Source organism: Mustela lutreola, chromosome 5 (assembly GCF_030435805.1).
Source record: "Mustela lutreola isolate mMusLut2 chromosome 5, mMusLut2.pri, whole genome shotgun sequence".
Lineage (NCBI taxonomy): Eukaryota > Metazoa > Chordata > Mammalia > Carnivora > Mustelidae > Mustela > Mustela lutreola.
Genome location: NC_081294.1, coordinates 84,949,281 through 85,021,369, shown reverse-complemented (window position 1 = coordinate 85,021,369; position 72,089 = coordinate 84,949,281). Strand labels below are relative to the sequence as shown.

At 38.9% G+C, this 72,089-nt stretch overlaps 2 protein-coding genes, 1 long non-coding RNA gene and 1 pseudogene across 3 annotated transcripts in view; 1 reads left to right on the top strand and 3 right to left on the bottom strand.

The window, feature by feature from the left end:
- Positions 1-22,788: 22,788 nt before the first annotated feature.
- Positions 22,789-25,235, bottom strand: LOC131831150 (large ribosomal subunit protein uL1-like; annotated as a pseudogene).
- Positions 25,236-42,724: 17,489 nt separating this feature from the next.
- LOC131832227 (uncharacterized) lies at positions 42,725-64,650 on the bottom strand. Its single transcript, XR_009353953.1, has 2 exons — positions 64,484-64,650; positions 42,725-43,666 (listed from the first exon to the last, which is right to left on the bottom strand). It is a non-coding gene; the product is annotated as an uncharacterized LOC131832227 (long non-coding RNA).
- Positions 53,848-63,522, top strand: C5H5orf46 (chromosome 5 C5orf46 homolog). Its single transcript, XM_059174987.1, has 4 exons — positions 53,848-54,004; positions 58,857-58,865; positions 59,032-59,167; positions 63,474-63,522. Exons 1-4 carry the CDS (start codon positions 53,917-53,919, stop codon positions 63,520-63,522), a joined length of 282 nt encoding a protein of 93 aa, XP_059030970.1. The 5' UTR covers positions 53,848-53,916.
- A 5,400-nt stretch (positions 64,651-70,050) lies between the features above and the next one.
- SCGB3A2 (secretoglobin family 3A member 2) overlaps positions 70,051-72,089 on the bottom strand; it is a 3,619-nt gene continuing 1,580 nt past the window's right edge. Inside the window, exons 2-3 of the mRNA XM_059174986.1 lie at positions 70,584-70,783; positions 70,051-70,191 (exon numbers count right to left, since the gene is read on the bottom strand). Coding sequence (XP_059030969.1) covers positions 70,168-70,191; positions 70,584-70,783 — 224 coding nt within the window. The 3' untranslated portion in view covers positions 70,051-70,167. The remainder of the gene's footprint in view (positions 70,192-70,583; positions 70,784-72,089) is intronic.

Sequence of the window (72,089 nt, the reverse complement as noted above, 5' to 3'; positions counted from 1 at the left end):
TGTTAACATCATATATTACAGTATAACTGTGTTAGTTCAGAGCTCCATGAATATACAAGCATCAGTATTATATATGCTTTATGCAGAGAAGAAACAGAGATTCAAGTCAGATCTTTATAAGGAATTATATCCTAAAGGATCCCTTCACCGTTATGTCTTCTGACCAAGCTTTTGTCATCCAAATTGCAAGAAATTAGTGTAAGCCTCAAAACAAATCTTAATACAAACATAAAACCTTCTCTTGTTGTCTCCTTAAAAATTATTCAGAATGATTTTGATTAAATAATAACTATTTACACTAGTGAGGACTTACAATGTGCCAGGCCCTCTGCTAATAATGTGACACTGATTACCTAATCTATCCTTCTGGCCATTCTGAAAGTTATTAATATTATTATGATTCCATTTTATAGAGGCAGAAACTGACACACAAAGACATTATGTTACTTGCCATTGGACACATAAGTGAGTTAAGAAGCAAAGCTGGCACTGAAACAAAGCAGTCTGGACTCCCGTGTACTTAAATGTGCTGACATCTTGACCAGGTATGAATTCTAGAATCATTGCTGAGAACCAACCCCTCCATACCAAACCACGTACCAGTCTTTGAGTCTCTTTGCACTGTCTCCTTCTGAAATGTGATTACCATCAACTATTAAAATAGCTCTATAGTTCAAATTCTAGCTCTTGGCTACCCTTCCTCATGAAACTTTCTTCCTTAGGTTTCTTATCACATGCTGCTTTGTGTTATAGTTATTTAAGGACAGAAATCAGAGTTCTCATCTTTCTTCCAATATCAAGAACTGTTAGTACTCCAAAATCTTCCAACACTGAGAACAAGCAGCTATTTAATAATCGTGGAAAAAAATAAAACGAAAAACAGAAAGAGAAAAGTAATTGATTGGGCAACAATTTATATAGTTAATTTAGACTGTAAATATTTACAAGATTTTATGCTTTTAAAGATTTTATTTATTTAACTGACAGAGAGAGCACAAGCAAGGGGAGCAGCAGAGGGAGAGGGAGAAGTAGGCTCCCTGCTGAGTAGGAAGCCCACCTCGGGGCTCAATCCCAGGACGACCCGAGCCGAAGGCAGACACCTAACCTACTGAGGCACCCAAGTGCCCTACTTCCAAGATTTTAAAAGTGATGTATGTCAGGACCATAATCCCCAGAAGAGGTACAGCAGTTCTAGCAGACTTGACTTAGTAGACTAGAATACTCCCTTTCCTGGCAGGTTTCTCTCTCTATCTGCCACCATTTCTGTGTCCAAGATCAGGTAAACCCTACTCCTACCCTCCTACCCATTTACAACTGTGTCCCCACTTGGACCTGAACATTTTTCTTTGATGATCTTAATATGTAAAGCAGAGTAGCATTTCCAAAATGAACATCTTCATTTGTCTATGTCAAATAGGTAAGTTAATGTTATGGAATAAAATCAAACAAATTTCCAAAAGAAAAGTTTCTGGTACTTAGCCACTAGAAGTAGTAGAAGTATCACTCTGCCAAGCACTTAATATGTATTATTTCACCTCAGGGAAAAAAGTATTATTTTTATTTCCATTTTGTAGTCTCCAGAGAGTTCAAGTAACTTGCCTGACTACACAATGTTTTGTGATTAAAAACAGAATTTGAACCCAGTTTTGCCTGATGTTAAGGTCAATTCTGTCATCCACTATGTTCTTCTGAGTATTCCATCTCCTCAGTCCTAAGGACAAGCCCTCAATTGTCCCAACTGTGCCCATCTGTCATTTCTCCTCTCTCCCCTCAACGGGATCAGTACTCTCACATTCATACTGGTCTATTTAACTTGCATAATTCCCTGAATGATTTCAGAAGAGGCTATAAACATTTTTTTAATTCCTTCACTTTTCTCCTTCATAATTCCCAGAACACATAGGTTTCTTCCATTTCTAGAAGAAGTTACAGAGAAAAGGAATAGAGAATTAAACCATGGATCTGACTGTGGAGACTTCCACCATAAACCAGAAAGGTACAGACTCCCAGAAACCATCTCACAAAGAAACCATCTCTGCTCGCCTGTCCCACTGCAGGCACTGTGACTCAGGCAAGAGTCTCCATTCACCCACACATAGTCATCGAGTGGATTTTATTATTAACAGTAATAACATTCATGACAATGACCATAAGTGGCATTTACTGGAATCTTTTATCATTCTCAGTATTTGCTAAATGTCGCATATTTTTATCAGATTTAAGTCTCATATCCACACTATGAAGTATATGTGTTACTATCACCATTTGGCAAGTAATGAAAGTAAAGCTCAGGAAATTAAGTAATTTTGTCACCAGGGCTGTAAGCTGGAGTTGGAAGACCCGTACTTCTGACTTCAAAGCCCTTGCTCTGAACCTTTGTCCCACTTTACACCGATCCCATTCCATCAAAATTTAATTAATACTGGAACATGAATATAGCACTGAAACAGTGCAAATGCATACACACATGCATACACATACACGCACCATATTTACACATGATGCAATTCCACGCCTACACGTGTTTTCTCACAGTGTCTTTCAAGTTTCACTTACAGTGCTGTGATCAAGACAGCCATGTCAATTCCACGAACAGTACTGGTAGTCTGGTATAATTCAGAGGAGGCCTTAGTATTCTAACCAAACTGTGGCTTTTTATAGTTCACAGACACTTAGTTTTCGCTTGAGGCTCACATCAACCTCACAACGTGCAAATCTGCAAAGGAGGTGTGGCCTCCCATAAGTACACAAGAACCTGAAATCAGAAGCTCATAGAGGGAAGAGTGGGGAATTGAATCTTGGCTCAAGCTCCAAAGCCTGGGGCTCTCTGCATCACTTCCCACCACCTCCCTTCAGATGTCTCATGAATTCTTTCCTCATCTCTTCTTTTCACTGGGTAGCTGCTGATATTGGTCATCTGTGGAGCTGAACATTCCCCCAGCTGGAAATCTTCCACTCATTGTATTACGCCAGAATGCTTTTATCTGGGTGGAGTCCTTAAATTGTCCCCTAAGTCCTTTCCTTCCCAGGGAACTGCCTGGACACAGTCCAAAGAAAAATGGGTTGACTCGCTCCTTTCCCTCCATGCCAAGTCAGCAAATGCAGGGTCTGCGTGACTGAAGCAGTTAATCCAAAAATGCAGATCTCTTCACCTTCTCTGTGGCCCCAGGGCTGAACCCATCTAGCCAGCACTTGGCCCAGGATGGTTTTGGGCTTTTACACTGGAGCACTCTGATTTGTCACCTTCCTTTTCTAAGTGAAAGAGATGGAAGGATGAAAGGCATTTTCCTTCTGAAATCAAGAATTATCTGCCTGTACCTTTTCTGATTCCATAACTCACATGAATGGGACAATCAGCAATAATCCCGAACAGGACTTCATGTAGATTGATGTGACAACGGTTTGTGAACCAGCAGTTCTGGAGATGGCACTCTGAGGGGGACAGCAGTGTGTTGAATCTAATCAATCAGCCTCTCAGGTTCACAGGACCCTTCTCTGATGCAAGCTGACACCTGATTTGCTGTAGCCCCTGAGGACACAGGCTATTGCCATATACAAATGCAATCCCTGATTCCTTGGAAAGTAACCCCACCACGAACTCACTCCCTCTGAGGAGTCCAGAGACATGGATCCAGGACCTAGTGGTGATTTTAGTAGGCACGCAGAAGTTTCTTCATGCTGAGAATCTTGAACAACTTGAAAAACACTCATTAATGACCAACTGGCCATAATGGTTTATATATATCCTCTATGGTTTGCCAGGAGTTTCCTCAGACATTTGTTTCCTGCAAGAAGAAAACTCTGAGGAATGTATCATTTTTCCAAAATTGCCCTGTGTCATTCTTCTGTCCCTAGCAGCATTTACCAACCTCTCCAACTTCATTTTTCTCCCCATATCACCATTCAGCATATTTTATTTATTTGCTGTCCTATACTCACCAATAATAGCTACATAGTAAATCCATCAGTTACTATTCTAAGTGCTTTATGAACATATTCATTCATGTAATCTTCATAGCAATCCTGTAAAGTACATCCTATTACTATCTTCACTGTGGAGATGGGGGAATCGACAGAAGAGGGAGATGAACCATGAGAGACTATGGACTCTGAAAACAATCTGAGGGTTTTGAAGGGGCGGGGGGTGGGAGGTTCGGGGAGCCTGGTGGTAGGTATTATGGAGGGCACGGATTGCATGGAGCACTGGGTGTGGTGCATAAACAATGAATTCTGTTACACTGAAAAGAAATTAAATTTTTAAAAAAGAAATCTAAAATAAATAAATAAATAAATACAGTTCACCATGCTGAAGTTAAAAAAAAAAAAAAGTGGATGGGTTCAGTTTTGAGCATGGTGAGATTGAAACAGCCTTAAGATATTCATGCATAGCCATCAAAAGAAATGAAATCTTGCCATTTGCAACGATGTGGATGGAACTAGAGGGTACTATGCTGAAGCAAAGTCAATCAGAGAAAGACAATTATCATATGATCTCCCTGATATGAGGAAGTTGAGAGGCAACGTGAGCAGGTTGGGGGTAGGAAAATAATAAATGAAACAAAATGGGATCAGGAGGGAGACAAACCATAAGAGACTCTTAATCTCACAAAACAAACTGAGGGTTGCCAGGGGGTAGAGGGGTTAGGGAGAGAGTGGTGGGGTTATGGACATTGGGAAAGGTATGTGCTATGGTGAGTGCTGTGAAGTGTATAAACCTGGCAATTCACAGACCTGTACCCCTGGGGCTAATAATACATTATACGTTAATAAAAAAATAAGAAATTATTTTTAAAAAAGATATTCACGCACAGATATCCAAGAGGCCACTGTGCAAAATCCTGAACTCAGGAGAGAACTGACATTAGAATTAGATAGTAGAGGGGTGCCTCGGTGGCTCAGTAGGTTGAGCCTCTGCCTTCAGCTCAGGACATGATCCCAGGGTCCTGGAAACAAGCCCCGCATTGAGCTCTCTGCTTGGCGGGGAGCCTGCTTCTCCCTCTCTCTCTGCCTCCTGCTCTATCTACTTGTGATCTCTGTCTGTCAAATAAATAAATAAAATCTTAAAAAAAAAAAAGAATTAGATAGTAGAATCCTCAGTCTGTAGATGGAAACTAGGGCAGTGGAACTATAGGAGATCTCTTAGGTGGATGGTCCTGGTGTGTGGTTGGGCATTTTTGTGCTTATCTTTGAAGGAGATGGGGATGGGGCACCTGGGTGGCTCAGCCAGTTAAGCATCTAACTCTTGATTTTGGCTCTGGTCGTGATCTCAGGGTCATGATCTCTTGGTCATTGAGATAGAGCCCCATATGAATCCCCCATCTGACTTAGCTCAGAGTCTGCTTGTCCCTCTTTCTCCCCTTCTGCCCATCTCTCACACGTGCTCAAGCACATATGTTCTCCCTCTGTGTCTCTTTCCCTCTCAAATAAATGAGTAACTAAAATCTTTGGAAAAAAAAAATGATGGCAGTTGGGAAAGAAGAGGGGAGAGAGAGGCAGGATGCCAATAGCAGAACGGGGCGTTTGGTGTTTTGTTGGTTTTCTCTGATATGTGAGACCAACACCTAAGCCTCCTTCAGAATTTGAAAATTAGAACTAACTTGTTCTATGACTTTGTGCAAGTCTTTTTGCCTTGACAGTCTTCATTTCTTCATGTGTTGTACAATAAGTGGGTTATACAATGTGATTTCTGAGTTTACAAGCTCCAAGCTTTAAAATTTTAAGAAAATAGTCTCTCAAATAATTTTCTGGGAATGTAAAGAGTACATCCTGTATAGAGCATGATTTGTCAGTATTCTTCAACATTACAAAAATCTATACCTGTTAACCCAGTAGGTGTACTTTTAGGAACTTAGAATACTTGCATATACAAAAAATAGCATAAGTTCAATGATGTCCATTGCAGCACTGTTTGTATATCAAAGCTTGGAAAGAGTATAGGTACCCATTAATAAGGGACCAAAAAATTAAACCACAGTATATCCTTACAATGGAAATTTATATAGTCTCAAAATAGAACACAGATACAATGAAATACTAATATGGCAATGAGAAAAAAGTACTATTATATGCAAGACTATCAAAACAATGTACAGAAATGTACAGCAAAAGAAGCCAAACCCAAAAAGAAAGTCCTGGTATTGGAAACTGGAATACTGGCTACCCCTGGGGGGCCACAGCTCTAAAGAACACCAAACATGCCATGATCTATTACTAATGGCATCACATAAATACATTTACTGGATCCCTTGTGTAACTGAATGTTACTGAGAGCAATACTCTTTATGATGAAAATGGAGCCCAGATTCTATAATCTCTAGCCTTCAAAGGGGGCAGAGATGTACTGTATTAGAACATGATATCAATGATGAGGAAGAGGAGGGTACTGGAAGTTGCTCCGCAGAAACAATCCATCTGTGGGAACAATGGAGAATGACAAGGAAATGAACCACAGCACAAACACTCCATTAGTCTGCAATCTTCTGCAAGATTCCCATGGAAGGCAATGGGAAGACTTGTTCTTTGTGGTGAAAGATGAAACTAGGGCATGTGGGTGAAAGCTATAGAGAGACATATTTTGGCTTGTTTAAAGAAAGGTTTCCCATAGCTAGAGCCCCCCAGGTGGATCTGATGCCTGTCAGCAGCCACTACTGGGAATAGGCCAGATTCCAGTTGAGAGTTAGACAGGATATATATACCCATGAGAAGCCCTTCTAGTCTTTCCCACGGTTGTAAGGACAGAACAGGCATTTTTCCTGGTTGGGCAAGAACTATGGGACAATAGCTGTGTGGTTCTCAGACAGTTCTTGACAGTGATGTGGGTGATGGAAAGTCAAGCCAGGGTGTCACAGCCAACAATGGTGCTCAGAGAGCAATGGCTCTTTGAGTCCTCATGAGTAGCAACTTAAAGGTTCTCCAAGATGTAGGAGAAAAACTCTAGTTCTAAGTCTTTCCAGCATCCTGGAATTCACCAAAAAGCAGAATTACAGAAATCTTCTAGCCGGAATCACCTCAAAGTTCTAACTGAGCTCCCACCCATGTAGGAATATCCTCTGCAGCATCCCTGACAGATATCCACCTAGTCCTGTTTACACACCTCCAATGATAAGGAGCTTTCTGCTTCACAGCTTTCCATGGTTCAGCAATTCTCACTGTTGTTGATAAAATGTGAAAATCGTAGCTAGAATTTGTTGAGTTCCATGTACCAAACTGGGCTGAATACTTTCTGTGCACTTAACCATTGAATCCTTGGTTATTATTATTAATAATAATTATTAAACAGATGAGGAAATGTTAAAGAATGTGTTCAAGGTCAGGCAAAGTGATAGAGCTAGCTTCAATGAATATAATTTTCACAGATTTTATTCATTCATCTATCACTTTATTTGCATTATGTCTGAGAATCATCTTTACTATTATGCACTTAAAATTTCTCTTTAGGGGCACCTGGGTGGCTTAATCAGTTGGGCATCCAACTCAGGTCATGATCTTGGGGTTGTGGGACTGAGCCCCACGTTGGGCTCTGTACTTAGTCTGCTAGTCCTTCTTCCTCTACTCCTCCTCCTGCTCTTTCTATTTCTCTCTCTCCAAAATAAATAAATAAATAAATAGATAGATAGATAAATAAATAAAATCTTAAAAAATTTCTCAAGTGATGATGTTTCATTTTTTAAAAAAGTTAAATACTTATTTTAACCACTTCTTAAATATATGAAATCATAAAATGTGCCTATTAGTTATATATTTTCTCTCATATGTATTAAAATAAATTCTTAACAAATCAAAGTATTCAAAGTATTCAACCATGTTCTAAGTAAAAACTATTTCTTAGCACCATTTTGTATGTATTATATTTTGGTAAATACTGCCTTAATCTACATTACTGCTCATTTTTAAATATATATTTTTAGTACATTTATCATGATGAGCACTGAATAATGGGTAGAATTGTTGAATCACTATACCATACACCCGAAACTAATATATTGTATGTTAACTACATTGGAAACAAAAAAAAAAAAATCAAAAAACAAAACCCCTTATTTTTGCAATTATTTTTCACTATTGGTATTAACTCTGCCTTGTGAACTTGTTGGGAAGAAGTCTGGGTAATCTTGTCTTCAAGACTGGTTTTTAAGTGTCTGAAGAGATCAACTATATTTCTATTAAGGCTTATCCAGATTGGTCATTAACTGCTCTTCCAAACTCCTGGACAGGGTTTCTAGGGCTCTCGAGATCCTCCCTCATAGGTTGGTCAATCCTGCTTGAAATCCCCTATCTTGTAACCCAGCCACAGTTGTTGTATAAAGGCATACACACTTCTATGTGTAGAGGCCAGAATCTTTACATGTATATCCATTGGCTGCTTTCATGCTCGGGCTCAGATCCATCCCGCTGGGGACAGAATATACAAGCTAGGGGAAAGAACATAATCCCAGCCTAGAAGACATGAGCTATTTCCCAGCTCTGCCCACTCTTTAGCCATCACTTGACTTGGAGAAACCTGAGTTTACTCAACTGAAAAATGAGTAATTCTTATCCTGCTACCCTCTCAAGATAGTTGTGAAGACAAAATGAGATAACTGATGTATAGATTTTGTAAACTATGAAGAGTAACAAATACTAGTTACTAAACCAAAATCCATGGCCTAAATATACCAGTACCTGCCCCTTCAATAACCCATAAGCCCAGGCCACTTACAACTCTTCTAGAAAACATCAAGTTGGAGAAAGTGGTAGGTGGACTTGATGATACTCAAGTAATTCATCATGTGAGGGACTGCTATGTTCCAGTCACTGTTCTAGGTCCAGAAATCCTAAAATAAATGATATCTAACCACTACAAACCAGTGGCTTACTGATTGCTAAAATACTGAAATATTTTTAGAGCACCTGGGTGGCTTAGCTGGTTGAGGGGCCGACTCTTGGTATAGGCTCCAGTCATGATCTCAGGGTTGTGGGATTGAGCCTCATGTCAGGCTTCGTGCTCAGTGTAGAACCTGCTTAAGAGTCTCTATCCTATCTCCCTCAGTCCCTCCCCTGACTTGGACTCCCTTGCACTGTCCCAATCTCTCAAATAAACAAATAAAATCTTAAAAGAATAAAATAAAATATGGAAATATTTTCATAGTAACATAACTAACCATTTCCTTGAGTCCCCTACTTTACATGTATTGCCCTATTTACTCTAACTCCTCCCTCAGGACTTCTAGACTTCTCACATGTCAGCAACTTAAGGGTTAAAGGACAGAAAGAAGGGTTTCCTGGACCCTAATCCAAGACTTTGGCCAGTATCAACTCCAATTGATTAGTGCCATGTGATATTATTTGTTAAATATTTGGAATATCAAACTGGAAGAACAGGTTTCATTCTATTGAGAAAGTACACAGTAAACAAGGGAATGAAACAATGCATAATTCAATTGCAGATTGTGATAAGAGCTATAAATGAAGGAGATGGTGAGGGGGCAAAGGAGGGTACCTTAGATAGCATCACTGGGAAAGTCCTCCTTAAGGAAGTTAGCTTTGGGTAGAGAAAGGAATGAAGATGAAGGCATGACAGCCAGCGATGCAAAGGTTTAGGGGAAGAGCATTCATTATAGGAGGAGGGAAGATAAGAACAAAAGCCCCAGGGCAAGAATGCGTTTGGCACATATGAAGAACAGAAAGTCCATATGACTAGATCAGAATGCAGGTTGCTCAAGGGAGGCCAGGGCCAGAGCATGTGAATGCTGGCAGTCTTCACTAACAAGTCTAGATTATTCCAAGTGCAAGCAGGAGGCATTGGAATGACTTAAGCACACTGACACGTGGTTATCCTGTTTATAAAATGCCTAATTCTGAGAGACTCAAATCCTGGAAGTCACTTCCTTTCCTACTATCTCCCTACTAGAACTGGAATATCTGAGACTGATGAATGTTCTGCATAGATGTTGTGGATGATTACAAGCCATTCACCAGCCTAGACTGACTAGCTTCAGAGGGTCTACAGAGACCTAGAAACCCTGTCCTATGAAGATGGAGCAACAGGAAATGACCAACCTGGTGAAAACTTAGAGGGAATATATCTGACTTTCTCAGACATTTAAAACTAGCCTTGAAGACTAAGTTGCCAGAATGTTTTCCTTTGTATTGTCTGATCTTCATAATAACCAGGTACAGTTGTCCAAACTGAAGTTATAATTTCTTACCATTTTATAACAGGAAGTATCAGATTCTTCAAGAAAATTCCATTTGTGTCCTACAGAGCGACAGGCAAGGATTACTTGTCTACTTTGCTTATTGAAGTAGCAATTAAGAAAATTTGCCTGATTTTACATACAATTGTCACAGCTGAGCTATCACTAGAATACAGACAATCCCCAACTTAAGATGGTTTAACCTATGATTTTTTTTTACTTTTCAATGGTGAGACAGCAATATGCTTTCAGTATAAACCATACTTCAGATTTGGAATTTGGATCTTTTCCTGGGCCAGTGATATGTAGTATGATATTCAAGATGGTAGGCAGTGGTAGTGAGCCACACAATCACTAGGGTAGACAACCGATACAATTACAACTGTTCTGTATCCATACAGTCATTCAGTTTTTCACTTTTATAGAGTATTCAATAAATTATATGAGATATTCAGCATTTTATTTTGAAACAGGCTTTGCGTTAGATGATTTTGCCCAACTATAGGCTAATGAAAGTGTTCTAAGCATGTTTAAGGTGGGCTAGGCTAAGCTAGGTAGGTTAAGTGTATTAAATGTATTTTTGATTTGGCTATTTTGACTTAGCTAGGCTAAGCTAAGGAAGGTTAAGTGTATTAAATGTATTTTTGACTTTAACATTTATTAACTCCGTCATAAACCAAGGAAGATTTGTATAGGTGCCCTGATTCTAATAATACTCCACTGCCTCCTTGTGACATTAGAACAGGAGAATTTTGCAACTTTCATATTAGTGAGGCTGAAGAATAATCCAACTACCTCCCCATGTACTACTCAGCCCACACACGCAATGACTATCTGGTAAGGCATTCAGAGAATCTGCATGCTTTATCTAGTGTTGAGAGGGCAGATATGCACTCAGTCTGGCATACTTACACTTCAATTAATTTTCATTCCAAGTTTTAGAGATAGCTAAAACCTGCCCAGGAAATTTTCTGTGACTGAACAACTAGAAAAAAAAAATCTCAGTTTTTTAATTGTGAAACAACAATCACAGTGTTGTAAAGGAAGTACAAGTGGACTAGAAAGAAAGAGACATTTCTTCATTTTCCTAGAGTCTCCTAGCTAACTGTAACTCCAGCCCATGGTTAATTTTCCTAAATATAGGATAACAGAGGCATATATTTTCATGGTCTTGATGTAGCTCTACTGAAAAGAAGAGTCTCACACACAGGGACATGGGGAAAGATTTTGCCCACAAGATGGGACATTACATCAAGGTGGCTTTCCCCACACTTCTGCAATGTGTTTTCTCTTGGGACTCTCCTCTAGGCAGTGAAGTTCCAACTTCATGTTCACTGAGTTCTTTCCCTCTAACTTTATCTTGCTTCATCCCTTCCCTTTACTTACTTTGGTATTTCCTATATCTCCCATTAGTCCAAGGTATGCCTTGAAGACAGAGACCATGTCTCCTCTTTACTTACTTCCACAGTACAAGCATGGTATTTTTTATAATAATGACTCAGTGCATTTTTATAAAGTAAAACAGAATATAACAAGGACTACCATTTGGGAGCAATGTGTGCCAGGCAGGCCACTAAGTGCTTTACCTATTTTATTTATTTAATCCTTACAGCAATCCAGTGATGAGGGTGCCTTCAGTCTTGCTTTATAGAGGAGCAATAGAAGTTTTAGGAAGTTAAATAACTTGCCCAAGGTCACATAATTACTATGCAGCAAAACTGGGACTCAATCCATATTTTTTCTGATGCAAACACAGCAACTTACATACTAATCTGAGCTGCTTCTTTGAACTATTTCGCTATAAACTGAGAAGAGAAGAGCTGGAAGGGTGAGACAGAGCTAGACAAGTAGCCACTTGCATTAAGGAAGCTGGACCAGTTGAACTGCCAAGCGGAGTCCACATTCTTGATGTGTACCTGGGTATTAGAGGGTGGGCAGGTATCTGTGGGAAGGAACTCATTTCAGATGTTAAGCTTGTTCCCATCCTCTTTTAATACCAGACAAACAAACTAAAAGGGAGCTGCCCTGTGTTCAGTGTACTGAATGCTAATCCTATTTTCCCTGGGAGAAGAGAAGGAATAGGAGATGCTTTCTACAAGTCCTTGCCTGGCTTTGCAGACAGAGGGCTGAGTCAGAGAGAGAGTTGGCTGAAATTGTGGAAAGACAGAGTGGCAGCTGAACCCAGGGTGGTGCAGAGTTCTCAACAGTCAACCTTTCCCAGGAGCAGGGGAGCAGGATGCCCTTGTCACACAGTGGGAGTCGATATTTAGTAACTGTGGGAGGTATACTGATGGAAGTGGACTATGCCACTGTCACTTTGGAAGTCCAAGGTCTCGAAGTTAGTGAACAAATTAGTGAAGGGCAGGCACTATCTGGTGAAGTTGTGTCTTTGGATTTTAAACAACATGAATCTTAAACATCATGAAGATGAATAATATCTTAAAGGGCTAATTAATATGCTTTTTGTGTCCAGAATTTTCTTTAATCTTTGTTCTTTCCCTCATTTATCAGTTAAGTGTTCTTAATCATTGTCTTAGAGATGAACAGACAGCAGGAAAGAAAACAAAGAGAGTCAATTGTTGGCTTCCAACTTTAGCAACCTACATGTTCTGACACGAGATGTTGAAAGACTATATAATACAATAATGATCTGAATGATAAAATTTTCCCATCTTTGAGATAAAGGACGGACTTCCAAGGCTGAGAAGAAAGAGATGGGAGAGACCTAGAGATAAGGTGGACAAAGAATGAGGGGACATAGCCGGGACCAGGAGGACAGTACTGAGTCAACATCAGGGAATGCCCAGTGTCCATCTGAGTGTACATTTCCTGTAGCCAAGGCCTAGGGACAGAGGCTACTGCCTTCACACATAAAGTCTCATGCTGCCTGTACTGAGGAGCTCTCACGAGGTTCTATCTTTGACAGAAGTCAGTAACTAGCCCACTGATCATCTAGCAAGGGTGACAACATTTTTATCTTCACCCTTAAGCTTGTTCTGTTCCATTCATCTTACCCTAGAATTGTCAACTCATTAGCTTCCCAGAATACTTGTATACCAATGAAATGGGCACTGAGAGGGTTAGTGGTTTACAAGAGAAAACCTCTCACATATGGATTTAGGTGGGAATCAATGAAATCATCTAAGGATTTCTCTGTGTAATATACTCGACAGTCTAAAACAACAATAACAATAACTGGTTACCACCAATGACAGAATAATGGCCTCCAAGGATGTCCACATTCTTATCCCCAGAATCTGTGAATGTGTTACTTTACAAAAAGGACTTTGCAGATGTGAGATAAAAGACTGAAATAAAAAGATTTCCCTGCATTTTCCTGGTGGGTCCAATGTAATCACGAAGGTCCTCATAAGAGGATGGTAGAGGATCAGAAGGGGAGTAGAGTCAGAAGGGAGATGTGACAACAGAAACAGAGGCTGAAGCAATGCAGGCTGTGAACCAAGGACTGTGGTGGAAGCTGGAAAAGCCAAGGAAATAGATTCTTCCCTAGAGCTTCCAGAAGGAAGCAGCTTGTTAGCAACACAGGATCTTGAACCCTTTTCTAGATCTATAGATGCAGTTGGATTTAGGCCCAGACTTAAGTATTTTTTAAAAGTTATTCCAGGTTGGAGCACCTGGCTGGTTCAGTTGGTATAGCATGTAATTCTCAGTCTCAGGGCTGTGAGTTCGAGCCCCACACTGAGTGTAGACACTACTTAAAAATAAAATCTTTTTTTAAAAAGTTATCCAGTTTATTCTGATACAGCCAACCTATAGGAGCCCATGCAGATTCGGTTGAAAAATACTGAATCTAAACTGACAAATCACTCACTACTACCGCATTCAGAAATTCTAACCTTTACCACATAAACACCAAGCAGTCATTCAGTTTCACAAGAATACCTAAAGGGATTATGATCTCACTATCTCTTGAGTAATAATAACAGCTTCCATCTAGTTAGCATATTCTAAGATAATCAATATGCTAATATTTTAAATATAAATATTTTTATGCATTATCATATTTAATCTTGGAGCAAACTTATAAAATGATTATTAATGTTAAAATCTATAACAGAAAAAAAGACCTAGACAAGTTAACTGTAACTGGATGGGGAGGGTAGAAGAATGGATGAACCTCTCATGCTTGTTCTATTTTCCTACTAAGACCCAGAAATGAGGCTGCCCTTCCAAATATACCTTCTTCCTTTTGGTATTCAGAAGACCTGGCATTTCAACTGGGCCTTAGAACATGCCAAGCAGGGCACCTGGGTGGCTCAGTGGGTTAAGCCGCTGCCCTCGGCTCAGGTCATGATCTCAGGGTCCTGGGATCGAGTCCCGCATCGAGCTCTCTGCTCGGCAGGGAGCCTGCTTCCCTCTCTCTCTCTGCCTGCCTCTCCATCTACTTGTGATTTCTCTCTGTCAAATAAATAAATAAATAAATCTTTAAAAAAAAAAAAAAAAGAACATGCCAAGCAAACAAAAGCTTTTTCCATACATGGCAAGGAGCTGAGCAAAATATGGGCCCCAAAGAGTTGATCCTCTTATAGGACAGAGAAGAGCATTCTGCTGGCATTTCAGTAGAGGTCTTCATAAGGAGGTAATGAAGATAAATAATATACCTCAATGGCATGGCTGATTTACAACACTGGTGCAATTGCCTAATGTGATCCCATGATCTGCATTAAGGATTTGGCTCCCACCTATCACCTTGTGATAGATTGTTTCCCTCTTGGTAGTTGATGAGTCTTAGCACTGATTCCACTGCCCTGTCCTGGTTCCTCCGGCATATTGAGTCCCAGGCACGCTGCGCTCGCCAACCTCCTCTCTTGACATTATTTTTCCTCCACACCTGAACCTCTAGCCTATGGGATTTTTATGTGGTCTTAGGGGGTGGTCCAGTGCAACTCCTACTCTATGTTTCTAAACTTTTATCTAGTGTTGAGAGGGCAGACATGCACTCAGCCTGGCATGCTTTCTAATTCCTTTCAATATACACTTACACTTTATATGCACTTTAGTTCTAATTCCTTCCAGACATTCTTGCCTTTGATTCTGAAGGCCAGACTTTGGGTACTCAAAACCCTTTTTCTCAAACTACTCTCTTAGTCTTTACTTTAAACTCTAGGCACTGTAGGCTGGCAGTGAGAGTGTGATGCAGAGGGGGCATGTGGAAAACAATATGCCTACTCAATATGGCAAAATATTGCTCCTCTTCATAACCACTGTTCCCAGGGTCATACAGGCAATAGGGATGGAGCCAGGAACCATACCCACGTCTCTCTGGTGTCCAGGCCTCTATGACGTCCAGGGCATCATTAGCTCTGACTAGTAAGCTTAACTCTAAGTCCCAGCAAACCCACCCATAGGTTCTAGTTCTGGAGTTATGGAGCAGGTAAGCTCCTCTTCTCTCTGGTTAGTTGTTCACATACTTGAAGATAATAATTTTGGCACCTGAGTTTTCTGAGCTAATACACCCAGTTTCTTCTACTCTTCTTCATAGTCATGATGTTTCCCACTTTTTATTATCTTGGACCTTCTTTTAGATATGCCCAAGTTTTTGTGAGTCTCTCCTGACTTGTGACTTTCCTAAATAGGCTGCCTCATTCCAACCAGGAATTCCAATCAAGTCCAAAATCCATTACAGAAACTTTTCCAATCCTTTGTTCCTGGTACCACACTTCTAAAGCAAAGGATGTTTGTACAATGCAACACGTGTGCAGATTTCTACTACACCTGTCTATGTGATAGCTGCAAGCTCAGAAAAAAATATCTGTGGCCAATTTAAGGTAATCCTCAGCCTCTCCCTACAACTCAAAGAGCACACAGGTGGCCAAAACATCCAAGACCCATAACAAGACTAGGAAAACTTTTCTTTTAATGTATTATACAGTAGTAAGTCTAGTGACAGAGCAAATCTTGAGTCCCCACAGGAGAGCCTTACTTGAGAAACCCCAGACCGGAGGGCAGCAAAGCATGGATGGGTATGTTTGTAAAATAATGTAGTGAAAAGCACAGCAGCCTGCAGCTGACTCTGCCAATAATGTCTCTGGGACCTTGAACAATCATTTTTTTCTCTCTTGATTTACTTTTCCCACTGGTGAAACAGTAGCATTAGAGTAGAGTGGTTTTCAAATTCATCTGTTTATGTACTTTGATGAGAAAAACATTTCTGCACATGAAATTTATGTGTATTTTATATAAAAATCATATATATGGAAGAACAACTCTGCTTATTGTTTGTTTGCCAGAGAGAAAGGAGAAAAAGAGAGAGGGGAAAGGAAGCAAGGAGGGAGAAAAGGAAAGGTAGTTTCAAATGTTCTTTCTAGCTTTGAAGTTCTACTACATTCATTTAAAATGGTGCCCAATCAACAACTCTGGGACTGGACTTCAGTCAATCTTGAAGTCTAAATATTTGTATATTAGGCTGTATTTTAGTTAGGTCTATTCTGATTTTCATGAATTTTGTAGGCTAAATTCTTTTCTGCAAATATAAACAGCAATAATGGAAAGTAACGTAATTTCCTACACCTGGGCCTAAAGAACCAGAGGAACAGAGAGCTATTGGCGCCCTCTTGTGTCCATAATTAGTAATCACAACAGCCAACCCCACTAAGTGTTAGGGACCTCTATTAAGGCCCAAGGCAGTGGAGTAAAATACAGGGAACAAAGAAGTTGAGGTGGTGATAAGGGTTTGTTATCACTTATACAGATCTGCTCTAACTGAATACAACTTCCACAAATAAGAATGCCCTACAAAGAAAACTACTTCCCTTCTCCTCTTTTTCTAAATGCTACCCATTTTTTGAGAAAGTTGATCACCTTTAGGTGTTACTTTAGTTCACCATAATGATCCCTTCTCTGCATAATTAGAGCAGGGCTCTACTGAGCAGGGATTTATTACACATTCTAATATCAGGTATCAGATGGATTCTCAACTGCCCTTCATCAGCTAAGTCTGGATAAACAATTTACCTTCTCTCCTATGCACCTCTGTAGCCAGTAATCAATGAATGGGAATACACTTAAGCATAATTGCTTCACCTATGATGGAACTAAGCAAATCCACTTCTCCTCAAATGTTAGAACTGTAGATCTAAGCCACAAAAGAGAGAACAGACAATTTGGACTTCATCAAAATTTAAAACTTTTATATATCAAAGCACATTATGAAATGAATGACAAAACCTAATAAATAAGAGACAATATTTGTAAATCATACAGTCTATTCTTGTTATTTGTGTTACATTCTGAAAGTCACTACAACCACTGAATTAGCAAAAACTGAAACATTGCTTCTAGGAATATATATAGACCAGGGATCTATAGAGAGGAGGGACATAATCACATAAGTTACAGTTTTCAATCCTAAAAACAATTCATCTGGGAATTTTTTTTTAATTTTACATGACAGAAATGCAGGTTCAGAAGAGTTATACAACTTACCTGAGAGCATACTACTAACAGATTCCAGCACTGGGATTCAAATCCATCCAACAGGCCCCAGAGCTGGACTTCTTATATTATACTGCACTGCCGGGCTGTCTCCATCCTCTGGTCATCTCTGTGTGACAGCTGGAAAAAGAAGGTAGAGTAACACTGTTTTCAATCTCAGCTGGGAATGTGTGTCTCTAGCAACTAAATTTTTCACTGTTCTACATGCCTTCAAATGATGACAAGACCATACTGATTTTTGAGTGATAAATAAATTTTAGCAGGTAGACAAATTCACAAATACAGAATCTATAAATAATGAGGATCAACTTTATCTGATAAGGGACTATTATCCAGAAAATATAAAGAACTGTTACACTCAATAACAAAAAGATACACAATTTTTTTAAATGGGCAGTGCATTTAAATAGGCATTTCTCCAAAAAAGTACATTAATCAAGTACAAATGAATGTCAGGTACATTAAAAAGCTGCTGACTCTTGGTGGCAATGCAGCCACTATGGAAAACAGCATGGAGTATCCTTACAAATTTTTTAAAAGGACTACCTTATGATCCAGGAATCCCACTTCTGGGAATATATCCTAAGGGAACAAAAACACCAACTTGAAAGATACCTGCCCTTCCATGTCCACAGGAGTATTATTTACAATAGCCAACAAATGAAAGCAATCTAAGGGGAACTGATGGATGAATGGATAAAGAAGTGGTGGTATATATACACAATGGAATATTATTAGCTTTAAAAATGAGAAAAATCACACCATCTGCAGCAACACAGATAGACCTTGAGGGCTTTATGCTATATAAAATAAGTCAGAAAAAGACAAACACAGTATGATCTTTCATATATGTGAAATCTAAAAAAAAAAATCTAAACTCAAAAAACAATTAAACTCCTAGAAAAAGGGGGATCACATTTGTGTTTACCGAAGGTGGGATGGGGATAGAGGAAAGGAACTGAAGAAAGTGGTCAAAAGGTACAAATTTCTAGTTATAAGATAAGTACTAGGGATGCAACAACATACAACATGACTGAGGGCCAGCACTGCCATAAGAGACGTGGGGAAAGTGCTAAGAAGGTAAATCAAAGAGTTCTCATCACAAGGAAAAATCTCTTTTCTGTCTTCTTCTTCTTCTTCTTCTTCTTCTTTTGCTTTCTTTTTATTATATCTATGTGAGATGAGGGATGCTGACTAAAGTTAGAGTGGCAATCATTTCACTATAGATGTAAATTGAACCTATTATGCTGTATATCCTAAACTTATACAATGATGTATGCCCATTATATCTCAATAAAACTGGAAGAGAAATTGCATCCGATTTCTTTAGTCATTTGGGAAATATAAATCACCCACCACTGAGATAACATTTTCACTATGTTTTGACTTACTAGGGTCATTATACTTTAAAAAAAAAAAAAAAAAAAGAAAGAAAGAAAGAAAATAGCAAGTTTTGGCAAAGAGGTAGAGAAATTAGAGGTCTCGTATGTTGCTGGTAGGATTGTAAAATGGTACAGCCATTGTGGAAAACAGTTTGGGGGGGGGGGTCCTCAGATTTTAACACATAGAATTTTACCATGTAACCCAGCAATCCCACCCCTAAGATATGCTTCAAAGAATCTGAAATGAGTATCCACACAAAACTTGTAGCACTAGTCATAATGGCCAAAAAACAGAAACACCTAAATGTCCATCAACAGAGGAATGGAACAACAAACTATGGTATATTCATACAATGGAAATTATTTAGCCATAAAAAGAAATGGATACTGAAACACATTACAACAGTAAAAAATACTTTGTTAAGTGAAAGAAGCCAGCACAAAGGGTCATATATTGTATTATTCCATTTATATAAAACATGGAGAATGTGTAAATACACAGACGGAAAGCTGAATAGTGATTGCCAGGGCATGGGGGCAGAGGGATAGGAAGTGACTTCTTCATGGGTAAAGGGTCTACTTTGGAGGTGATAAAAATATGGGACTAAATAGAGGTGATGATTTCACAACATTGTGGAAGTACTAAAGGCCATAGAATCGTAGAGTCTAAAATGGTTAATTTTATGTTATTTGAACTTAACCTCATTAAAAAATTTGTCTTTGACAAAGGAGGAATTAATATACAATGGGAAAAAGGCAGTCCCTTCAACATATGGTGTTGGGAAAACTGGACAGCAACAAGGAAAAGAATGAAACCGGACCACTTTCATACACCATAAACAAAAATAAGGGGTGCCTGGGTGGCTCAGTGGGTTAAAGCCTCTACCTTCGGCTTGGGTCATGGTCCCAGGGTCCTGGGATCAAGCCCTGCATTGGGCTCTCTGCTCAGTGGGGAGCCTGCTTCCCCCTCCCTCTCTGCCTACTTGTGATCTCTGTCAAATAAATTAAAATAACTTAAAAAGAAAAAAACAAAAACAAAAAATAACACCAAAAATAAATTCAAAATGGATTAAATACCTAAATGTGAGACCTAAAACCATAAAAATCCTTGAAGAAAATACAGGCAGTAATCTCTCCAACATCAGCCGTAGCAACATTTTTCTATTAAATAATTCTCCTGAGGCAAGGAAAACAGAAGCAAAAATAAACTATTGGAACTACATCAAAATAAAAAAATCTGCACACCAAAGGAAACAATCAACAAAACTAAAAGGCAACTGAGTGAAGGGGAGAAAATATTTGCAGATGACATATCCTACAAAGAGTTAGTATCCAAAATATATAAGGAACTGACACAATTCAATACCCAAAATATTAATAATACAATTAAAAATGGGTAAACACATAAGAAGGGCCATCTGTACCCCAATGTTTATAGCAGAAATGGCCACGGCCTCCAAACTGTGGAAAGAACCAAGATGCCCTTCAACGGACGAATGGATAAGGAAGATGTGGTCCATATACACTATGGAGTATTATGCCTCCATCAGAAAGGATGAATACCCAACTTTTGTAGCAACATGGACGAGACTGGAAGAGATTATGCTGAGTGAAATAAGTCAAGCAGAAAGAGTCAATTATCATATGGTTTCACTTATTTGTGGAGCATAACAAATAGCATGGAGGACATTGGGAGTTAGAGAGGAGAAGGGAGTTGGGGGAAATTGGGAGGGGAGGTGAACCATGAGAGACTATGGACTCTGAAAAACATTCTGAGGGGTTTGAAGTGGTGGGGGGTGGGAGGTTGGGGGAACCAGGTGGTGGGTATTAGAGAGGGCACGGATTGCATGGAGCACTGGGTGTGGTGCAAAAATAATGAATACTGGGCGCCTGGGTGGCTCAGTAGGTTAAGCCGCTGCCTTTGGCTCAGGTCATGATCTCAGAGTCCTGGGATCGAGTCCCGCATCGGGCTCCCTGCTCAGCAGAGAGCCTGCTTCCCTCTCTCTCTCTGCCTGCCTCTCCATCTACTTGTGATTTCTCTCTGTCAAATAAATAAATAAAATCTTAAAAAAAAATAATGAATACTGTTATGCTGAAAATAAATAAATAATAAATAAATAAATAGATAAATAAAATTTTTTAAAAAGACATAAGTAGATATTTTCCCAAAGAAAACAGCCAAATGACCAAAAGACACATGAAAAAATGCTCAACATCACTCATCATCAGGGAAATACAAATCAAAACCACAGAGATACCATCTCACACCTATCAGAATGGCCAAAATAAACAACACAGAAAACAAGTGTCGGTGAGGATGTGAAGGAAAAGGAACACTTGTGTGCTGTTCGGAACGCAAACTGATGCAGCTACTCTTGAAAACAGTATGGAAGTTCCTAAAAAGATAAAGACAGAACTACCCTATGATCCAGCATTTGCACTACTGGGTATTTACCCAAAGAATACAAAAACACTAATTCAAAGGGATATAGGTACCTCTATGTTTATAGCAGCATTATTTATAATAACCAAACTATGGAGGCAGCCCCAGTAATCACTAGATGAATGGATAAAAAAGATGTGAGATATATATATATATACACACACACACACAAACACATATCTACATATGGACTATTATACAAGTATAAAAAGAATGAAATCCTGCCATGTGCTGCAACATGGATAGAGCTAGAGAGTATAATGCTAAGTGATAAGTTAGAGAAAGACAAATATCATATGATTTCACTCATATGTGGGATTTAAGAAACAAAACAAGAGAATAAAGGAAAAAGAGAGAGAGAGAAGCAAACCAAGAAAAAGACTCTTTTTTTTTTTTTTTTTAGATTTATTTATTTGACAGACAGAGATCACAAGTAGGCAAAGAGGCAAGCAGAGAGAGAGGGAAGCAGGCTCCCTGTCGAGCAGAGAGCCCAATGTGGGACTTGATCCCAGGACCCTGAGATCATGACCTGAGCCAAAGACAGCGGCTTAATCCACTGAGCCACCCAGGCGCCCAAAGACTCTTAACTATAAAGAACAAACTGGGGGTGCCTGGGTGGCTCAGTGGGTTAAAGCCTCTGCCTTCGGCTCAGGTCATGATCCCAGGGTTCTGGGATTGAGCCCCGCATCGCATTGGGCTTTCTGCTCAGCGGGGAGCCTCCTTCCTCCTCTCTCTCTGCCTGCCTCTCTGCCTGCTTGTGATCTCTGCCTGTCAAATAGATAAATAAAATCTTTAAAGAACAAACTGATAGTAACTAGAGGGAAGATGGGTGGGGGAGACGCAGGAAATGGGGAAATAGGGGATGGGGATAAAAGAATACACTTATCATGATGAAATAAAATAAAGTGATAAAAAATGCATCACCAAAAAAATTAAGAATTGAAACCAAAAGTAAGATCTTTTTCTTGGTCAAGATCTGTCTCGTCAGAGACATACTATCTCAGAAACACTCAAAAGGGTATCTACTGCCTACCAAGTGGACAGAAGAACAGAGAGAAAGCTATTCTGCAAAGTGGAGAAGAAAGGATAACCTGTGGGCAGGAGCACAAATTCAGGATGGAGAGAGAAAATATAGTATTTCAGACTCTAGTTTCAGTTCTTTTCCTCCTGCTTATGGACTTCTTGAGGTAACTCCTTATCTTTATAATGAACTTTTTTCTTAAACCAGTTTTTATTCTACAACTTGTAGTAGTCTAATGCACAAAGCCAGCAGAAGGATTTTTTTTTTTTTTTTTTTTTTTTTTAGTAGCAGTAGGGTTTATTAAGCTGTGCCTTAGTACAGGTGCTGGGGCTTGCTCATGGTGCTCTTGATGTGTAAAGCGTAGACATTCTGCCAATTCTCCTTGAGTAATGACACCAGGAAACTGACAGCTAAGTGGATATTGCACACAAGCTCATCACCTGTCATCTGCACGCGGTCAATGGCCATTGCCAAACACAGCACCTTCTTCATCTGGAATTTGATGGTAAACTTCACTCCATCTACTTTGGCCACCATGTTCTCATTGTGGGTCAGTAAGGAAGGGAGCTTGCCAGCCTTATGAGGCCTGGGCCCAGCATTTGTGGGATCTGCTTGATCAGAAATTCTGAGGCCAAAAAGGCATCATACTTCTTGGCCAGCTTCTCGACTTTTTTTTCTTCTTGTTGAGTTTCTTCAGTGCCTCAATGTCCACGTGGGGAATAACCACAGACTCATCACAGTCCTGCTGGTCCCCGAAAAACATATGGGGAGCTTGGGGTGTGGGAGTGAACTTAAGTCTGACTGTGCCCGAGAAGCATCTGTCTTCCTGAGGGTCATAGTCGTTCGAGCTGATCTGTAGATCCACCGGCTCCAAAACCTAGCTGGGCTTGCAGGGGTTGCCAGGCAGGAATTCCCGCACCGCCTTGTACAGGGCAGCTCAGGAGCCCTTGCTGCTCGCAGAGCCTCACACCTGCAAGAACCGGAAAAGAGAGCCAGTTGAAGGGTCACTTCTGCCATGAATTTTGAAGTTGATTATATAAACAATGACTTACAAGATTAGAAAATACTTCAGTGGTCCTTCTCAAACACAATCTCTACACTATCTTTTCCAAATATCAGCAGACTCTGCTTAAAAAAAACCTCTAATAATGGAGACTTTATTATCTCCAAAGGCAGATAATTTCATATTTTAACAATTTTGGCTATTAGAAAATTAGTCTGTGTAATTGGATAGAAATCTATTCACCCAAAATATTATAACATCTGGGATCATTTGGAAAAAACATGGTATCCCTTCCCCTACGACAGCTATATAGCAGGTTGAAGACAATGACCACAGCTCCACCATTCTCCTTCCTCCTGCTCCTCTTGTGTGTAACACACACACATACACACACATGCTCACATACCCATGCACCTGCATACATACACACACTGTCTTCTCCCTAAAAAATATAATTTCCTTGCTCAATTCTCTCACAAGAAGCTTAGAGCAGTTATAATGACATGGTTAATGTCGAACTTGGATTTGATTTCAACACTGCCTTTGTTAGATGTGTAGCTCAGGAAAAATCAGTTATCTCAGAGTCTTGGGTCCCTCACATATGAACTGGGCATAATAAAAGTGCTCAGTACAAAGGAGTATTGTAGGGCTGAATGAAATTATTCATGTAAAGAATGCAGCACACACACACACACACACACACACATACACATACACACACACACACACACACACACAGAATGCAGCATAGCATCTGTCCCTGGTAGGCGTTCAGTAAATAGGAGCCATTATTATCTTATTAATAGTACTATTGATACTAGTCATTACAATTGCCCTTATCTAGAAATCTGGTCTTATTTGACCAATGCTCCCAAACTGCTAGCTATGAGGATGTCAGATTAGGGGCTCTGCGTGCTTACTATAATACCAGGCACCACAGCATTGGTAGATTATCTCCCTCTGCAGAGGAAGGGAAGACACAGATTAAGGAGCTTGTCCAGAGTCACACAGCTAGTAGGTAGCAGAGCAAGAGTTCTAATTCAAGAATTCTGACCCAGACACTATTGCAACCTGCCGGTTATGCCATCATAGCTCATTAATTACCCACAAGGTGGTGCTCAGCAATAGACAGTGGCTTTTTCTGCTAAACCCTCTCAAGCATTCAAAATGAGGCCCCATGGGGGTGAGTCAGCATTTCTAATGGAGGCATTTTCCTTCAAAAGCAGTACTTCAAGCCAGTTTTTAAGGAGAGCACAAAAGTCATGGGGATGTAACACAGAGCAGGGTGACTCTAGTCAATGATACTACACAGCATATTTGAAACTTGCCAAGAGAGTAGATCTTAAAAGTAAACTAATAATAACAAGGAGAGTAGACAGGAGGTTTGGTCAGTAGCACAAATTAGGGCACAAGAGAGACACTTAAATGCCTAAAGAAAATATGAGTGAAAAACTTTCATGAGTGTGAACCAAAACATAAGCAACTCCCCACAACTAACTTCCCTATATCTGGTCCCATCACACAAATTTTACATCCTCGTATCCACGTTGCTAATTTAGTCATTTCTTTGAAGAGATATATAATATCTTTATAATAAATTTACATGTATATTAATTTGTAAGTGTTCATTATGTTTTTTCCTTCCCCCAATGTATTAAAGAAAATTTTGCCTTATTCTGGGCTTTTCACTAGACCTCAATCCCTCCCCACCTTCAAAAAATAGATTCAAAATGCTGCAGTTCTGCTTCTGGCCCATTTTCGACAGAGAACTGGCAAATGAGAAGAGAGATGGATGGAAAAGTGAGAGAAATTTCATCAGAAAGGCAAATATTTAGTCCATTAAAAGCATAAAATATAGAGGGAAAGGATAAGAGAAAAGAAACATGGAGATCACTAAAGCTTGGTTTTGTGTTTTTTACCCAGGTACATTCCATGGAGGATGGATAGTGAAGGTTTAAGATAAAGTCATGGGGTGGGTAGAGAGTGTGAGAGATGGGAAGATGAGAGGCAGGGCAAAGGGGGACATGGAAGAACTGAGTAGGAATTACACCCTTGTTGATATCTGCCAAGGGACTCAAGGCAGGATGTGAATCACTTTCAGACATCACACTTGGCTTCTTTGAAGATGGCTGCATAGAGAACTCCAGTTAGCGGTAGCTCTCAGGTTTGTTCTGGTTAGAGCAACACGCATCTGAAGCACTCATACACATGTCCACCTTGCTGGAATGAGCAATTCTTATCCTGTTTGCTTCTCCTCGCCTACAAGCAGACCTGTCAAATAAATCATTTCTGTGATACTGATGAACCAATATTAAGCAAATTGGGCTCCCTTGCCACTTTTAAGTATATAATATAAATACAAATCCCTAATGGACCTACTGCTCCTTACAGTTTTAAACTTCACTTTCAACTCATTTGAACTTGACAACATTATTCCTGGAAAGTAAGCAAGGGTCATTATCACCATTTTACAAGATGAGGGAAAGAAGGTTCATGGAACTTGCAATGGCTTTCACAAGATCACAAAGTCAGTATGTGGCAGAGCCAGATTTTAACTTTAATTTCTGACTGCAAGTCCCGTGGGCTCCATAGGATTTGTCATCACACTTCTCCACTGTCTGTACTCCATGAAGTATGTGCTTCATGTAATTACCTCTTGGAGATGGCAGAGTATGTAGAGGCAAGAAGCATTTGGCTTAGAGCCTGAAGGACTTGGTTCTAGTACGTCCCTTTCTATCACTTTGGATAAGTCATTTTTACACTCTGAAGTTTATTGACTTCATCTGTTTGCATTCATTTTTTATTGAGGTAGAGTTGACACACACTGTTACAATAGTTTCAGGTGAGCAACACAGTAATTTACTAAGTCTATACATTATACCATGCTCACCACAAGTGTAGCTGCCATCTGTCCCCATAGGACACTATTACAGTACCACTGACTGTATTCCCTGAGCTGTACCTCTCAGCCCTGTTGCTTATTTATTCCATAACTGGACGCCTTTATCTCTTACTCCCCATCACTCATACTGCCCATTCCCCCCTCATCCCCCCCCCCACTGGCAACCATCAATTCCCTATACTTATAGGTCTGATTCTGTGTTTTGTTTGTTTGTTCCTTTGTTTTGTTTTTTAGATTTCACATATAAGTGAAATCATATGGTATTTGTCTTTCTCTTTTTTTTCATGTTTGTACTTAAGAACTCCAGTATTCTATATTAACAGTGATAACTGCTATTATTACTGAAGGCTTATATAAGGTAGATACTAGTAATAGGTACATAGATTTGTCATCCATTTAATCTTCATAACCTTGCAAGTTTTCAGAGAGGGTAAAGTATCTCCCAAACTGACAAGTAATAGCACTAGGAATTGAAAATAGGTCAGACAGATTCTTTTCTCACAGCACCATATTTCCTCTACATCTCTTGGTGAATTATCAAAATATGTGTGACTATAAAAGAGGAAGGCCACTCTAGATTGGTACGTGGCAGGTTTAATAAACAAGGGAACTTACACACAAGCCTTGTCTTGGATAGTGGCAAGACAAGCAGATCTCTGCACCCATCTGACAGAATCTTAAACATTTATACAGAGGTTTTGATTAGGATCCTGTCATGTATCCAGTCCAGATGGTCTCAACAACACATTACTGTCTCAAGGCTATGTCTCTGAAAATGACACTTAGTGTGGACAGTGGGTGGAATGTACATTCCAAGGATGGGGGTGGGGAGGATGGGGGATGAGGAGCCTCTAATTGCCTGGGTCCAGCTAATGTGTCAACTGGTGATCACATCCTCTCAGTGACCTCCTTCAACAGGTTTGGATCTGGTTTTGTCTTCCTCAGAGTCCAGGTTCTTCAAAACTGCTTTGTATCCCCAGATACGTGGAATTTCTCTGTTGTACCCATACCTATTTCTGCCTTGAATCTAGGTAGTCAGAAGGACTTCTCTTCTGACCTGAATGTGATCAGAAGGCTTTCCTCCATTGCCTCAGTAAACTTTTCTCTGAGTCTTCTACCTCTTATCTGTTAAACCCCTTGTTTAAAATTGCTGGTGCATTACTATCTACCTTCCTTCCCCCAGCACGAAACCAGGAAATACGTGTGCACACACTTTCTATTTCTTGGTATACACGTAAGTAAACTTTAGAACATGAGAATAAATGCCTTTCTTCACATCAAAAGCTTGAGAACTTTTTGTAGAAGAAACAATCTCCAAATACCTGTTGAGACAGTTTGGGGCTTGCTTTCTTCTGGATTGTGGCCATATTTCAGGAACACACATTCTAAGCAAGTGGGACAGGTTTGGTCACTTAATTAAGTTAGTAGGCCCTCTTCACGCCAAATGCAGTACTCTCCATTCCTCATACTTTGAGAGGAAGCCCAGCTTTCACTGGGGAAAATACCATTTCCAAGTCAAACACCCTCTCATAAGCACATATACTGAGGGCCAGAGACGTGCTCAACGTCAGGAGACTCTTAAAGACTGTGCTCTTAATCCCCTGCCCTTTTATTAGAACTTAATGTTTCCTCTTGGGAAATCAAACAATCACTGGGAGTCATCCTGGTCACCCACTATGGATGACTGCCCCTGGCAAAAACCCTCTTTTCCTCCCGATTTTTCTAAGATAGATCCACCAAATATCATGTCCATAAGTGTCCTTAGAGGGCCAATTTAAGATCTTCCCAAATTACTATGACAGAAAGAAGGAAGGAAGGAAAGAAAGAAATCTTTACTAATAAGTGCCAGAAATGTGGAATTATGCCAAATTTAAGGGGTGTTTTATTTGGTACTTCTTTAATATAATTTTTTATTTTTTATAAACATATATTTTTATCCCCAGGGGTACAGGTCTGTGAATCACCAGGTTTACACACTTCACAGCACTCACCAAAACACATACCCTCCCCAATGTCCATAATACCACCCCTTTCTCCCAAACCCCCTCCCCCCAGCAACCCTCAGTTTGTTTTGTGAGATTAAGAGTCACTTATGGTTTGTCTCCCTCCCAATCCCATCTTCTTTCATTTATTCTTCTCGTACCCACTTAAGCCCCCATGTTGCATCACCACTTCCTCATATCAGGGAGATCATATGATAGTTGTCTTTCTCCGCTTGACTTATTTCGCTAAGCATGATACGCTCTAGTTCCATCCATGTTGTCGCAAATGGCAAGATTTCATTTCTTTTGATGGCTGCATAGTATTCCATTGTGTATATATACCACATCTTCTTGATCCATTCATCTGTTGATGGACATCTAGGTTCTTTCCATAGTTTGGCTATTGTGGACATTGCTGCTATAAACATTCGAGTACACGTGCCCCTTTGGATCACTACGTTTGTATCGTTAGGGTAAATACCCAGTAGTGCAATTGCTGGGTCATAGGGCAGTTCTATTTTCAACATTTTGAGGAATCTCCATGCTGTTTTCCAGAGAGGTTGCACCAGCTTGCATTCCCACCAACAGTGTAGGAGGGTTCCCCTTTCTCCGCATCCTCACCAGCATCTGTCATTTCCTGACTTGTTGATTTTAGCCATTCTGACTGGTGTGAGGTGATATCGCATTGTGGTTTTGATTTGTATTTCCCTGATGCCGAGTGATATGGAGCACTTTTTCATGTGTCTGTTGGCCATCTGGATGTCTTCTTTGCAGAAATGTCTGTTCATGTCCTCTGCCCATTTCTTGATTGGATTATTTGTTCTTTGGGTGTTGAGTTTGCTAAGTTCTTTATAGATTCTGGACACTAGTCCTTTATCTGATATGTCGTTTGCAAATTTCTTCTCCCATTCTGTCAGTTGTCTTTTGATTTTGTTAACTGTGTCCTTTGCTGTGCAAAAGCTTTTGATCTTGATGAAATCCCAATAGTTCATTTTTGCCCTAGCTTCCCTTGCCTTTTGCGTTGTTCCTAGGAAGATGTTGCTGCGGCTGAGGTCGAAGAGGTTGCTGCCTGTGTTCTCCTCAAGGATTTTAATGGATTCCTTTCGCACATTGAGGTCCTTCATCCATTTTGAGTCTATTTTCGTGTGTGGTGTAAGGAAATGGTCCAATTTCATTTTTCTGCATGTGGCTGTCCAATTTTCCCAGCACCATTTATTGAAGAGGCTGTCTTTTTTCCATTGGACATTCTTTCCTGCTTTGTTGAAGATTAGTTGACCATAGAGTTGGGAGTCTATTTCTGGGCTCTCTATTCTGTTCCATTGATCTATGGGTCTGTTTTTGTGCCAGTACCATGCTGTCTTGATGATGACAGCTTTGTAATAGAGCTTGAAGTCCGGAATTGTGATGCCACCAATGTTGGCTTTCTTTTTCAATATCCCTTTAGCTATTCGAGGTCTTTTCTGGTTCCATATAAATTTTAGAATTATTTGTTCCATTTCTTTGAAAAAGATGGATGGTACTTTGATAGGAATTGCATTAAATGTGTAGATTGCTCTAGGTAGCATAGACATTTTCACAATATTTATTCTTCCAATCCAGGAGCATGGAACATTTTTCCATTTCTTTGTGTCTTCCTCAATTTCTTTCATGAGTACTTTATAGCTTTCTGAGTATAGATTCTGTGTCTCTTTGGTTAGGTTTATTCCTAGGTATCTTATGGTTTTGGGTGCAATTGTAAGTGGGATTGACTCCTTAATTTCCCTTTCTTCTGTCTTGCTGTTGGTGTAGAGAAATACAACTGATTTCTGTGCATTGATTTTATATCCTGACACTTTACTGAATTCCTGTATAAGTTCTAGCAGTTTTGGAGTGGAGTCTTTTGGGTTTTCCACATATAGTATCATATCATCTGCGAAGAGTGATAATTTGACTTCTTCTTTGCCGATTTGGATGCCTTTAATTTCCTTTCGTTGTCTGATTGCTGAGGCTAGGACCTCTAGTACGATGTTGAATAGCAGTGGTGATAATGGACATCCCTGCCGTGTTCCTGACCTTAGCGGAAAAGCTTTCAGTTTTTCTCCATTGAGAATGATATTTGCGGTGGGTTTTTCATAGATGGCTTTGATGATATTGAGGTATGTGCCCTCTATCCCTACACTTTGAAGAGTTTTGATCAGGAAGGGATGCTGTACTTTGTCAAATGGTTTTTCAGCATCTATTGAGAGTATCATATGGTTCTTGTTCTTACTTTTATTGATGTGTTGTATCACATTGACTGATTTGCGGATGTTGAACCAACCTTGCAGCCCTGGAATAAATCCCACTTGGTCGTGGTAAATAATCTTTTTAATGTACTGTTGAATCCTATTGGCTAGTATTTTGTTGAGTATTTTCGCATCTGTGTTCATCAAGGATATTGGTCTATAGCTCTCTTTTTTGGTGGGATCCTTGTCTGGTTTTGGGATCAAGGTGATGCTGGCCTCATAAAATGAGTTTGGAAGTTTTCCTTCCATTTCTATTTTTTGAAACAGTTTTAGGAGAATAGGAATTAGTTCTTCTTTAAATGTTTGGTAGAATTCCCCCGGGAAGCCGTCTGGCCCTGGGCTTTTGTTTGTTTGGAGATTTTTAATGACTGTTTCAATCTCCTTACTGGTTATGGGTCTGTTCAGGCTTTCTATTTCTTCCTGGTTCAGTTTTGGTAGTTTATATGTTTCTAGGAATGCATCCATTTCTTCCAGATTGTCAAATTTATTGGCGTAGAGTTGCTCATAGTATGTTCTTATAATAGTTTGTATTTCTTTGGTGTTAGTTGTGATCTCTCCTCTTTCATTCATGATTTTATTTATTTGGGTCCTTTCTCTTTTCTTTTTGATAAGTCTGGCCAGGGGTTTATCAATTTTATTAATTCTTTCAAAGAACCAGCTCCTACTTTCGTTGATTTGTTCTATTGTTTTTTTTGGTTTCTATTTCATTGATTTCTGCTCTGATCTTTATGATTTCTCTTCTCCTGCTAGGCTTAGGGTTTCTTTCTTGTTCTTTCTCTAGCTCCTTTAGGTGTAGGGTTAGATTGTGTACCTGAGACCTTTCTTGTTTCTTGAGAAAGGCTTGTACCGCTATATATTTTCCTCTCAGGACTGCCTTTGTTGTGTCCCACAGATTTTGAACCGTTGTATTTTCATTATCATTTGTTTCCATGATTTTTTTCAATTCCTCTTTAATTTCCCGGTTGACCCATTCATTCTTTAGAAGGATGCTGTTTAGTCTCCATGTATTTTGGTTCTTTTCAAACTTCCTTTTGTGGTTGAGTTCTAGCTTTAGAGCATTGTGGTCTGAAAATATTATTTGGTACTTCTTGAAGCCTTTGATACAGTAAAGGTGTATTGTGACCTCCTAATAGAGAAATAGGTCCCCCAACTTATTTGGCCATTTATATTTTTTACCCCTCCATGGAGAAGTGCACACATTCAGTGTTCTATGAAGCACACTTTGAGATATGTTAATGTGGTCTGGTATTCCTAAGATCCCATTTGCAATGCTCACAAAGCAGAAATGACTTGTTAAGGCCTTACAGAGTGCATTCCAAAGAAGGAGGACTGATCTGGACATGGGTAAAAACTGGAGGGCATTATGCTAAATGAAATACGCCAGGCAGAGTGACACAAATACCACATGGTACCATTTTTATGTGGAATTTAAGTATATACATACACACTTGCCAATTTCATAAAAACAGAGAGTTAGGTGGTGGCTGCTGGGGGCTAGGGGATGCCAAAATGAGATGTCAAGGGACACAAACTTCTGAGTTATGAGTAGTTCTGAGATCTACTGTGCAGTACAATGACTATCATTAACAATATGGTTTTTGTATACTTGCAATTTACTGAGTAGATTTTAAGTATTCTCAACACACACACACACACACAGAAATATAACTATGTGAGGCTTTAGAAGTATTAATTAACTGTGGAAATCAAGCAGGACTGCAATCTGTGGACTATAACTACATGCTGCCATAGTCCAAAACAGGAGTAACTTTGGTCCACAAGACTCAAAAACAATGCAAGCTGCATGAGGCCAGGGAACCTATTTTGTTGACTACTGAGCATCTAGCACAGTGCTTGGCACATTGAAGATATCCAGAAGTATTTGTTTAATAAAAAATGTTCTACAACAGTACAGGATCATTTTGTCTTGTTGACTCTTTACAACAACCCTATGATTGTTATTATAATTTTTCAGAAATTGAAAGATTTGAAATTTGAGATTAGAAAGTGGATAGTAACTTGTCATAAGTTCACAGAGATAATAAGTAACTGTGATGGTATACTAGCTTAGTATTTCTCAAATCCTGTGTATAAATCACCTGGGTATCATTGAAAACTGTAGACTGCATTTCTAACAAGTTCCCAAGGGAAATTTATTCTGCTATTCCACAGACTACACTTTGAATAGCAAAACCCTAGTTTCCAATCATAGAATGCCAGAGTTTTAAAAGGAAAACATAGTTGGTCAAGTTAGAAATATTAAGCCTCGATATTACAAAACGCTCCCTCTTAGGCCATTTTTGATGTTCACATCATTACTCTGAGCTAACATCAGGCCAAAATCCTGCCAACCCTACTACAGACAAGGCATCACAAAGTGACATAGCCAAAGCATAACGATGTGCCATGGAGAAGCTGGGAAGAAATACCCCATAGGACTTTCCTACTGCCCTGTGACATCCTGCTGGAGATCACCATGAGCCAAAACCAACAGGAAACAGGAGGCAGAAGAGTTCACTGATAGAATCCAGCCAGCTCGGCCTCAAAGGGCAAAAAGCAGAGTAAGAAAAACTGAGGGTGTCTCAGGAAGGGCACACTAACACTATCCAATGCACTTCTGCCTCTCTGTAGAGACCAGACCAAGCTCCTTTCCAACTACTCTTTCACCTAGGGTGGAACAAATGTCAAAGGAAAAGAGGGGAAGGAAGGGGGTATACTTTTCTATTTTGTGCCTGCACACTTCCCCTAGAACCGGATGACACTACTATCCGTGAAAAAGCAGTATCTCCACCGACAAGTTAGCCCCTCTGTCGGTGTTCTTGCCATTGGCGTAAAACCTTAACACTCTTCTCTCCCTCTGAGTAGGCAGCTCTCGCTTCTCTAAATTCTCGTCCCTCTCAGCCTCTAGAGTATTAGCCCTTAGGATTCCCCTGGTCATTATCTTACTGTTTCTTCTCAGACTCATTCCAAAGTATCTCTTCTTAAATACAGTAGTTTTTAAAAAATGTTTTATCTGCTGAAGGCTATAACACTCTATCTTTGGGGCTTAGTTTCAACCCCATTCATCCAGTTCCACTGGCTATCTACTTATAGGGAACCCCGACTTAGATGATGAAGCAGCCCTTCAATCTCAAGTGCCCAAGTACACTCAGCATCTTCCCCCTGAGCTCCCTTCTTGGCTCCCTTCTCATGATAAAGTCGCCATCACCCTCCTGCTAGTCACCCAGTCTCAAAGCCAGCTCTAACAAATTCTAACTCTATGACACCACTAGTACTTATATCCTTTTATTCCCAGTGACAACATTGCTGTTTAGTTTCTCATTTTTTTTCTTTCCTTGGCTAATAAAGTAATTTCTAATTAATTTCTTGCTTTTTTTTTTTTAACTTTTCTGCCCAATTTACAAACACAACCATCAGATTAATATTCCAAAAATACAGTTCGGATTATATCATATTAAAAAAAAAAAAAAACCTCATTCAAACCTTGAATAGCTGCTGAAGGGAAAGTAACTGTAAATGTGTGAACAAAGAGGAGGGAAGGCAATGTTAGCATCCCACTTCCTTGGATTTCATCTGTTTTTCTGTTCTTTACCTTCATATCTTTTTTTGCTGGCAGTGAGTGGATTTTTGCATTTCTTTTTGTTCACTTCCAAATCGTTTGCAAATTTTGGAAATGGAGATAGTGTGAGAGAGAAGAAAGGAGAAACAAGATTTGTGGTAGTTGAGGAAGAGAGGGGGGAAATGAAGACTGAGTGACCGAATTGGTCTTCAATAATTGCTAGTCATTCGTTGGGAAACTGAAAGCATGAATGGGTATTTTTAAAAACCAGGGTTTCTGAGTATGGCTGCAATGGAACTAACTTCATTGACCAGAGTCCTTAGTGTCAATATCATTTCTGGGGGCTTGGAAGTTTTGAAAGAGAAATGACCAAATTCTAACTACTTCAATCTGAATGGTACCAAAATCAAAGTACTCAATTCAGTAGATATTCAGGAAAATTAAAAAGATAGAAAAGTCATGACTTGTTTAACTCTGATATCATAATCCTAATAACTGAGAAAGTATCTTTTTTTTTAATTTTATTTTTTATAAACATATATTTTTATCGCCAGGGGTACAGGTCTGTGAATCACCAGGTTTACACACTTCACAGCACTCACCATAGCACATACCCTCCCCAATGTCCATAACCCCACCCCCCTTCTCCCACCCCACCTCCCCCCAGCAACCCTCAGTTTGTTTTGTGAGATTAAAAGTCACTTATGGTTTGTTTCCCTCCCAATAATGACTACAGCATAACATACTTAAAGGGATTTTGTCAGCAGGATAATGAACATCAACCCCGAAGAGGAAGAGAAAGAGTATGGAAATAACCATAACCAAGTTAATGGGGAGGACGGAGCTGGACCATCCAGAGAATATGAGGAAGAGGAGGAAGAAGAAGAAGAGAATGAAGGCAAGATGAAGCAAGCTCAGAATTGGGAAAGGAAAAATAGGAAATAGATCTCTCATGGCCAATGAAAGATTTTCAGGATGGATATTACGATGATTATGTTCACAAGGAGAACATAGAAGATGGAGAAGAAGGTCTTCAAGGGAAAAAGAAAAATCAAGATGCAAAGGATGAAAGAGAATGACATAACTAGATTCTTCTTAAACCAGACCATGTAATGCTACTGGTAGCATCAGTCAAATGGCCATTACAGTGATTTCCATAGAAAACAAACAACATGTAACTCTTAAAAGAATGTTTTACTATTTTCATATTGTCTTCATTAAAATAAGCTTTATTAATCTAATGATAATATTATTTGTGGAGAAACATTTTTATTGATTTCATTGTCATAGTCCCTAGAAATTCATTTGGAATCTTAATTTTTCTCATTATCTTATTCTTGTTAATCATTACTAGCCAACAATGAAAACATGACTGATCCTACAGTTTAATACAGTACATTTTTTTCACGTTTTAAACTTACTTTAAAAACAGAAGTGAAAGTTGCTATAATATGTAAAGGCAACAGTTTGGTTATTTTCATAATTGACCCAGAGATCTCTAGTTGGGAAGTTCTTAGTTTTGGGAAGTTCTTAGTTTTGTGTTCGTTTGTTTAGTAAGAGTTTTAAAATTTTTTTAGATGTTTGTTTTGTCACACAATTAGTTTGGAGGATAGGAGTAAAATAATAAAGATTCTATTCAGCCACACAGATCAAGAATTTTAATACTCTTTTTATGATTGTATGTGTGTGTGTGTATACATATATATATATAGTGTTAAGTTCCTCATGAGTCTCTTCCTAAAAATTTGAAGTTATTATTTTTTGTGCAACTGGGTTTTTTTTAAGTTTTTTTAAAAAAAACTTTAAGGTTTTTTTTTTAATTTATTTGATGGAGAGGGAGAGGAGAAGGTGACTCCCCACTAAGCAGAGAGCCCAACACAGGTCTAGATCCCAGGACCCTGAGATCATGACCTGAATTGAAGACGGACTCTTAACCAGCTGAGCCACACGGGCACTCCTGTTTTCCAACTCAAATGAGGTATAATTGACAAAAATTATATATGTGTAAGGTATACAACACAATGACGTGATATACAAATACATTGTAAAATAATCACCACAATCAAACTATATAGCATATCCATCTCCTTACATAGTTAGCATCATTTTTGTGTGTGGTAAGAACACTTAAAATCTACTCTCTCAGCAAATTTTGTACACTGTACAGTATCTTTAACCACAGTTACAGTGCTGGATATTGGATTTCCAGAACTTACTCACTTGGTGTAACTGAAACATTGTACACCTTGACCAACATCTCCCCATTTCCCCCTACCTGAAGGACTGTCATTCTCCTCTCTGCTATGTTCATCAGAGGTATTAGCCTCTAGTGTTCTTTCCTTGTAATGTCTTTGTCTGGTTTTAGTATTGGGGTGATGCTGGTCTGGTAAAATGAGTTTGGAAGTGTTTGTTTCCTCATCTCGGATTTCCTGAAAGAGTTTAACAAGGATTGGTCCTCGGCTTTCACTGGCAAGGGGTTTTGATTACTGACTACTGATTTCATCTCCTTGTTTGCTACTGGTCTATTCAGGTTGTCAATTTCTCCTTGATGGAGTTTTGGTATGTCATATGTTTCTAGGAATTTAGCCATTCCTTCTAGATTATCCAGGGTTTTGATATGTGATTCTTCATGATACTCCCTATGATCCTTTCTGTTTCTTAGATATCCACTGCAATGTCTCCTTTTTCATTCTTGATTTTACTTATTTGAATTTTCCCTTTTCTTTTTCTTAGACTAGCTAAGAGTTTGTCAATTTTATCTTTACAAAAAAACCATAACTCTTAGTTTTATTGATTTTTTCCATTTTTATTCTATATTTATTTCTGCTCTAATCTTTATTATTTCCTTCCTTCTGCTACCTCTGAGTTATGCAGTTCCTTGAGGTATAATATTAGGTTGTTCATTTGAAATCTTTCTTCTTCCTTAGTGTAGGTATCCATCACTAAATACTTCCCTCTTAGAATGCTTGTGCTGTATCCCATAAATTTGATAAATAATTTGTTTTCATTTTTGTCTGTCTCAAGGTACTTTTTAAATTGTTGTCATATATTCAGGTATATGACATTTCTAATCTGACATCTGTATACACAACAAAGTGATCACCCCCAAAAGTTTATTTATCATCCGTCACCCTACAAGCCCTTATACCCACCCTCAACTCCTTTCCCTCTGGTAACCACTGATCCGTTCTCTGTATCAAGATACTTGTAAAATTCCCTTTGATTTCCTCTGACTCAATAGTTGTTCAAGAGCATGTTCTTTAGTCTCCACATATTTGTGGAGCTGGGGTGTGGTACACAGGCATGCATGGAGGGGCAGCAGTGCCAGGGTCCAGAGCACAGTGCACATGGAAGAGGTGTGCAGCCAGGGTCCCAGTCATGCGCCAGAATGGGGCAGGTGGGTCAACAGCCCTGGAACCAGTGGAGCTGGGAGAAGTGGCTGCTCTGGCCTGGGATGAGGGGTGCAAAGAAGCTCATACTCCCCATGCAGCTCCACTGGCTGGGGTCAACATCAACAAAAACTTCAGGGATTTTCAGTGGTAAAGCTGTGTGCAATGGGTTGCTGGAGTCTTCTGTGGTGAAGGCTGCTAGGATCTTCCTGCTCCTATTTTCCCCCACAGTGAGGAAGTCATGGACAAGGGGATCTTACTGGGTGCTAAGCAATACAAGACTGGATGATGGGATGAAGGTAAAATGCTCTCTCTACTTTTTAATAAAACCAACCTCAGTTTATGTGTTCCACTGGTTTGCTGCAACTTTCTCATTATGCTCTTCCTCATTTCACATTAAATAGCTCTTCTATGGTGAGCACCTTAAGTTCTTCAAACTTTCCTCAAAGGTCATGTTTCTAAAGCCCTTCTGCATCATTTCCAGGTTGGTGGGGTTTTTTGTTTTGTTTTGTTTGTTTGTTTGAGAGAGATGCAGGGCTCGATCTCACAACCCTGAGATCACAACCTGAGCCTAAATCAAGGGTCAGAGGCTTAACCAACTGAGTCACCCATCTCTCTAAGACATATTCTCTCTGCCAGAGGTTGTGCTACTTGTTCTCCATGCATCATTACATTTGTGTCTCTTGATGAGTCTGAGAGCTAGGTATTATAATCTCCATTTTGCAGATAAGAAACTGAAATTTTGAGAGTTCAAATAACTTTCCCAAGATATCACTTATTGAGCAGCATCCAAACCGAATTCTGACTTCAGAGTCTATGCTATGCAGTACCCACTATGTTGTCCCAAGAGGTAGTGGACTGCCTAAGTTCAGAGTTATAATTGTAAAATCTGTATGTGTACTTGGAACAACAGAATGAGGCGCACCTGGGTGGCTTAGTGGGTTGAGCATCTGACTCTTGATTTTGGCTCAGGCAATCTCGGGGTCCTGAGATCAAGCCCTGCATCATGCTTGTCATGAATGAGGTTCTAAGTGGCTGATGAACTGAATGAGACCTTCGAGAATCATTTTGGCCTTCCCAATCACGTGAGACTTTGAATTTTAAATAGTTCTATAGTTCTATAGTATGCAGTGATGAATGTAACAGGACATTTAAGATCGAACCAGCAGAACTATCAAAAACAGAATATGATCTCCCCCTTTCTCTTCCATACGTGACAAGTATAATGAACATATTCTGCCTCATATTAAGGTTCCTTGCATTTCCTACCCTTCTGAAGTAGAGAAGGCTATGGATACATGTTTCACAGATGAAGAAGCCAGCCTTGAGAAAGAGGCATGGAATTGACTTTGTTGACTCTCTGACACCAGAGAGGGAGGTGAGCACCAATGCTACATGAGCACCCGTCCTGCAAGGGACCAAAGGCTCCTCACCACGAGATTAATGAAACATCACAACCCTATCTCTGAGAAGTCTCCAACAAAGACAGCTCTCCCTTTCATAAAATCTCTCTTCTCTTGGTTAACACAGCATCTAAATATTTTATTTCCTTCTTCCCTTCTGATAGCTTTTTCTAAACTTCTCTTCCAAGCCCTTCTTGCTCTGTGGGGCCCTTAAATGTGGATGCTCCTCAAGCTTCTGGTGAAGTGCTCTTCTCTTCTAATCTTCCCACTATCCTTGAATTATCCCATCTATTCCAATGGCTTTATCTTTCAGCAATGACTCCCAGGCCCATATCTTATGTAAAGTCTCCTCTTTTCAAGGTCAGAAAGTATTTGTTGATCAATGAGTAAATGTAGTAATGGATAAATAAGCATAGGAGAAGTAATTGGGTGTCCGTATTTCAGACTGGAACCCAGTAAAATGCATTCTTATCACCAGTTTTTCACAACAGATAGAACTAAGTTCCAGTCCAATCTTGGCCCCTTACTAGTGGAGTGATGTTAGATTAAGGGATTAAAATGCCCACACCTTAGTTTATTTTTCTCACTGTGGCTGTTAGTTTGTTTTGCTTTGTTTTTAAGAATTTACAAAATGAGGATAATTATACCCATCCTGACCTACATTTCAAGTAGGGTAATTATGAGGAATGCATGAGTTCTCACATAGGAGAGGGCCTTAGGAATGAGAATTATCATTACTAAACAGTATTGAGTTATTCATTCAAGAGAGACAGAGCAGGATGCCTATCAGGGTGCAAGACAAATGTTTTCTTTTGTTTATCCTGAAGGTCTGGGTAGCTGTTGATGGCAGTTATTCACAGCTCAGCCATAAAAAGTCTCCTGAAGGAAGGGTATGAAGGATAAAGGGTGGTGGCCACATTAAGTCCAGCCCTAGCTATCCACAGCACACACCCACCTGTTGTGTATGGTAATACCTCAGAACACGGGCCCAGCCCAGACCTCAGCCAAAGCACCTGGTCTCAAGCGAATACAAAAGTAACTAGTGAGATGACCTCTTTAGTCATCACAGAGTGCCAAGGCTAGAGGCATTCTAGTCATTACTCCAATCAACAACGTCATTGGAAAAATGGAGACATTTGGGCCCTGGAAGGGAAAAAAGAAGTGCTCAAGTCACCCAGCTAGTTAGTAGCAGAGCTGGAATATAAATGTCAGTCACCAGTTCATTATACATTCTAACCACTCTGACTACAAGACTAATATATTTATTTTTCATCCAGAAGGCTCTTATAATTATTTTTCTTTTTCCTATTAGGGTATAATTTACATGTACTAAGATATACTAAGGTACAATTTACATACAGTTTGAATTTACCCTTTTAATATTTTTTGTGGTTTAATTTAAATCCAGTTAACATGCAATATAATATTAGTCACAGGAGCGTAATATAGTGATTCAACACTTCCCTACAACACCTGGTGCTCATCACAACAAATGTACTCCTTAATCCCCCATCACTGCTAATCATCAGTTTGTTTTCTATTAAGAGTCTATTTCTTCATTTGCCCTCCCAATCTCTTTTTTTCCCCTTTGCTCATTTGTTTCTGAAATTCCATATGAGTGAAATCATGTTAAATTTACCCTTTTAAATATCAAGTTCTGTGTCTTTTGCCAAATAGAAAATTTCATGATACAAGCATATTCATTGCATAAAGTGTCCATCATCCTTAACAATTCCCTCTAACCCATTTACAGGAAACCCTTCCCTCCCTGTTCAATGAACACATCTGTCTCCTATCCCTAAAAATTTCCCCTTTTCAGATCATATAAATGAAATTAGAATTACACACTATGCCGCATTTTGTTTCACTTAGAATAATGTGTATGAGGGGCACTTGGGTGGCTCAATCCTTTGAGGATCTGACTTGAGCTCAAATCAGGTCTTGATCACAGGGTCATGAGTTCAAGCCCCATGTTGGGCTCTATACTGGGCATGGAGCATACAATAAATAAAAATAGTAATAATAATAATAATAATAATAATACTTTGGAAATTAATCCACGCTCTTCCATGTATCAGGAGTTTGAGCCTATTAATACTAAGTAGACTTCTTTCTTAACTATTTTAATTCAATTAATTAACATATAATGTATTATTGGGCTCATAGGTAGGTCTGTGATTCATCGGTCTTATATAATATCCAGTGCTCATTACATCACTTGCCCTCCTTAATGTCCATCACCCAGTTACCCCATTCTTGCACTTCCCTTCCCTCCAGCAACGCTCAGTTTGTTTCTTATGATTAAGGAAACAAATGGTTTGTCTTGCTCTCTGGTTTTGTCTTCCTTTATTTTTTCCCCTCTTCCTTGATGAGCCTCTGTTTTGTTTCTTAATTCCACATATGAGTGAGATCATATGATGATTGTCTTTTTCGGACTTGTTTCACTTAGCATAATGCCCTCTAGTTCCATCCATGTGGTTGCAAATGGCAAGATTTCATTTTTTGATGGCTGAATAGTATTCCATTGTGTGTGTGTGTGTGTGATCTTTATCCATTCATTTGTTGATGGACATCTAGGTTCTTTCCATAGTTTGGCTATTGTGGACATTGCTGCTATAAACATTGGGGTGCAGGTGCCCCTTTGGATCACTACATTTATATCTTTGGGGTAAATACTAGGGCAACTGCTGAGAGGTAAGGCAGCTCTATTTTCAACTTTTTGAGGAACCTCCATGCTGTTTTCCAGAATGGCTACACCAGCTTGCACTCCCACCAACAATGTAGGAGGGCTCTCCTTTTTCCTCATCCTCGCCAACATCTTTCATTTCCTGACTTGTTAATTTTAGCCATTCTGACTGGTGTGAAATGGTATCTCATTGTGGTTTTGATTTGTATTTCCTTGATGCCGAGAGATGTAGAGCATTTTTTCATGTGTCTGTTGGCCATCTATATGTCTTCTTTGCAGAGATGCCTGTTCATGTCTTCTGCCCATTTCTTGATTGGATTATTCTTTGCGTATTGAGTTTGATAAGTTCTTTATAGATTTGGGATACTAGCCCTTTATCTGATATTTCATTTGCAAATATCTTCTCCCATTCTGTCAGCTGTCTTTTGGTTTTGTTCAGTTTCCTTTGCTGTGCAAAAGCTTTTGATCTTGATGAAGTCCCAATAGTTCATCTCTGCCCTTGCTTCCCTTGCCTTTGGCGATGTTCCTAGGAAGAAGTTGCTGCGGCTGAGGTTGAAGAGGTTGCTGCCTGTGTTCTCCTCGAGGATTTTGATGGATTCCTGTCTCACATTGAGGTCCTTCACCCATTTTGAGTCTGTTTACGTGTGTGGTATAAGGAAATGGTCCAGTTTCATCTTTCTGCATGTGGCTGTCAAATTTTCCCAACACCATTTGTTGAAGAGGCTCTCTTTTTTTCCATTGGACATTCTTTTCTTACTTTGTTGAAGATTAGTTGACCATAGAGTTGAGGGTCCATTTCTGGGTTCTCTATTTTGTTCCACTGATCTATGTGCTTACCATACTGTCTTGATGATCACCACTTTGTGACAGATCTTGCTAAGAAGTACTTTTTTATGTGGATTCACCACATTTGTTTATCCATTTGCTGGTTGAACAGTGGATTATTTCCATTTTGGGTCATTACCAGTAAAGCCACTATAAACTGGCATGTATGTTTTATTCTTTGAACATAAAATTTATTTCACTTGATTATACATCTAGGAGTAAGACTGCTGGGTCATATGGTTAAGGATATATTTAATTTTATATGAAACTGCCAAACTGTTTTCCCATTTCCCATTTCCCCCAGCAACCCATGAGAGTTCCAATTTATCTGTGTCTATCTAGCACTTACTATGATCAGTTTTGTCTTTTTCTTTTTTAATTTTAGTGATTCCAATAAGTGGGTAGTGACACCTCATTGTGGTTTTTAATTTGTATTTCTCTGATGACAAATGGTACAAAATATCTCTTTTTATGTGTTTTTCAACCACACACCTACTTTGATGAAATAAATGTTCAGATCTTTTGCCCTTTTCTTTCAATCAAGTCATTTTCCTATTACTTAGTTTTGAAAAGAATTTATGTATTCTGGCTAAAAATCCTTCAATAGATAGGTGAGTTTTCTCCTTCTGTCTGGTATGTCTTTGTTTTTTATCTATAGTGTCTTTTTGTGTATGTGGATCATGTTGTTGTTGTTACAGCTAAGAAATCTTCATCTAACCCAAGGACATAAAGCCTTTTCTCTATATTTTTTCTAGAAATTTTAGAGTTTATGTTTTTACATGTGATTCTCTGAAATATTTTGAATTTAATTAATTAATATACTGAATAAGGTATAGATGAAAATTTATTTATTCTTTTAGTGTGGATGTCCAATTGTCTCAGTACCATATATTGAGAGGACTACTGTTTCTCCACTGAACGACCTTTGTTGAAAACCAGTTGATCATAAAAGTGTGACTATACTTCTAGACTCTGCTCTGTTTCACCAATATGTTTATCCTTTCTCCAGTACAATACTGTCTTAGTTGGTGAGCTTTACAGAAGTCTTGAAATCAGGTAGAACGACTCCTCAAACTTTGTTCTTTTTTTCTTTGTTTTGTTCTTTCTTCTTCTTTTTTCTTAAATGCATTAGGCTTATTTAATGATTTAGCAACGTCTATCTTGAATAATGTTTCCTCTGCAAAAGAAAAGAAAGGGTATTTCATTGTTTGATGTAGAGTATTTTATAATGTAATTTAGGTTAATATGGTTATTTAGGTTTTCTGTATCCTTCTTAACTTTCTATTTGTTCTATCAATCTGTAGATTGATCTCTCGTTTCTTTTAACCCCAAGTTTTTTTTTTTAATTAGTGTTTGATGATATACGTTTTTGCATTTACTTTCTTTTACTTTTGTCTTCATATTTAAAATAAGTTTCTATATATAGTATAGTCTGACAATCTCTGCCTTATTGATGTATTTAGATTGCTTACATTTAATGCAATTATTGATGTGACTGCATTAAAACCCACAGTGTTGCTAGATTTTTTTTTTTATTCCCTCTATTCTTTCCTTTCCCCTCCTTTTCACCTACTTCTTAAAAAAAGATTTTATTTATTTCTTTGGGGAAGGGAGAGAGAGAGAAAGAGAGAGCACAAGAGTACAAGAGCAGGGGGAGGAAAAAGCAGACTCCTGCTGAGCATGGAATCTGACGTAGAACCTGAACCCAGCGATCCCAGAAAAACCCTGTGATTTAAGTGTTATTATACTCTTATCTGGCATGGATAAATTATATATGAATGACATAGAAATATTTGTACTATGAATTTAAGGCTGGGGTCTTTATAATTTAGGGTAAAATTACTATTTTCATGTGATCAATTTATGCTTAATTTTTTTTTAAGTTCCCTTCATTCTGTCCCATGTGCCAAAATGAGGCATGACCAAGTAAGTACCTATTCTGAAATGTTGTCTCCATCCTTAGCTCTAGCTGCTAGAAAAACAAAAGCCACTGGACTCTTAGGTATCTTTCTATTTATACCTCATCTCTTGGCCTGAGTTTTGGCTCTCATTCCAGTGGGCATCTAGAATCCTCTGCTACTAATCCCAATTGTCCATTTACACATTTAGTTAGCATCCACTGAATACCCACTGCATTTATTCAGCATTGTCTACTTGCCAGGTAGGCAAAGAGTATCTGAGGATAAATAAAGTATGGCTCATGCTTGATGAGCCTGTAACTTAATGAAGGTATCAAAAATAAAACATGACCGAGTCAAGATGGCGAAGAAGTAGCAGGCTGAGACTACTTCAGCTAGCCGGAGATCAGCTAGATAGCTTATCTAAAGATTGCAAACACCTGAAAATCCATCGGCAGATCGAAGAGAAGAAGAACAGCAATTCTGGAAACAGAAAAACAACCACTTTCTGAAAGGATGCAGCTTGCAAAGAGAAGTCTGTGGCGCTCCCTTTCATATCCCATCCCTTCTGGCTCTGTCCGTGAGGAGGAAAAATCAGTGTTCACATTTGAGCAATTCCAAGTGGAAGTATCCTATTTCAGAGAGGACACAATTTATGATTAAAAACCCTATGAATCCAAGTGTTATTAATCATCATTCCTCATTTCCTTTCACTGCTGGGATCTGACAAGAATTTTATTTCACCTTGAAAAACTGCACATAGTGGAGAGTTTCTTCACTTTATTCCTGCAGTCTTAACATACCCTACTGAGTAAAGGTGGAGGTGCTTGGCCATATGGTAACACCATGCTTAGCCATTTGAGGAACTGCCAGACTGTTTTCTATACTCACCAGCGGAAGATGTTGCTGCGGCTGAGGTCGAGGAGGTTGCTGCCTGTGTTCTCAAGGATTTTGATGGATTCCTTTCGCACATTGAGGTCCTTCATCCATTTTGAGTCTATTTTCGTGTGTGGTGTAAGGAAATGGTCCAATTTCATTTTTCTGCATGTGGCTGTCCAATTTTCCCAGCGCCATTTATTGAAGAGGCTGTCTTTTTTCCATTGGACATTCTTTCCTGCTTTGTCGAAGATGAGTTGACCATAGAGTTGAGAGTCTATTTCTGGGCTTTCTATGAGATATCACCTCACACCAGTCAGAATGGCTAAAATCAACAAGTCAGGAAATGACAGATGCTGGCGAGGATGTGGAGAAAGGGGAACCCTCCTACACTGTTGGTGGGAATGCAAGCTGGTGCAACCACTCTGGAAAACAGCATGGAGGTTCCTCAAAATGTTGAAAATAGAACTGCCCTATGACCCAGCAATTGCACTACTGGGTATTTACCCTAACGATACAAACGTAGTGATCCAAAGGGGCACGTGCACCTGGATGTTTATAGCAGCAATGTCCACAATAGCCAAACTATGGAAAGAACCTAGATGTCCATCAACAGATGAATGGATCAAGAAGATGTGGTATATATACACAATGGAATACTATGCAGCCATCAAAAGAAATGAAATCTTGCCATTTGCGACAACATGGATGGAACTAGAGCGTATCATGCTTAGCGAAATAAGTCAAGCAGAGAAAGACAACTATCATATGATCTCACTGATATGAGGAAGTGGTGATGCAACATGGGGGCTTAAGTGGGTAGGAGAAGAATAAATGAAACAAGATGGGATTGGGAGGGAGACAAACCATAAGTGACTCTTAATCTCACAAAACAAACTGAGGGTTGCTGGGGGGAGGGGGGTTGCGAGAAGGGGGGTGGGGTTATGGACATTGGGGAGGGTATGTGCTTTGGTGAGTGCTGTGAAGTGTGTAAACCTGGCGATTCACAGACCTGTACCCCTGGGGATAAAAATATATGTTTATAAAAAATTAAAAATTAAAAAATATATAAATAAAAAAAATAAAACATGACCTTACAACTCAAAATAATGCATACTGTAATAGAGGTAAGTGCAAATGAGTCCACAGCAGAAGTGATTAATTTTGCCATGGGTTAGTCCAAGGATGTGGTCACAATGTTTTCTGAAGGATGCAATATTTGAAGGATGAGTTGGTGGGAGTTGGATATTCCAAGTAAAATAAATGGAATGATGGAATAACTAATAGTCTGGAGATATGCCTGGTAAGGCAAGAGGGGAAGCTGTATTCTTCAAGAGTGGTAGGAAGTTATAATGCAAAGAGTAACATGTATTAGACACACATTGTGCTAACCTCTTTACAGCATGATCTCATTTATGGTCATAAAAAATTTTATGAAGCTGACACTCTTGATATCTTCATATTCATGATGGAGAAGTAAAGTTCTCTAGTCATTATTAGGAACTGGAGAGATATTATATAATAAATAATTACATAATGAAAGTACAGAGATTGATCCTTCTTAGTGGACTGGAGATGAACAATCAGTGTGAGCATTTCAGTACTTGCCAGGTATATACTAGTCCTTATGAAGTCAGAAATTAAATCCAGGCCAACTGACTGCAGACCTGTGCTCTAAGACTCTTTCTATACCATAACTAAGATAAAATAAAACTACTGATTGAAAATAAAATATGAAGGGCTTTATCCATATGCAGTAAGGAGTCATGGAAATTTTTAGTGAAGGGAAATGACAGAGGTTATTAACAAAATCATGTTTAGAAACATTAAAATGACAGCAATGTCGAGGTGACAGGAGAGGTGTACATCAGGAAGACAAGTTGTTGTTGTTTTAACAGTCAAGACAAATTTGCAAACTATGACACTTTTGGTGGAAATGAAGAGAATTTGATAAATGTGAAGGCTATTTAACAGGAGAATTGATAGGACTTTGTGAGGAAATGGGCTCCAGAGTGAAAAAAGGGTTAAACAAAATCTGCATTTCTAGGGGCACCTGGGTGGCTCAGTCAGTTAAATGTCAGCCTTTGGCTCAGGTCATGATCTCAGGGTCCTGGGATCAAGCCCCTCATGGGGCTCCCAGCTCAGTGGGGAGTCTGCTTCTTCTTCTGACCCTTTCCCCCATATATGTTTTCCCTCTTTCTCTCTCTCAAATGAATAAATAAAATCTTTTTTTAAAAGAAAATTTGCATTTCTTTTATTAATTTTTAATTTTTTATTAACATATAATGTATTATTAGCCCCCCAAATTTGCATTTCTAACTCTTATAATTGATGGATGGCCATCTGCTTCTCTGAGATTATAATAGAGAAATAGAAACAAAGGAAAAACTAACTATGAGCTTTAATACTTAGTGATTTGTGATTTGTTACTCCTCCCAATGTTGTTTCCTCTTCTTGGTCCTTCCCTCTCTTTCTCTATTATTTCTTCTTGGCATGTTCAATTAATTAAAGCAAACTTCAAGATTCAGTTCACTCACTTCAATGTTCACTTCTAGTAACACTCAAGAGTCTGAAGGTTCATTCCTAGAAATATGTTACACTCTTCCATGCTTCTGTGCTTTTGTAGATGTCATCTCTCCTACATGAAGTGTCTTCTCCACAACTTCCTTGCATAGTGAACACCCACCGATCCATTTTTCAAGGCCCCAAACGATACTTCCATGATAGTCTCTTGAGACAATGTTAACCACTACATGATACACTCCCACAGGAATCTGTTCATAACTCCCTTAGCATGTCTCATATTTAAACTGTAATCATTTGGTTATATATTTGCCTCCTCAACAAACGTAAGGTCAGGGACTAGTGTTTTACATTTACTTGTCCCTAATGCCTAGCAGAGCACCTGGCAAATAGCACAAGCTCAACAAATGCCCATTGGCTAAGAAATTAATAAATTTATCAGTAGCATAAGGACTGACTAAGACATCAGGTACAATGCAGAAAGGTGACATGACTATTGTCACTCCTCAGCATTGTACCTGATGTCTTAGTCAGTCCTTATGCTACTGATAAATTTATTAATGGTCACCAAGGCCAGAGGAGCCCTTTCTGAAGCCAGAGGCATTCCTTCCAGGGCTGGTCTGATACTTTAGCTAGAGTGAACCAAGAACAAGAGAGAGGCTAATGATTTCCTTATGAGGAACGCAGGGGAGATAAATGCCCCAGACATGATATTAAAGAAGAGTTGGGCCCCTTAATAACTTCTAATTTCCCCTTCCACATGTGATTTTAACTTCTCATGTACTAACTTTTAATCATTTATTTGACCCTCTTATCCTGGTCGTCACTCTCTGATCTTGGGTTAAATGCAAGAAAACACTCATGAGTGCCTACCCCTGTAAGACGGCCAAGATTGGGCAGATACAAGTATAGGACACTGGGTTAAATTTAAATTTCAGCGGAACAACGAATGTTTTTTAGTATAAGTTCATCCCGTGAAATACTTGGGACATACTTACATGAAAAAAATTATTCAGTGTTTATCTGAAATTCAAATTTAATTGAACATCTTGTGTTTTACTCTATAACCCTATCTCTGGTTTACTTTCTGCAAGGATTAAGACACTCCATATCCTCCACCTCTGATACATCAAACTGAGCTACAATAAAGGTGAATAAGGTGGGTCAGATCTTCATCCAGGAGTCAGTGGGAAACCTACAGACCAATGGGAAAAACAAAGCAGACACAGAAGGATCCGTGTGCAAGCAGGCTAATGAGTACAAGTTTCGTTTGACCTAGGATTTTTGCCAGTCTGTGACCCAAAGCACATACCAGTACAACATAATAGTTAAAAGTGCAAACTTTGAAATCACACAGCCTTGAGTTTGATTCCTTCCTATGTCTCATACATGATTTGCAAGCCTGGACAAATCACTTAATTTCTCCAACAACTTAATTTCTCAGACAACCCAAGGTAGAACAGGATAGGACAAGACAAGAGAGAAGAGCATAGGACAGAACTGGATAGGACAGGGTAGAATAATAGGATAGGGTAGGGTAGAATGGAATAGAATGATTAGTCCACCACTTATTTTTCACTTAGTGTGCTCAAGGCATTGTGCTAACTGTATGTATTTGTTTTCCCATCCAATACTTGTAACAACCCTGAGAGATACCATTATTTCTATTTTGTAGATATTGGATCCAAAGCATAATGAGATTAGGAAATATTTCTAAGGTGACAAGGTCAAACAACTTGTAAGTGGCAAATCTGAAACTAAACCCATGTCTGTCTGATCCCAAAGCCCATGCTTAACCAATAACACATACATCAAAATCCTTCTGTGAGATTTCAACCCAGACTGCAATTCTTTCCTATATCAAGAACTCTGGTGACTATCATTTATGCATGCAAATGTCCATAGGAATTAAAGAGTCCCACATTCCTTTCATTCTCGTATCTTCTTACCACATTAGAATGATATTCCAAGAGAAGGTCCCTATCTTCCTCTTCTCGGCTTGGATAAAGCCATCTTACATAATCTCAGTTTCTCCTCCACCTAAAGGCAAATTCATTTGCTTATGTCAATGGGGGATAAGTCACAGCTTATTAAAGGCTCTTTATTTACAACAGCCAAGACACAGAAACAACCTAACTGGCCATCAGTGAATGAATGAATAAAGAGATTATTTTACACACACACACACACACACACACACACACACACACAGTGGAATATTATTAAGCCATAAAAAAGAACAAGGAAACCTGATCAGTTGTAACAACATGGATGGACCTTGAAGGCATTATGCTAAGTCAAGTAAGTCAGAAAGATAAATATTGCATGATCTCACTTACATGTGGAATTTTTAAAAAGAACAATAAAAAACCAAACTCATAGGAAATGAGATCAGACTTAACAGTTACCAGAGGCAGAGGATGAGGAGAGGGGAAATTGGAGGAAGGCGGCCAAAAGGTACAAACTCCTATTTATGAGTTACTAGAGTATAGGACTCTAACCACCCTTTATATGATCCATAGGAAAGTTGTTAAGAGAAAAAATCCTAAGAGTATCACAAGGAAAAAATGTTTATACTTTTTCTTTTCCTTATATTGTATCTATTTGAGAAGATTTAGGTCAACTAAACCTTTTATAGTAATCATTTCACAATACACGTAAATCAAAACATCATGCTTTATGCCTTGAACTGATATAGTGATGTATGTCAAGTATCTCTCAATGAAACTGGGAAAACAAATAAATATTCTTTACAGCTTATCAGTTATTCTATCTGTTATCTCTTATATCCTTAAATACTGTAGACAGGTAGGCAGGAAATTATAACATAGCCCAGTTTTACAGATGAGGAACCCAAGAGTGTGGCATCAGTCATTTGCCAGCATCACGGGTATTAACTGATAGAACTATCAAACAAGACCAGACTTCTTTTCTCAAAATTATTCATTTATTTGGTATGTATTTTTTCTATATCTTCTACATGCACTATTTTGGAAACCAGAGCTATCTCAGCAAACAACAAAGACCAGAATCCTTCCATCCTGGATTTTAACATCTCTGGAAGAAAGATGTTGAGTAATGAAACAAAAATTAGTATTTAAATGCTAAGAGGGGGGGCGCCTGGGTGGCTCAGTGGGTTAAACCGCTGCCTTCGGCTCGGGTCATGATCTCAGAGTCCTGGGATCGAGTCCCGCATGGGGCTCTCTGGTCGGCGGGGAGCCTGCTTCCTCCTCTCTCTCTCTCTGCCTGCCTCTCCAACTACTTGTGATTTCTCTCTGTCAAATAAATAAATAAAATCTTTAAAATAAATAAATAAATAAATAAATAAATAAATGCTAAGAGGGAAGACTACAGAGTATACAAAAGATAATAAAGGGATCTGAGTTACATTAGAGAGTCATAGTTTTCCTCCGAAAAGAGGCATTTTTAACTGAAATCTGAAGCTAAAAGGAATAAACCAACAGAAAAGAACAGATAAAAATAAAGTAAACACAGAAAACTGAGCATCAGGGCTAGAGAGTATTTAATCAGGGTCATACAATGAGTCAGTACTACTGACAGGAAGAGAATCCAGCTATCCTGACCCCTCAAAGTAGTGTTACTTCTGTGATACCAGACCAGTGAAAGCAGATTCAGGAATTTGTCTGCATGCCCCATTTAACTGGTATCTTTGAGAAGCCAAGGGGCCTCTCCCCAGGCTGCAATATTAGAGTCTTTGCTTGCCTGAACAGCATTTTTATGGTGAATTAGAGTCCCCTGAAGGCTCAAAGCTCATACAAAATAGAAGGTACTTTCCCATGCAAATCAGGGACCATGGCCTGGCTAAAAGAAGAAACTTGACTGTTATTTTCCCACTAAGATCAAAGGACAAGCACAGTGCTCTCCCAAACAGTGACCCTGATGGTATCAATCTAATTCATTGAAAGCTTCCTACTATGGACAACTATCTCCAGATCACAACCCTTTGTATAGGAGTAACAGGATCAGGGTCTTCTTAAAAAGATAGATTGGCGTGGGGGCACCTGGGCAGCTTAGTTGGTTAAGCGTCTGATTCTTGATTTTGGCTCAGGTCATGATCTCAGGGTTCTGAGACTGAGCCCCACACCAGGCTCTGTGCTGGACATGGTGACTACTTAAGATTCTCTTTTTCCCTCTGCTCCTCTCAACCTTTTCCCAACTTTCTCTTAAAACGAGGAGGAGGAGGAGGAGGAGAAGGAGACAAAGAAGAAGGAGATGAAGAAAAGGAAGACAACAATGAAGAAGATGACAACGAAGAAGGAATAGGAAGAGGAGGGAGAGGGCTGTGGGAGGGGAAGGAGGAGGAGGAAAGGAGGAGGAGGAGAAGAAGAAAATAGGTTGGAATTGGAGAGAAGACCTGGAAGTGTCCAAGCAGAGGTGCTTGATGGCTTTCAAGTGCAGTTTCGTATTTAGAAGTACTAACCTGAGTTAGAGAGCCATGTCCTGGCTCCGTGACACCAGATAAGTCTCCTATTTCCATACCTCAATTAATACAACAGGGCCCTCTGATACTCACAGTGTATATATTTGGCCAATCTGTAAGTTTAGGAACTAAAGTCTTTTTTTTTTTTTTAATTTTTTATTTTTTATAAACATATATTTTTTATAAACATATATTTTTATCCCCAGGTCTGTGAATCACCAGGTTTACACACTTCACAGCACTCACCAAATCACATACCCTCCCCAATGTCCATAATCCCACCCCCTTCTCCCCAACCCCCTCCCCCCGGCAACCCTCAGTTTGTTTTGTGAGATTAAGAGTCACTTATGGTTTGTCTCCCTCCCAATCCCATCTTGTTTCATTTATTCTTCTACCCATTTAAGCCTCCATGTTGCATCACCACTTCCTCATATCAGGGAGATCATATGATAGTTGTCTTTCTCTGCTTGACTTATTTCGCTAAGCATGATACAATGGAATACTATGCAGCCATCAAAAGAAATGAAATCTTGCCATTTGCAACAACGTGGATGGAACTAGAGCGTATCATGCTTAGGAACTAAAGTCTTAACTAAATTTGTAGCAGTTATCAGGATAACCAATATCATATAGACTTGAACTAAAATTTATCCCCTTAAGTGTTTGTATTCAAGAGGAAATATATTTTACCCATGAGATACATAGCAGCATCTCAACCCCAATATTCCTTTTTAACGACTATAAAAATTTATTTTTCTTTTCTTTTTTTAATGTTTGCTACTTGCCTTGAGTAACATGTATTCAACTCTGAGAAAGACAGTCTTGCCCTTAAGGTACCTACAGTGTGTTGGTAGAGACATTTAAACGCACACTTATCAGGCACATAGCGGAGCATCTACCTCTTCCAGGAAGAACCAGGACAAGATTCCCAAGAACAGGAAGTCAAAGCTGAGAACAGTTAGGAGAGCCATACTAAGCTCCTTGAAGATTCAGTAGTAAACAAAACACTCTGCCCTTAACAGATCCATGAGCTAAAGGAAAAAAGAGCTCTTCAAGAACTTTGTTCTCAAACAATATGGCAGGGTTCCAGAAGGCAGACAACAGAGCAATTGTTTGGAGTGGGGGGGGCGGGATCATCATCAGGAAGGTTTCACAGGGAAGGGGGCATTTGAACCTGAACCTGAGGAATAAGAGGAAGGTTCTAAGGGGAGATAATGGGGAGGGTATCCTGGGAAAAATAAAGAGCATGAGCTAAGGGCATGAGGGTGTGACTGGGCATGCCCATGTGGGGACAAGTAATGAGTTCAGAGCATGGAAAAACAAGCAGAGTACACAGGGAGGGGAGGAGGCACACCTCACCAATCTGATTTATCACCTGCTCCTTGGCCCTGCATAGTAATTCTGCCTCATATCCAACAAATCATCAATGCAAGCATTGGCACCACCTGTAAAAGAGTTACTCCAGTGCTGTTTATAAAATACACATTAGAAACACTGACAGGGTTTTTCTTTCCCTATATGAAAAACTTTGGGTTTAAAAGATAGGGCAGGCTTCATTAGTAGAAATCCAAGCGCAAACTGTGCAGATATCTTGTGCAACAACCTAATTCCATTGCAGATGATGTCACCTATAAATGCCTTATAAATGGGGCAAGTCTCTGGGTGCATCCAAACAGGTGATCTGCACCGATGCCCAGTGCTGCAGGCATGGCTGTCTCTGTGCTGCGGCTGACAATTGTCCTGGGACTACTCGCCCTCATCCTGACTTGCCAGGCCGGTAAGTGCTCCTCAATGCAGCTCATGCAATGTGTGGTAGTCCACCAGGAGTGGAGGGAGGTGGTGGCGCTGATCCAGAACATAAAGGGGAAAGAGAGGAAGGGGGCTTTGGGCAGTGCAGAAAGAGCACTGGACTAAGGGCCAAGAGGCAGATCCAACAACAAAAAAAGGATTTTTAGACTAATGGCTTCAGTTGTACCCTCTATCCTCAGTGAATGTATGGAGTTTGGGATGATTATTTTTTTATATTATTGATGCAATACAGTGAAACTATTATATTACAGATTTCTTGATGGGGGGATTTTTTTTTTTTAATCATTCTAACTAATAATATTCAAAGGTAAAGGATATATACCCTGGAATAAGACTCCTAGGCCTGGCTGTCCACTGATCAGGAATGTGACTTCAGGCATGTTATTTCACCTCTCTGGGTCTCACATGTTAAAGGGAGTATCAACAGCTAACCTTCTCATAAAGTTAACATAAAAATGGAGTAAACTGAAGAAGAGACAAAAGTCTGGTCCTTAATAAGCACCAATAAATATTAACTGTTATTGTTATCACGTATTATCTCACTTGATTCTCATAATAATCCTTTTAAGTAAACATTCAAACTTTTATCCATTTCCCTCTCAGCAGGTTAACAAGCAGAGCTTGCAGAAGGAAAGTTACTTGGGCAAAGACACAGGTAGAAGAGGCATACCTGGAACTGAGACCCCAGGTCCCTTGAGACTGACCACTATGATTAAGCACCTACTTCTTTCGGGTCTGTCCCAAGCAAATAGGGTACCACAAGGCACCTTTAAGAGTCTCCCTAATTAATTTATTTTTGGCCTGCAGAAGATGGAGAGCTCTTGACTTGTCTTTATTCAGAAGGATAGGTCAGAAAACACAGCCAGTGGAAATAATTTAGTGCCAGAGCCTTTTGAAATGTTCTAACTAGAACTTGGCAGAACTCAACACCATCAGCCACCCACTGTCCACCAGCAGAACATATAGGCAGATATCCTAACAGAACTGCTATAGAGATGGCCTCAGACACTATTGTGTCCATTAACTCCTCGAGAGTCACCACCACAGTAAAGTGAAAGATGAGATTTATATGCTAAGGACCAGGCTGAAGCTCTGTCTCTCATGAACTCTGAAACTGGTTAAATAAGTTCACTGCTTCGAATCTCAAGTTTCTTCATCTATAAAATGTGATAACAATCAACTTCACCAGGTCAAATGAATATGCCTCTGTCATCACTTTGTAAACTATAAACACTATACAAATATCAGCAGTAATGTACTTTTTCTGAACTTTATTATATAACATTAACTGAAAAACTCAACAAAGTACTTAATGTAAATAAAGGCTAGTCCACAGTATATTTGAAAAGAAAAAATATTCAACTATTGGCTTTGATAATTTGTTTCTAGTATGTCAGACTTCTTAATTTTTATTATTTATATTTCTTTTTCTGTTTCTCAACATTTTCAAATGCCTTAATATTTTAATCACATTTTTAAAGTTTCACAATGTCTTAAAACATTAGAGAAAAAGCTACTATAAATTGTTTTGCTACTATTACTATGAATATATTATGTGTGTGTGTGTGTGTTTATGTATCTTCATTATTATGGATATATATCCAGAGTAATGCAGCAAGCATTTATTGTAGGTTTACTTTGACCTGGTATTGTGATAAGTGGCATACACACACACACACACACATACACACACACGTTTCAGATGTTTCAGATGAACACACGTGTGTGTATGTGTATGTGTGTATGATATGGATATATGCATTTATATTGAAACACATATATGACATATATGAAATATATATAAAATACCTCTCAATCCTGACAATAATACAATGGAGTAACTGAGACAGAGTGGTTAAGCATTGTGTGCAAGGTTATGTGGTGGATTTTTTGCTGAAGACAGGAACCAAACTCAGGTATATAGGATTCCAAAACATATGGTCCTCCATATTCTAAAACCTCTTAATATAGCTGTAGTCCAAGGCCTAGAGCCAAAGATCCAGTCTTCACACATACTCCAAAAAAGGGCTCTTTGTATAATGAAAAGCTAGCATTTAGTAATCATATTAAAATTAAAGGTCAGTTAAATTAATGTGCCAACGCAATTATGCATAGAGCAACATAGGAAAAAGGACCCACCTTTCATGCAAGAAATTGCTGTTTTTGTACCTGGTAAATGTCTTCAGGGGAAAACTGCTTGAAGATAGTATTATATCATGTAGATAATGCAATTTAGGCTCAAACCCTGGCTCAGCCAGATTCTAGAGGTGTGATTTTATGTGAGTCATTTAATTTCTCTGAACACATGTTCTCTCTCCTATAAAACCACAGTATCTTCACTGAACTAAATAAAGATAAAAGCATGTCATGTAAAAAGTATCCCAGTACCTGCTCAACAGGCACATCACAAATTTCCATTCTCCTTCCTTCTTCCTTTGATGAAAACACAGCAATTCTGGTCCCTGTGGTGGCGATCCATGAAAGGATCATGTCTTTATATGTTTGTTCATACCCTAACTCTTAGCATATACTATGTACATAATGGTAGGCTCAAAAAACACTTGCTGGATGCAAACACTAACAGCTAAAGGAACAAATACTTGGTGATTAGTACCCTGATTTTGGTTAAGGTCCTAGACTGGTGCTCCTACCAAATCTTACGTTGTGGCACAGTAAACCACAAATGCTTACAGAATTGGAAGCCACATTTTTTGACTAAGAGTTTCTATTTTAGGATATAATATAGATGCAAAGCTTCTAATGCAATTTTTTTTTAATTTTTTATTTTTTATAAACATATATTTTTTTATAAACATATATTTTTATCCCCAGGTCTGTGAATCACCAGGTTTACACACTTCACAGCACTCACCAAATCACATACCCTCCCCAATGTCCATAATCCCACCCCCTTCTCCCCAACCCCCTCCCCCCGGCAACCCTCAGTTTGTTTTGTGAGATTAAGAGTCACTTCTAATGCAATTTTTGACAGTCTCCATACAAAAAGCTAGTTACACCTCCCTCATTCAGAGTCATGGGAAACAAGGTCTAGATGTTGGGACTTTTTGAGTCAAAACTTATGGTGGGGTTACCAAATGAAATACAGGATACCTAGTTAAATTTTAATTTCAGATGAACAACGAGTAATTTCTTAGTTTAAATATGACCTAAATATTGCATGGTCATTCTTACACCAAAAAAAGTATTTGCTCTTTTTCCAACATTTAATTTTACTTGGGTATCCTAAATTTTTATTTACTAAATCTGTGACACTACTTGTGAGGCTACAGTAAAACTGAAAGATAAAGGTCCCACTTTATCCAAGCACCAGAGTCCAGGGAGGAGGCCACATGAAGCTGCTGACACTCCTCCCTTACTTTTTTTTTTTTTTTAAGATTTTATTTATTTATTTGACAGACAGAGATCACAAGTAAGCAGAGAGGCAGGCAGAGAGGGGGAAGCAGGCTCCCCGCTGAGCAGAGAGCCCAATGTGGGGCTTGATCCCAAGACCCCAGGATCATGACCTGAGCCCAAGGCAGGGGCTTTAACCCACTGAGCCTGGCACACACACACACACACACACACACACCCCCGCTCCCTTACCTTTAATCTCCTAAACAATTTAGAGTACAAAGCAAAGCCAACCTCCGCCCCCCCCACAAGGGACCTTGCATGTCCCAGCCTCACTCCCTGGATCCTTAGTCCTCATTCCAAAGGGCACTTGACTAAAAGTTAAGAGTAAGAAGACTAAATTTAGAATTCCATCCTCTCTTGCTATTTGTGAGATCTCCTGCAAGTCACTCAATCTTTTCAGTTTCTTAGTCCAGTGGGGTAAGAACTATACACCCCATAAAAATGGACAAGGGTAAAATCACTTGGTAGTTGTAGTCATTATTTACAGAAATATCAAATCAGGTACAAGTGATAGAATTTCTCCTTGTCATCATCCTTATTATACTACTTTCAATCTTATGACACACTTGTGGTTAGAGCATAATTTTTTTTGTCAAAGGCCACTACAGCACATTTTTGTTGCTGTTGATGATATTTGTATTTTATAAGTATTCTATGTTTGTTGTAGAAAAATTTAGAGACTATAAAGAAATAAAGGTATTTCCATGGGGATGGGGGGTGGGAACAAGGCTAAGCAGTTCAGCAGAGAGTGCTTCTGGATCTAGATTTTAATGCCAGGAGGACTTGGGACTGAATTCTATTTTGGCCACTCACTAACTCTGTGCTTTGAATTAGCTCCTAAAGTTCTCTCAACTTTACCTTCTTGACCTTTAGCTTGAGATAATAGTTTTGCCTACTTCACAGTGCTGCTGTTGAGAATAAAATGATGTGATAATGCATGTGGATCATCTGTCATAGGTCTATCCTTAACAAAGGCTACCCATTATTATGTCATTATTATCATTACCACAGGCCAGGGATTGCATGGAGAAAATGATATTAAAATGGGCATTCTGGGGGTACCTGGCTGGCTCAGTCCATTAAATGTCTGATTCTTAATTTTTGGCTCAAGTCATGATCTCAGGCTCATGGAATCTGGCTCCTCACTCAGTGCAGAGTCTACTGAAGACTCTCTCTCCTTCCGCCCCCTCCCTCCACCCACTTGCACACCCTGTCTCTCTCTAAAATCAATAAATCTTTTTAAAAAGGGGGAGGACATCCTATATTTCAATCCTAGTACTGGCATTTACTAGCTGCTTTACTCTGGACAAGTTACTTAACTTCAGTGAGTTTCAATTTTCTCTATCCAGAAAGGAAATCTATGTCTACCTAAGTATTAATATATGTTGTTTTTAGGAATAAGTGAGATGATGCATGTGAAGGCTTTGTCCAGGAAGGCATTAAATGTTCTATAAATATAACTGTACCAGGCTGTATAATTAGTGAGGGGAGATACAAAGTGGTCCAGGAGCTCCCTTCAAAGAAAAGAGTCTTCCCTTTCTTATGGCTGAGAATCACCTGAGATTCTGTTCTGTTTTTCAGATGACAAACCAGATGACAAGCCAGAAGGCTCGGACAAAAACCCAGAGCCAGAATTCCCCAAATTCCTAAACATCTTGGGCACAGAGATCATTGAGAATGCAGTGGAGTTCATCCTCCGCTCCATGACCAGGAGCACGTAAGCCCTGAGACAAACCTTGTTTTTGTCCAGTTTGCTGTTGGTAATAACCACATTGTATTAAAATGAATGAGAAACAGAACTGTGCATGACAATATATTATTTGAGTTGAAAAGTATTGTCTGACCTTAAGCTATATTTGCATCTGACTGAATTTTCCTAAACTCTTTTGGAGTGTGCACATTGCCAACAAGTGGTTCCATAAAGTATTTTTTTATCTCAGGACCAAGGAGAATGGAGGAAGAGCACCAGACCAGGGAACAGAAGGCCAGGTTCTGGTCTTCCCACATGTGCTACTTGACTGGGTGACCTTGAACAAGTCCCTCCTTCTCTGAATGCCTCAGTTTCCTCATCTGGAAAGTTAAAAGAATAAAGGACCCATCCAATACAGGCATTGTAATTCTTTGAAGGTGGTGGGTAGTGATATGTTCACTAATGAGAGGTTTGATGAGTCCTCCCTTTATTTCCTAGTTTGAGAAACTCAAGAGGGTTAGCAAAGAGAGTAGCTGATTATTTCCTCAGAGACAATCTAGAAAACCTCTCAAATGAGTGTTGGTCATGAGGAACTGCCATGGTGGCTGAGCATATACCCAGAATCTTCCCAGAGTTCTTTACATGCTTCCAAGCCACTGTATCCAACACATAACACATCTTACTCCGATCTACCTAGCTCAGATTTTCAACTTTACTTCACCCTGTTCTCACTCAAACCACAGTAATTCCTACTTTCAGCTCTCCAGGATCCAATTTGTTCTGAATTTCCAGGTGCTTTCAATCCCACTTCACTGAGCCCCTGTCTCTAATTCTCTCCTTCATAGACCCCAAAGCCCAGTTTGATGAAGTGTGGTCTAGAATTCCTGGATAATTTATACAAAATGAAGTTTCCTTCATCCCATCTTGTGTCAAAGCTAAGGGTGTGCTTCTTAACAAGCTTGCTGGTGATTCTGATATCCCAACAATTTTGATAGCCCTTGATTAGATGCTCTACACTACATGGCCTTGACTTAAAGGTCCACATATCCTTTAACTTTTTATTCATTTTGTGTAAATGTGCATTTTAGCATTTGAGTGGGGGGGATGTTTCTGACTTTTTTTTGATTCTCAATAGGGTCTACGACCAATAACAGATTAAGAAACACTTCTACAGAGAAGTAATCAGGGGCCATGTTGTAATCTCTGATTTGCTTAAATCAATATATTATCACGTGATGGGCAGGATTCTGCATACCATCCACATGCACAAATTATTGAAACTCACAGATGTTTATTTTTGTATTGTTATTTTTCCTATTGTGGTTGTCTTTTGCAACTGTTGAGTTTCAGTGATTGTTAATATAAACAAGGAGGAAACTGACAAGGAAGCAAGAGTAACACCCATCATGTACAAAGTACACATTACACTCCGGTTGAATTCATACTGTACAAAGCATGACAATAGCAATGCAAGGAGTTGAAGCAATAGTATTTCTTTTTATTCCTTCCTTGGGTAATTCTCCAGACATAAAATAGCACACACCCCCACCCCCGCACCTCTGTTAACTCTGAAAACTCATTATCTGAAATACAAGACAATTGCTGTCAGCTCTGGGTTCAGGAATGGCACCTTGACTTCAACTATTTCCACTTTTTCTCATTTTTTCCCAAGTAAATGATGTTCTTTCTGTTTCTGGAACTTAAAACCATCAAAGGCTCTCTTGCTTTCATTTCCTAAAATGCTCCTTCTTTCGTGGCTAGTGCTTTATCTTGCAGCTCATCTAAAAGTCACCTCCTCAGAAAACAGTTGTATAACCACTCTTACTCACACTACCTTCTTTCATTCCCTTGTTCTTCTCTCTTACTTTACCTTGTCATAGTGTCATTATAATATTTTTATTTATTTGTAGTCATGTAGCTATATCAGAGACCAGATCTATCTAGCTCATCGCTCTAACACATACCTTATAGACTGAATGAGACACTCAGCAAATAATTGTTGGACTGATTAATTAAAGAAATATATCTTAAAGATCAGATCTAAAACCCATTACTGCAATATGACTGAGAAATCTTGAGGGATATTTGTTGCAAGATACAGCAGTCCTTGCTCAAGGGAAAAATCTAGCTGTCCTTTCTCTGTCCAAGGGAAGACCATAAATATAATGGGGATGGGGAATGGGAGAAGACCATCAAGAAGTGTTTCTAAGTACATTAGTATATACCAAAGTTGGGACAGAAATTGTGAAGGAAAAATCTAAAATGTAAAACCTTCTCAAAGATTTGCAGTCCTTATGGTAAGACGACATACCAAATGCCATGATGACTAATATGCTAAGATAAATGTCAGTAAAACAACACAGGTGATTTCTGGAGAATGGAGCTGTGACTGACACCAGGATGCTTAGGGGAGTATTTATAGCAAGGGTGAGATGCAATCTGGGCCTTAAAAGATGAAATGAGCTTTGATTAGTGAGAACAACAGGAATGAGGGAACTTCATAAAGATGAGAATTTTCTTTATTTACTTCAATATATCTGATGCCTAAGTACTGCATCAGGCACATAATAAATGCTAGATATGTACTTTCAGGACACTGAATAGAAGAGATCACTTCCTCCATTCTGAATTACTTTAGAGCTGTGTGAACTGAATTCTGGTCACCATTGTTTGGAAAAATATATATATTCTAAATCTCTCTGACCCCTCAAGAAGGCTCCAATCCTTGTGAATTTCCCCTTACCTGCTGAATTTCCAGGACATGACATTTTCCTGGCTCTTTCCCTGTGTCTAGCCATTCTTTATTCTTCTTTTTATTTGACTTATGATCCAGTGACTTCCAGAATCAGATGTCTATTGTGTTCTTTTTATTGAGCTTCAGAATGAAATAATTAATTGCTTGCTAGAAAATTTCACCTAGGTTTACCACCAATAACTGAAATTTAACTGGTCTAAACCCAAACCCAACATCCCACAAACCTGTTCCTCCTCCCATGTTCCTTATTTCAGGAATCACATCTCCACCCACCCAGAATCCAAAAATCTCAGAGTCTTCTTGGATTTTTCCTGCTTGTTACCACCATCCTTGAATTGAAGAATATTCTACCTCTAATTTTTTTCCTGTATCATTGCTTTTCTTCAACTCCACTGGCTAGCTGGCCTAGTAGAGTCCTTTGTTACTTCTTTCCTGAACTCTTTTTATTAGATTTATGATTAGTTCACTGTTTCTGTCTGCCTCCCTTCAAACCATCCTCTTTCTCTCAGAGTTATATAACAAAAACACAAGTTGGGTTGTGTTACTGCCATGCTTGAAAACCTTTTGTGAATTTCCATAGCCTACAAAATCAGAACAAATGCATTTGGCTGATGTTAAATGTTCTTTCCTGAAGCTTATGTATCTTTCAATCATGTATCTCACTCCTAACATCAAACACCTGATGCCCCAATAACGAATGATTTGTTTCAGAACTGGTCATGTTTGTATAATGCCCAACATCTTTGCACATGGCTCTTCTCTCTGCCAGCAAGGTCTACCTAGCAAGTTTAATCATTTTCTAAAGTCCAATTCAAAGCTAAGCTCTGTGAAGACATCACAGAGCCCTATGATTACAAAACACAGGTATTCATACTCTGGATTTCATAATACTTTGGAATAACCTTCACATCAATTTTATTTCCCCCTCATTGTTTTAAATTACTTGTTCACTGTTTTAAATTACATGTATCTGATTGTGTTTATTTTCTGCACTAGACTATAAACTTCTCACAGGTCACATTTTTAATCATTTTACCTTTCCTATAGCTACCATGTACCGTGTACCCCTTTCCTTGAATGGTACAGTGCTTCTAGTATTAACTCCTGACTCTAGAGCTCTCAGTTTTAGACTTTGCTATGTGATTTAGACAGGTTGTTTAATCTCTTTGAGCTTTAAAAGTTTCTTCATCCATAAAAAGAAAAAAATTATTCATTCATTTATTATTTATTTAATTCAAACTTTTATTAATTTATACTATTTGCCAGGTGGGATATATTACTGGGGTTATATTACTAAAAAGAATATACCAAATTACTGTCTTATACAGTTTGTGTATGAATGGACACCTAATGAATAGATTTGTTGGCAGATTCAAAAGAGAGAATTGTGCATAAATAGCTTACAACTATAAATTGTTGTGGAAGTCTTAAATCTTATTTATTTATTTATGACATAGGAAAATCTGTGGAAGAAAATTGTGGCTCAAACAATTTAAGACACCCTAATGATCATTCTAACATTCTTATTCAATCTCAGTCATAATTCATTTTTTTTCTCTTTATTTTTTTCTTTTCAAGAGAATTTATGGAATTTGATGATAAACAAGGAGAACATTCAGCAAAGTGACTTTCCCAGGTGATTTTAACTTATAATTTACAACTAAAATAACAGCATACTGAATAAAAAAGGGGGTCTTATTTTATTTAATTTGGGCACCCCTCTGCCTACCTATAAGCAGAAAAGGTATATTTTGTTGTTGTTGTTTCTACTGTAGTTTCTTTTTTTTTTTTTTTTTTTTTTTTTTTAAAGATTTTATTTATTTATTTGACGGAGAGAGATCACAAGTAGGTAGAGAGGCAGGCAGAGAGAGAGAGGAGGAGGAAACAGGCTCCCCGCTGAGCAGAGAGCCCGACGCGGGACTCGATCCCAGGACCCTGAGATCATGACCTGAGCCGAAGGCAGCGGCTTAACCCACTGAGCCACCCAGGCGCCCATCTACTGTAGTTTCTTAAACTTAATTTTAAATACATTTTTTTTTCAATCATCGTAAAGTCCTTGACCTAATCAGATTATCTGAAGAGAGGAGGCACAACTGTGGGGTGAAACACGCAAGCACTGGGAGTTAGAGGGCCTGGCCCTACCACAACTCTGCTCCCTTGCTTTGTGTTCCTGGCACATATGACATGAGGGGACTGTGTGCACTAGAGTAGAAGGGCCCGTGTAATTGTGCAGTTAGTTACTCATGAGAAGACTGAGATTTGTTGAATCTAATTCCAGGAGAAAATACTAACAAACTCTCTAATCCCACATAGTTGGATTTATAGTAGTCCCCCGCTTATCTGTGAGGGATACATTCCAAGAGGCCAGAGGATGCCTGACACAGTGAACAGTAAGAATCCCATATATACCATGCTTTTTCCAATATATACATACCTATAATGAAGTTTAATTTACAAATTAGGCACAGTTAGAGATTAACAACGATAACTAATAATAAAATAGAAGAATTTTAATAATATGATGTAATAAAAGCTCTGTAAAATGTGGTCTCTCTCTCTCTCAGAATATCTTATTGTACTGTACTCACCTTTCCTCTTCTTATGATGATGTGAGACGATAAAATGTCTCCATGATGAGATGAAGCGACTTGAATGACACAATCACCGTGACACAGCATCAGGCTATTACTGATGCTATAACATTATGTCAGGAAAAGGATCATCTGCTTCCAGACCTCAGTTGACTATGGGTAACTGGAACTGTGGAAAGCAAAATCACAAATAAGGCACAATTACAAACAATATAGTTTGAGTGCTCAGAAACAGCCACTATTTCCTTATTCTAGTCTCTCCTGGGAATGGATATTGAAATATAAAAACAGAAATGTTATAGCTGTGAATGTAATTATTGTATCAGCAGCTAGCATGAACTGAGTACATACTCTGTTTTAAGCATTAAGCTAAGTTCTATATATGTAGTACCTAATTTCATTCTAACATCACTATGAGAAAAGGATATTCTTCTTTTTTAATCTTATAAGTAAGGAATGTGACCAAGTTACTAACATGGCCAAGTTAGTCAGAGAAGAGGAAAGGATTTGAACTCAGGCAGCCTGATCCCAGGGTGTGCATTCTACCCGTAAGCAGCAGTGCAAGTGGAGAACAAAGAACAGTGTAGAAGGAGGCAGTTGAAAAAAGTGAGTTAGCTATATGATCTTACACATGCCTTCCAGATGCCCAAGGAAACAAAACACTACCCCTTTGGTTAATTTAGTTACCTTATATGCATCTTCAGGAAGCATGACCTTTCCTAACTTCTATTTCATATCTGATCTAAGAAGGCTCCTTTTCCCTACAGTCTTCACTTTATACCCTGGGTGTTATTAAGATAAGCTTAGCAAATTACTATCATATTACCCAGGAACTTAGCCTACTCTTTTCCATAAGCTTCTAAGGACAGAAATCAGTTTTGGGCTTTGAAATCAAGAAATGCCCAACCCATACACACATCTGATTCTCACCCCAAAGCCAGCTAAGCTTCTAAAAGTATTCACTTATGTTTCCATTTTCCATTTCCATCTTCTCCAAGAACAGCTCACCTCTTGTTGCCAGTGTCCCAAACTTTAGCTGGTTCATTCAGGCTACTGGTACATGCCTCCACCCATTGGTAGCCACACCCTGAGCCTTAGAGTGCTATACTAACAAATCAGTGTACGAGGTGGTCCAACAGAGAAGGTGTCATGAAGGGGTAGAAAGACCGAAAGACAGAGAAGAAAGAAGTTCAAATTCTAACTTGTCTGCTATTGGTTATGTGACCTTGTGGAGGTTCACTTTACTCCTTATTAATGTTAAAACTCTTGGAAACTTCATTGTTCAAGATCTTAATGCCAGAATTCTTTTTTTTTTTTAAACTAAATCTAAAAAAAGCTTTGAATAGATTCATGAACCAATTGTAGATGCTCTTATTGACAGGAAGGAATGGCTCAATTTAGGGATATTAAAAAAAACTGGGCTAGAGAGAAGGAAGCCTCTAAGGCAAAGATTAAATTTTGAATGGTTTGATCAGGCGTTATCTCTTTTAAACCCTGGTGACTGTGCATTTAATAAGTAGCTTTAAAGGCTGCACATATATGATGATTGCTGCATCAAATCAAAAGCAAGTCACCACCTTAGAATTAAATAACTCACAGCAGTGCTTATTTCTTCAGTACATAAAATGTGGCCAAAGTTCTCAGTATTTCCTAAATTAAGACAGACAGATAAACAGATATCTAGATATCCCATCTTTCTCCTATAACATATGTCCCTTTCTAACATACCCATTTATTGCTTATTTACTCTATACCTACTATGGGTCAGATTCTGCCAGTACTCTCAAGATAAATAATGATGTCCAGCCACTGAGAAGGTGATAATCTAGGCTGTCACTTAGTAGTGAACCCCAGGACTGTGTAGGGAAATGATAGAGTTATGTATGGAAGTGCCTTGGACATGCCTTGAAGAAAGGAGGTAAGAGACATATCTGCAGAAAAGGGTGGGAACTAAAAGGGTTTTACAAAGAAGGTGAACTTCAGCACACATTCTCAGATGATTTACAGAGAGGGGCAAGGTCTCAAAAGCAACTGATCCAACAGCTGGACACTTAATTAATCTGAGACCCTCCCAACCTCTGCTCAATCACAGTAGTACAATTACCTTATATTAACAGACTTAAAATCTTTTTTCCTATTGTCCAGCATCACTTGAAATATATCACAGGGATTCAAATCCCCTAGTGTCTTAAGTCACTAGACCTCTTAAGATATGAATTTCTTTTCTTGTATTAAAAAAATTTTGATCTGGGGCACCTGGGTGGCTCAGTGGGTTAAGCCTCTACCTTTGGCTCAGGTCATGATCCCAGGGTCCTGGGATAGAGCCCCCGCTTTCTGCTTAGCAGGGAGCCTGCTTCCTCCTCTCTCTCTCTCTCTCTGTCTAGTTGTGATCTTTCTCTCTGTCAAATAAATAAATAAAAATCTTTTAAAAAAATATTTTTTTGATCAAAGAAGTAAAAATTGGGAAAGCACTTCATGAATTTCTAATTTCTAATTACATATTTTGAATTAAGAAAAAATTACTATGGACCCACTAGATGACATGTTTATAGAGTTGCTGAGTCAGAAATTCCAAGAGAGGAACCTGGGAATAAACACATTCTGGGGTGTTGTGGGGGGTGGGGATAAACACATTTAACAGGAAATCCTCATGCTGCTGATGAGCAAAACTGCAGTCGGGCATGACATTACTCACCATCCACTCCATGATACCTTATGGGAGAAGATTCTTCCTGAATTTAGAGAAAGAAAAAACCTGCCTTCCCTAAAAACTCCTTCTTCTTTTCTCATTTTAAGATTTATGAAGCATGGTCTGTTCTTTTTTCCTGTCTACAGAAACTCAGAGTAAAACTGATGACTCATTTTATCCCTGAGTTTAACCTATGTACCTCCTTCCCTCATCCTTGTCACTGATTCTTGCCACATATACCTTGCATGTTCATTTGTGTTGTTGTTGCTCTTTTCATCAAATATTATTATAGTTGATTTATTATAAATCATCTCACATTTTAAAGTGCAAAGGCATTAAAATGTTAAAGATTAAAAATTCTTTGTATTTTTCTTAAATCCTTAAACCTTCTCTAGTTGGTAATTGTTTCCCTCTATCTGGCTTGTGTTTCTAAGGACACACCCGCAAGGCTCCAGAATAACCCAAGGGCAGCCAATCCTGCTTTTCCAGTTCTGCTTCCTGAGTCCTCCAGAACAGAGGCCCCAAAAGCAGCTCCAAGCAAGTTCTCAGAATTCAGGACCTGGCTCAACCAAACACAACTTACTTTAAACACCCTGACTTTGCATTCTTGCCTCTAGAAGTCAGAATAAATATGTCTCCTTGGGGTCACATATCCTAGGTAACTGAGATTTTTATTGGTAGTAGTAGTAACTTTCCGGGGCATATTTAATGCCAACAAATATAAAATATACAGAAGTTATTATTAGCCATCCAAAGAATGGTTCAAAATAAGGAAGCTACAGCCCAGATAAAGTAATGTGTCCAAAGTCAAAGAACTAGGAAAAGAAAGAAAGGGAATTTGAACCTGACTCCAAAGAACAAACCCTTCACCCACAAAAATGTATGAAGTTTCACAGTTAAAAGCTTCATATATTCTTTTTGGAAAGTCTTTCAAATACATCTGAGTCCACTCTCCTGGGCTAGGTAAATTAAAAACCAACCATGTTTCAAAAAAACAAACTTACTACAGTTCCAGAGAGTCTTCATCATTCTTATAGAATAGGAGAGTGTCAGGGATGGGAGAGTCTGGAAAAGGACCCATTACAGAGGCGGGGCCCAGTGGCCATTGTTACGGTACTTGCCAACTTGGTCACAGAGGATCAAACTCCTGTATAACCTGATCCACCTGAGCCAGAAAGATTCTCCCAGAATTATTTATGTGGCCAGTAGGAACAGACTGAAATCATGAAGCATGATGATAATTATGGCAGTGCCCTAGAATAAAGGATCTCGGTATTTCTGCTACTGGGTTCTCAAAAGCTGGCCAGCATCTAGCCTTTCCTAAGCACTCTGAAAGCAACAGCAGTGTTTCAACAAATCTTTTTTTTTTTTTATTGCTTCCTATTTTAATAGCCAGAATATGTCTACATACAACACAAAGAACCTTTAATAATAGAAATAACTTCATTAGTGAACACCTACAAAATACTGAACATTCATCTTACTCCCTACAATGTATTCAGACGAACCACCTTTTGCATTTTCCAGAGATTGTTCCAATTTCTTCTTTTTTTTTTTTACTGAGATAAAACTGACATATATTGTAAGTAGGTTTAAGGTATAAACGTGATCATTTGATATACACGTATAGTACAAAATGATTGTAAGAATTAGGTTAGTTAACACATCTATCACTCACATATTTACTATTTTTTTGGAGTAAAAATTTTTAAGATATACTCTCTTAGCAACTCACAAGCCCATGATACAGTATTATTAACTACAGTCACCATACTGCTCCTTATCATCCCCAGAAAGTATTGCTTTAATAACTGCAAATTTGTATCCTTTGACAACCTTCACCTATTTCCCCCACCACCTTCTGCCCGTGGCAACCATCAAACTACTGTTTCTCTGAGTTCCTTTTTTTTTTGGATTCCACATGTAAATGAGACAAATACTTTCTCTGCCTGACTTATCTCACTTAGCATAATGCTCTCAAGATTGATCTATATGGTTTTAAATGGCAGGATTTTCTCCTTTTAGGCTGAATAATATTCCACTGTGTGTGTGTGTGTGTGTGTGTGTGTGTGTATTATATTTCTTTATCCATTAATTCATGAATAGACACTTAAATTGTTTCCATGTCCAGGCTTTTACAAACAATGTTACAGTGAACATGGGGGTATACATATCTTTTCAAGATAGTGATATCTTGGGATATATACCCCAAAGTAGATTGCTAGATCATATGGTATTTCTATTTTTCATTTTTTGAGGAATATGCATACTGTTTTCCAGAGTGGCTGCACCAGTTTCCATCCCACCAACAGGGCACAAGGGTTACCTTTTCTCCGTGTTCTTGTCAGCACCTGTTTTTTCTTATTTTTTGATAATTGCCTTTCTAACACGTGTGAGGTGATATTGTGATTTTGATTTACATTTCCTTGATGAATAGTGATGCTGTGTATTTTTCCATATACCTGTTTGACATCTGTGTATTTGCTTTGGAAAAATATCTACTCAGGTTCTTTTGCCCATTTTTAAATTAGATTACCTGTTTCACCTTGTTTTGGTTTTTGCTATTGAGCTATATGAGCTCCTTATACATTTTGGATATTAACCCCATATTGAATACAGATTTACAAATATTTTCATTTTTATATTTTAAAAATTCTTTAGAAGTGAGAGAATAGGAGCCTGAGAGGCACAGAAATACTGTCAAAGAGCAGTTGAAGAAAATTATGATGTTTAACTTAGAATCAAGCAGAGAGGGAGGAAAATGTGTGTTCTCTTGATAACAAGAAGCTCTCTGGAATTTATGACCCAAGGGGAAAATTATCTTCTGGGCCCCTCTGAACAGAACATCCAGAAATAAACACAGGACAAAACAAAATCTATTCATTGCTTTATTCATTCTTTTCAGGGGTCACTACATTTTAGGATGGAAGGAATTCTAGCCCTGGAGGAGAACACCATTCCCCTTCCCCTCTGCGGCTGTTTTGTGCTGACATCACACCAAATGCGACAGCGCCTCCTGAAAGGCAGAAGGATAAGAATAAAAATAATGTGGCTTACATGTGCTTAGCATGTTTCCAAAAATAGTCACCAACCTATCTGGCCACCATTTTACTGATGTGGAAATGGAGGCCCAAATGGTTAAGTCCCAACTAGAATTACCAAGCTGAGAAATGCAAAGTGACAATCAGAACATAGGTCTCTTTCATTAAAAAAAAAATCCCTTCTAGAAGTGTAGATGTTGCACCTTCCTTGAGATTCCTAGACATGCAAACGTTGTAAAGGAAATCCAGGGAAATACATGTCCACAAGTGAGAACAGGGTAAGGGGGAAAGCAGGGGCGGGGGGAGGGCAGATGTTTAGGTGGCTAAGCTCTGCCCATTGTCAAATAAGCCCACAACCTATAGTTACCAGCAGTTTCTTCACTGCCTCAGAGGCCTCTGGTCCCAGCTCATTCACACACTTTCTTAGCCCTTCCACAAGGTGCTCAACAGAAATGCCCAGAGTTTTCAGAAGAAGCTTTAATGGATCCAAAAAAGGGAGAATGTTGTCCACAGGTAAAGGTAATTTGTTGACAGCATCTGGCAAACTGTTGATGAGGAAGGCAGTAGCTGCAGAGCAAAAGGGAAACTGAGTGAAATAAACACATCTGACTCCTGTCTATGACTGTCCTACTTTCCACTGTATCCATAAACAGCTCTGTTTCAGTCTCACTTGATTTGATGAAATGTCACTTGTTTCGATGAAATGTCACTTGATTGATGAGGGCCTCAGGGCCTTTGCATCTGCTGTTCTGTCTCCTTAGGAGTTTCTTTCTTCAGTTAGCTACATGTCTCTCCTCAAATGCTACATCCACAGAAAGGTATCTAAAGTAGTATCATCCATTATCCTTTAACTTCCTCTATTTTTTCTTACCATTACTTAAAACAGTAAATCTCACTTATTTATTTCTTGCCTTCAACCTCTCACTAGTATGCAGGCTCCATGAGAACAAGAAGTTTATGTTTTATTCACTCCTGCACCTCATGCCTAGAATAGACCCTGGCATGTAGGAAGCACTCAGTAGATATTGGTGGTTCACTGAACAGGAATGTACTTTGCATGTGGCTATCTCCACAGTCCATGGCTTTGAGGCCAAAAAGTAGATTCCATAAAGAATCTTCACTTGGGGACATGCATGAACCCAACCAAATACAGCCCAGGAAACTGCTCCCAACCAATTCAACTGAATGCTAGAAACATAAATGAACCCCAGCTCTGTAGTGGCTAGTGCAGATACATAGATGAATAAAACAAAGATATTCCATTCAGAGAACTTACACAATCTAGTAGATAATAAAGACCTGTATATGCCACAATGTGACGTGTGCTATGCTCACATCATGGATAAAGCTCCATGGAAACCTAAGAGAAGAGATGACCAGTTCTAATGTGGTAGAGTGTTGGAGCAATCCTCACAGAAAGATGTTGCTGGAGCCGTGTCTTGAAGCAGAATCAAGAGTCACAAGGTAAAGGGGAGGGGAGGTGCACTGTAAAAAGGAACAAAATTAACAAGGGCACTGAAATGTGAGGATGAAAGTATGCACACTGCCTGGAGAGCCTTCCAGAGCAGATGGAGTGTAAAACTGCAGTAAGGTATGCTGAGGTGGGGAAAGGAGGTAAGGCAGCAAAACCCAGGTGAGGTCACATTTTCAGAGCTTGGAATGCTATATTAATGTATTTGAGACTTTTTTCCCTGTGGGCAATGGGGAGGTATCAAGGCTTTTCTACAGACAACTGAATTTTTCTATCTTTGTCTTTAGAAAGATAATTTTCATATAGAAGATGAATAGGAGGTAGAGTGTAGAGAATGAGAAAAATATATACAGTATACATTTTAACAAAACACATGTGCAGATATGTAAACACACACATTCA

Excerpts from the sequence above, each read along its gene's own strand:
- C5H5orf46 (XM_059174987.1), top strand. The coding sequence starts at position 53,917 with ATGCCCAGTGCTGCAGGCATGGCTGTCTCTGTGCTGCGGCTGACAATT. Across the intron at positions 59,168-63,473 it reads CGCTCCATGACCAGGAGCAC|AGAATTTATGGAATTTGATG; the intron begins GTAAGCCCTGAG and ends TTTCTTTTCAAG.